General features: G+C 42.1%; 1 pseudogene; it reads right to left on the bottom strand.

Moving 5' to 3' along the window:
• Positions 1–25,466: 25,466 nt before the first annotated feature.
• On the bottom strand, positions 25,467–32,343 carry LOC138829704 (tubulin beta-2A chain-like; annotated as a pseudogene).
• Positions 32,344–62,189: the final 29,846 nt, after the last annotated feature.

Genomic DNA, 62,189 nt, shown 5'->3' with positions numbered 1-62,189 from the left:
CCACACAAATATTATTGGATTTATATCTTCCATTCTAGCACCATGGTATGATTCCCCTAATTGAAGGATTTTGACTAATTTTTAAGTAATGTGTATATAAGTATTCAACCATGATACTTCATTAAATGGTGGCATAATGTAATAACTAATAATCGATAATTATATATATAATTTAATATCATCACATTCCCTCTCTCTCAGTATATATCTATATCTATATACATACATATACACACACACATATATACATATACATATCTATTAATGTATATATTGGGCACTACTGTGGCTTGATCAAAGGTCTTCAGAATTTCCTGGCAGCTCTGTTTTCTGGAGGCTGGTGTGCTAAGACTGTGACCCCATTTATGGATTGGGCATTGTAGGCCATGAGTTGAAATCCCAGCATGGCCAAATATTTATTTGTGGAGTAAGAAGCCAACTTTGACACATTTTTTTTCCTTTTGTGTCAAAGTCCTGGGTCTCAGTATAATGTATAATCCATATGCAAATATAATCTAGGTGATATGATGTAATAAATGAAGTGTTATATGTGTAACAATACTAAATAAATAAGGGTAGTAAACGTCATACGCAGTAAACCCATGTATGTAAATAGATCTCACATATGAATATTATTTTTTCCAGTGCTGAGGCTTGAATTCAGGCCCTGGGACCTGATTTGAATTTCTTATCTTCAAGGACAATGCCACAGAGTTACCCAGGCCCTGAGTGAAAATCCCAGGCCTGCCAGAAAAATGGTGTAAATTCCAAGCCAGGGCCTTATTATTTATTTATTTATTTATTTTATTTTATTTTATTTTATTTTTTTGGCCAAGCACTTAGGTCTTGGCACCTCTGCCACAGCTGACCCTGGGATCCTAGGACCCAAGTTCAAATCTGAGGCTGGCAAAAAAAAAAAAAAAAAATAAGGAGAAGGATAAAACTGAGAAGTTCAAGGAGGTGGTTTTACTAATTTTTTTCCTTTGTGTTGTGACCATCCTGGGTCTAAATGACAAGGCCCAGAAAGTGCACATGACCTTGCATTGCTGATGTTTGGCGGGCTATTAGGGAAGCCATAGCCAAAACTGGCAACCTAGGCCTGGAGGTCAAATCCCAGGACTGCCACTAATGAATGGTGGGAGGTTCAAAGAAATACATTCCGATGATACATCCGTACAAATGGAATGTTATAAAAGCAACAATTAAATTAGAAGTTAGTGTATGATTTTCATATTATAAGATTATACACAATTATACTACATTAACTAATTTTCAATTACTACTTTATTATATATTCAATCATGATACTTAAAAAAGGAAGGAATAATTTAGTTGCCAATAGTTAGTAGTAATATCATATATGCAATTTCATAATATACAGGCATCACTCTTGTTTTATACATATACATCTATCTATCTATCTATCTATCTATCTATCTATCTATCTATCTATCTATCTATCTATCTATCTATCTACCAATCTACACATTTATTTGTTTATACACTTGTCACTCCTGGGGCTCAGTGGTAGAGTGCTCCCTAGTACATACAAAGCCCTGGTTTCTATTCCTCACTACCACATGCACAGAAAAATTCAGAAGTCGTGCTGTCGCTCAAGCAGTTGAGCACTAGCTTTGAGCATAAAAGCTTAGGGACTGTGTCTAGACACTTACTCAAGACCCAAGACTGGCACCAAAGAAAAGAATGTTCTGAGCACAATGATATAAGGATAGGACTGCAAATACCTCACCACAGAGCAAGCTGGCAGTCTGGTGTTGAGAGCTGCCATCTAACCTGACTTAGCCAGAGATAAACCACTGCAACCCAGCTCCATGGAACCAGATGCTACTGGCTCATTCACTCCTGTCATCTAAGATACCCGGGGTCTGAGATCTGACACTGGTGGGTTTAAAACCCAGCCCTGGCAGGAAGTCTGAGAAACTCTGAGCTGTGGCTCAAAGTGTTAGAGCTCTAGCCTTGAGCTAAAGATCTTAGGACAGTAGCCCCAACTTTGAGTGCAATCCCCATGGCTAACTCCCCCCCACACAAAAATCCCCACCACTTTAAACCACTAGATGTGAACTTTGTGCAGTTTGTGACATGTTTCTGAAAGAATGGTGATACTGATGAAAACACCCTAATTCTAATGACAGCTTATGGGATACAGCTATGTGATGAGACTTTCATGATGTGTTTTGTGCTGAGTCCTTCATGGGGTGCATTCTTTCATCTGGTCCTTGTAAGAGCTCCACAAGTAAGATGATTGTGCACATGAGAAAGTTGAGGCTCAAATATGTCCCCATGTCAGGGCCAAAATTATGTATGTATTGAACTCTAATGAGTTTTCTCCTGGATTATTTTTCTCGGTTGTGAATGTTGAACTCAGGGTCTAGGCACTGACCCTTCCCTATTGGGCTCATGGCTAGTGCCCTATCATGTAGAGCCAAGGACCCTAGGTATCTGTAGCTGGGGTCTGTCATCCTGCCTACTCAGGAAGCTGAGATCTGAGGATCTGGGTTCAAAACTATCCTGGACACAAAAGGTCCCATGAGACTATTATCTCCTACTCACCACTTAGCAACTTGAAGTGGAAGCCAGCACTGCTGACTCGTGCCTGTCATCCTAGCTACTCAGGAGGCAGAGAGCTGAGGAACACATTCCAAACCAGCCTGGGCAGGAAATTCCTTGAGATGGTTATCTCCAGTGAACCACCAGAAAGCCTGAAGGAGTGCTGTAGCTCAAGTGGTAGAGCTTGAGCTGAAGAGCTCAGAGACATCACCCAGGCCTGCCATGGGAGGTGGCACAAATGAAAGCTTCCTGTCAAAACACAGCACTGGGGAGAGAAAGACCTTGGGGTACAAAGAGACCTTTTTCTCCTGGACTTCAGAGCCCACCCACATTCATCCTCACCAATTGCCCCCAGATGAATTGTTACAAAGCTGTACAGGAGTGAGGCTTTTTGTCTGCCTGTTCCAACAATGAGGCAGACTTCCTCCAGCAGCCTGGGGTGCACAGAAACATTCAGGCTACACTGGGAACAGTGAGGGGAGCCCCGGCACATGCACTGTTTTGAAAGCTCTCTCTGTGCTATGAAATCATTCTATTCAAAGCAAATTTCCTAGCTGGGTGCTTTTCTTCATAGAGAATCTGGATGTTCACCAATAGAAATACATGCATTCATACACAGACACATGGAGTTACTGGCTCTTTTTTTGTGTTGCAGGTCTTGAGGCTTGAACTGTGAACCTAGACATTTTCCCTGAGCTCTTTTTGCTCAAGGAAGCATTTTATTGTGCCTTAAACCATGATTACTCTAGGCTGGGGTGCAGCTTTTACACCCACAGATGATCCAGGGATCCTAGGACCCAAGTTCAACTCCCAGCACTGGTAAAAAAAAATCAAACCAACACAAATTTAGGAGGAAAAAACCAGGAGGTTTTACATAACTGTTTTACCTTGTTTCCTTTGCACTGTGACCATCCTGGGTCTCAATGACTTGGCTTGAAAATTGAACGTGACCTTGCATGGCTGAAGGCTGGTGGGCTGTTAGTGAAGCTCAACTCACACACCTAGGCCCTGAGTTGGATTCTGGGACTTGCACCTACACACTGCTGAAGATCCTAGGAAAATTGTTCCATGTATAGGAACACTAATAGGATGTTTGAAATGTACTAATTGAATTACTGATTAGCTAGTCATTCTATAAGTTTGTATGCAATAAATACAGGTCATTGATTAATTTAATATTTATTAAGTCTTGTACTGTGATTAATTAATGGAAGCATAATTTTAGACCAAATAATTGGTAGTAGTAGAATATATAAAAGTAAAATATAGACATCACTTTATATAGAGTTATACACTAGAATCTACATAAATGTCTATCTGTCTCTGCATACATTTATGGATGCATATACATACGTAAATACACACATACACTGAAATCTACACATCTATGTGTTTATATAGTGGCCACTCCTAGGGCTTGATCTCAGGTCCTCAATGTTGCCCGATAACTTCACTTGCATCAGACTGGTGTGCTAATATTGACCCATTCATAAAGTGGGCCTTCTAGGCCCAGAGTTCAAACCACAGAACTGCCAAAAACTTAATCCTGATGGAAGAAGCCAATTGTCCCACTTGTTTTCCTAATTGGTGAAAATCCGGGGTCTCAGGAATGATGTCTAATACACAGGCAAATTTATGTCCGATGTAATAGGATGTAAAAAATATTATATGTGTAATCATACTCACTAAAATATATAATAAATAAAACAAAATAAAATGAATAACTACACTAACTGCAATATGCAGTAAACATGTGTATGTAAATATAAATCATGTATTTAAAATGTATACGAGTGCTAGGACTTGAATTCAGGCTCTGGAGACAGGCCTGATTTTCTTGTCTTCCAGCATGATGACCTCCCCCTTCCCCCACAATGCTGCAGATTTACCCAGACCCTGAGTTCAAATCCCAGGCCTGGCAGAAAAAAATGGCATGAATTCCAAGCCAAGGAGCCTCAAAAAATATTTTAGATATTTTTAATGTATGTATGTATGCATATATGTATGTATGTATATATGTATGCATTTTTATTTTGTCAAGCACAGGGCTTGAACTCAGGTCGCAGCAACTCTGCCTCAGCTTCAATCACTCTAGGCTAGGGTACAGCCACTGGACCCACAGCCAAACCTGGGTTCCTGGGCCCCAAAGGCTGACAGGAAAAAAATAAAACACTAGAAAAAAAAAACTCGGCAACTTGCATATGGCTGCAAGTTTTACATTTGTTTTCTTTGCAAGGTGACCTTCCTGGGTCTGAATGACACAGTTGAAAAGTGTTGGTAACCTAGCATTGCTGAAGGCTGGCGGGCTATCAGGGAAGCCATAGGCCAACATGGCAACATAGGCCCTGGGTGGGAAGCCCGGTCCTGACCCTTACCAATGGTGGGAGATCCTAAAAGTCTCGTTCCTATTCATAGGAATACTGATGGAAGGTTATGAATGTCAAGGTTAGAGTGATTTTAGGAGGCCAATGGAGTTTAATGAATATTTTTGGCACACTAAAAGAATACTATTAATTACATGGATGCAATTATTTTGGGACAGTGGTTGATTTAATTAATAATTCAATAAGGATGAAAACAATATTAATTACATGGAGGCATAATAAGTACCCAAGAATTGGTAGGAATATAGCATATATAACTGAATATTGTATAGACATCTCTGGCACTCTATAAAGATCTATATTTATTTGTGCACTACCATCTACATGTTAATCTGTTCTTATTTTTCAAACCCTGGGGCTCGATCTCAGGTGATGGAAACTACTTGTGGGCTCAATATGCACCAGGCTGGCATGCTGACACTCACCCATTCATGAATTGGGCCTTGTAGGCTGTGAGTTCAGATGCCAGCACTCACAAAAATTGAATCGTGGAGTAAGAAGCCCATGGTGACACATGTTTTCCTTTTCTGTGAAAGTCCTGGATGTCAGATGTGAAGTTTCATACATAGGCAAATCTATATCCTCTGTAATAAATGTAATAAATATTCCATGTGTAATAACAGTCAATAAAATAAATGGCAAATAGATGAATGAAACAAAAAATTTAATGAATAGCTACACTAAGCACAATATTGAGTCAACAGATGGGGCTCTATTTCAGGGCCTGGAAACTGGCTAGGAGCTGAATTGGCTGCTGTGCTTACTATCACCCATTCATGAACTTCTAGGCCCTGAATTTAGATCCCAGCACTGCCAAAAGTATAATCTTGGAGTGAGAAGCTAAGCATGACATGTTTTCTTTTTCTTTGAAAGTGCTCAGTGTCAGGTAGGATGTATAATTTGGATGCAAATCTATATGCTATGTAATAGGATGTCATAAATGTAATAAATGTCATAAGTGGAATAATTGTCACTACAATAAATGATAAAGGGTTGAATTAGTGAATCATTCTAGATTAAATTAGATGCAACAATTATAGGAAGTGTATTAAGTTTTATTAATATTTTATTAAGCATTACCAGAATAAAAATTACATGGAGACATAATTAAATATCGAATAATAGGTAGTGACACATGATGCATAATTTAATTATATAAGACATCTGTCTCATTCTATAAAATATGTAAATATATATGTGTATATGTACATATATGATAAACAATAATGGGATATTGAGTAATTATTAATTAATGCTTTATTAATTGTTCAACTGGGACACATCATTAAATGGAGACATAATTTAATATCTAATAATTGGCAGTAATCCCTGCAACTACTGCTGCCTCCTTCTTGCCCTCATCGCTGGCCTGTCAGTGCCAAAAAAGGCCTCCAGGAGAACCCCTCCACCCCTGCACCAATGTGTCCTGTACTTCCAGTGACTCCTGGTGGTCAGTATGATCTACATGACCACAGAAGAGCATGAGGATATATGTTACACACAGACATGAAGAACTAGTATGATGGCTTGACCTTCATGGCCTCTGAAAATGGAGGTTTGACCTGCATAAGTTTTGCTTCACTATGAATTTTCTATTTTCACACTGAACACCATATACTTTCATTGTGATTCCTTTATTGGTTTTTGTCTTATTCTCTCAAAACAAGTCTATTATCATAGGCTGATACTATGTCTCTGGTGATGGCACCAGCAGATCCAAGTGGAAAGGGAAGTGGGACATAGAGTACCCATCCTTTCCAAAAGAGTCCACCACAGGTCAGAAGAACAAGTCTTAGGAGAGTGGGCACAGCTGATGCTTCCCTCTCTGAAGCATGGCTCAAGTTTGGAGAGGGATTTCAGGACATCTGAAATATTGAATTATTGAAATATTGAATTATCTCCAAGACCAAAGAAACAACCACATCTAGTAATTGAGCTCACAAGTATACCATGGAGATCCAGTGAAAATGATCAATCAGATGAAGATAGGACACTGTTTAAAATACAGAGAAACAATGGGATTGGCACTATTGGCAGGAACAATTTGTGTACAGAAAGAAGATAGAGCCAAGGGAGATGAACTGCAGTTGATTGACTAGAAAATGGACAGTGACAGAGAAGAAACCAGTAAAGGCAATGAATGTGAAGATGGAGAGGGTGCCATGGAAATTTCAGATGGTGCTTCTAGTGCAAGTAGTTATTCTTTGGCAAGTGATAGTAGGAAACCTGAGCTTCCTAAGGCAGGACCTGACTTTATTGCCTAGCTGGACTAAAAGTGAAGATCCTCCTGCCTCACATTCCGGAGTTCTAGGATTACAGTCATGCATTACCACATTCCTGTTTGAAACATTTAACTTTCATGTTAGATTATTTCTTTTTCACCTGTGGCCTTTATAAGCCTGACTTCGACATTTTTGGACCTTGGCGTGAACATTTGTCTGGATTATGAGGAAACAATAATTATTCCAACAGTTTCCCATATTGAAACACCCACTCCTTGGGTACTTGTCAACTCACTGTGTTCATCTGGCCTGTGTGGAGATTGTCCATTCTGCTCTGGTCCTTAAGAGGTCTGCAAGATTCTCAGCTGTGTACTAGAAGAACACAGAGATGGAGAGTTTTAGATAGCAATGAGAAAAAAGAAATTTACTTCACTGAAACTCTATTATTTGCCTTATTTTTGCCTGTCATATTTACCTTGCTCACAGTTTACATTCTTTTATGGTATAATGAAGTAATAACATTTATTTTCCTCAGCATTTAAGTTTAATTCTTTGTTTTCATTGAGACAAACTTCTAAGAAAGAACAACTAATCTCATGTTCATTTCCACAAATGGATGTTTTTATTTTCATATTCCCTTGTAAGACAATAGTTCTTGGTGTGGCAAGTCAGGAAATAGAAATAGATTAAAATTTTAAACATGATACATTTATTTGTGATGTCAGTAAGCTTTGGAATTTTAGTCACTAAAATGTGTGTGACTACTACGTTTACTCTTGCCCACTCTGGTGAGAGCATCCTTAATTACTAAGTTATTAACAAGTGAATGGATTGCCAGACAAACTTTGAGAGTTTTTGTTTTCTTGGCAGACCATTAAACATTCATTTAGAGGAAAAAATACCACACTATTTCTGCTCTTCATAGAGTCTACTATACTTCAGTTAATTCATCTGTAACTATTAGCATACAACTGAATGTATTTGCTTTTGGGTTTATTGGAACATTCTAGCAGCCACAAATAAGGGAAACCATGCAGCTTGTGTTCTCTGGGTCTGGATTACTTCCCATAATATAATTCTTTCCCAGTCTTTCCACATTATTACAAATGGTAGTCTATCATGCTCTCTGACAGATGAGTGGGATTTCTCTCTGTTTGTTTGTGTGTGTGTGTGTGTGTGTGTGTGTGTGTGTGTTCATACATACATTTATATATATGTATATATGTACATATACACACATATATGTATATATATTTATATCTATATATACATATATGTATATAAAATGTGGTATATATGTATGTAACCTCATACATACATACATATATATATGTATGTATGTAACCTCATACATATATATATATATATATGTAACCTCATACATGTATACCACATTTTATTGATCCATTCACCATTTTAGGGTTTTCTGGGTACTGGAAAGTGAGAGACAGGAGCCTTATCCCTCTGTTTGTGGGAAGACATGAACTCTTGTAGCAACAGTCCTGAGCCTTGTTACCCTTTTTTATGGCCTGAAGTGGTAAAAGCTGATCGACAATTTGTTCACTTTTGCAATTCCTGGGGCCTGAACTCAGTGCCTGTGCACTGTCCCTAAGCATTTTTTGCTTAAATCTAGCATACTAACACTTGAGCCACTGCAACACTTCCAGCTTTTTCTGGATATGTGGTTACTGAAGAATCAAACTCAGGGCTTCATGCATGCTAGGCAAGCACTCTACCACTAGGCCACCTTCCCAACCCAATATTTTATTTTTTAAAAAACTAACATGTAAAAGAAACAACTACATGAGCAACTGTATTACAGGAGGCAAGCTCCATGACTAGAACCATGACTTCCCTGGCCAGAAACCTGGGAGACCAGGCCTTTGCCACAAGTCTCCTGTGAGGTCAGCTTCCAACCACTGAGCATCATTTCATTGGCCTGAAAGGAAGGAGAGTGTTGAGATGTGAAACATGATGCAAACAGACAGAGGGAGCCTCATCCCCCAATGTCAACAATGAGGATGGTTACTCACAAACCCCAGATCCTGTGGCACATGTGCTAGTAGACACTAATTATGAATTGTGTAGAGTCATGATCCAATGGGCAGATGGGTTGAGCTATTATGAGAAAGACATAACCTCATTCAGAATCATATGGACTCCAAAAATGTGAACTAGAAAAGGTCTACTTTGTGTTTGAGGTTATTGTTTTAACTTCCTTTATCTGCACTCTGTCCTCTAAAGTCAGCTCCCATGTGTGAACTCTTCATATGCAAGAAAATGAGCCATAAATAAGGCCAAGTAATTGTTAATCTTATGGAAGTGAGCCAGGCATAGAATGGCTGTCTGGGGTTTCTTTTCCTCTCTGAGTTACAAAAAGTGATTTGTTCCTGAGACAGAGCCCATGTTCTAATGGCTGAGCTATTACTGCTGGATATCACATTTCACCATGTGGATATAACTATAAGAGACAAAGCAGCCAGGACTTTGATGTTCCCAAAATTATTGCCATGCTGAGTGAGTCTGACACATGACTTCGAATGACTGCATGAAGGAAGTGAACATTCTTTTGTTTTTACAACATGTAATAGTGTATAAATCGATACATGCTTATTCACTTTACACTGACTTTAATTTTGTCCCAGGTTTTCATTTTGGTTTCAGAGGAAAGTGTCTGGATTTACCATTCCAACAACAGGCTCCCAGATGCTCATGCAGGGTGAGGAGGGGAGAATGGGTCGAAATGATGACTTCCTTCTGTGTTTCCCTGGCAGTGCTGAAAACCAGACCCAGAGCTTCTGGGCTTCAGGTAAACAAGCAGTGGGTAGAGTCTCCCTTCTCAAGAGATGAAATCTTCATGAAAATTGCCCACAGGACACTACAGTTTCCACTGCTTTTTTACTTCCACGCAGTGCACATAGCACACGAACTAATGCTGGAGGGCACAGGTATGGCTGACTCACCACCCTTCAAGAGAGGCAAGAAGGATGAACACAGTGGCAGGGGACCTGTTCCTCAGCAGACAGCCTTGCAAGGTTCTGAACATCACCCTAAGTGAGGCTGGCATTTGAGCACAGTCTTGGACAGATCATAAGCATCTGAAGAGTGTGGAATGTTCTGCTAATACACAGGTTGACTAAGCAGCCTGTCCTTGGGGGAAAAGGATCTACTATAAGTAAACATTTATCAGAAATCTCACTAAACCTTGTTCTTTATATTAAGTCAGTTCTTCAAGGCAGACAAGTGAGAGTGGATAAAGGAGAAGGGCTCTAGGACCACTGAATTTTCCCATCTTAGAACATCATTTTCTTTCTCAACATATAGTAGGGAAGCCACAGCCTAGTCCTGCTAGCCAATAGAAGTATATTCTCAATAGTATATGCCAATATGTTCAGGTCCAGATAACTCAGTGATAGTGGTTCCACTCTGTTCTCTCAGTAACTTCTCTTTTTTGAGATAGGGTCTAATCTAAGTAGGACTTTGGGCTAAGCTACCTTTGTATGCAGATCATAGGCATGTACCACCATGCCTAGTCTCATTACTTCTTTTTGTTTTCTGCCCTTTGAAAGTCAGCCAATAGCTCTAACATCGTTCTCTTCCATTACATTCTATTCATGCCCTTATCTGGTTCTCTCCATCTGGTCTAACTGGAGCCATCTGTCTCTAGCCAGCACACTGTCATGGTGGTCCATCTTCCCAGCTAGCTCCATACACATCTGTTTGTTACTAGGGAGTCTTTCCTGACTTGTGCTTTTCACTTTTCCAAATGACTGGATGTGCAAGACAATAAAAGGAGTTCCTGAATTTTGCCAAGAGTGTGAATGACATGACTGATTCAAGGCTGTTAACCATTTTCTTTTCTTTTCTTTTCTTTCTTTCTTTTTTTTTTTGGTCCGGTTGTAGGGCCTGAACTCTGGGCCTGGGCGCTGTCCCTCAGCTCTTCAGCTCAAGGCTAGTGCTCTACCATTTGAGCCACAGCGCCACTTCTGGCTTTTTTTCTTTTTGCTTATGTGGTGCTGGGGAATCGAACCCAGGGCCTCATGCATGCAAGGCAAGCACTCTACCACTGAACCACCTTCCCAGCCCCCTGTTAACCATTTTCCACTTAAACACACAAGCAGTGGGCCAGGATTGGTGGCTCATACCTGTGATCTTAGCTAATAGGTAGGCTTAAATCTGGAGGATGGTGGCTCTGAGACCAGTCTAAGCAGAAAAGTCTTGAGATCCCACCTTCAAAATAATCGCAAAAGAAGGGCTGGAAGTATGGCTTACGGTGAGCATACAATATGAGCAAGAGCTGTCATAGTATAGGTCACCTTGTGCTGCTTGTAGCACAGGTCCTTTAGTCCCAGGTCTGTACTAATAACATCTCTTCAATTCCAACTTTGTGTATGTGTGTGTATGTGTACAACTTCACGTACTCATGCACTTGTTGTGTACACTGATAATATTAAGTTGCACGTGCTTATGTTGCAGAGACTTCAAACTAATTTTTATCTTTCCAAACACAATGAACCATCAAGAATTCTACCACTGTCAACATTCATTACAAAGATTCCACTTCCAAAATGCCATTTGGTTAGATGGTGTTTACCTATCCATATTTACTTAGTCTTTCCTCTAGTTGACTCTCATCCTCCCATACCATTGCACCTCCACACATTCCCCCAGATTATTGTTTACAATGATCTTAACATTTTCCTGGAAATAAGGATTCTTTAGTGGTAGAATTAGCATTTAATTGCTAGCAAGTCAGCTTCTTCAGTAATAACTCACAATGAGCTTAAAGATCTACCCTTAATCAGGTAGGGATAGGTGGACACAGCATAGTAAAATGGACAAAAAAGCATTTCAATGCCAGGTGGACCACTATGGGACCTGATGCGATACCATCATGTGCTAAACATGGACATCCCAGGTGAGGGCAGAATACTCTCTTGTACGTGTGGGACTCCTGGATATCAGGAAAGTAGGAGGCTGAGACCTGAGTCCAACCCTTACTCTTCTCAAATTGCTGGCAAAGTTTCAGAAAAACTCAGTATTCTGCCCAAGGAAGGTATGCTAGGCTACAGGTGAAGAAAGACAGGAGCCTAAAACGTGGCATGCAATTTCTGAGAAGACACCTTCATACTTACTAAGAACTTATGAGCTTATAGAAATTGATTTGTTGTGGTCAGACAGTGTGGGTATGCAAGCCAAGGAGGGGACTGGCCACTTCCTTACAGTATCATCCTATAGTGACAAGAAGAGGAAAATAACCCCAAATGGGACTGCACTGGTCATCTACTTGATGTCAAAGTATTGGGGCTGAACAGTACTGAGTGTTAACCTGGACTGCTGGTCAGAGAGCTGGAAAAGTAGGGAATAGGATGTGAATTGAATGATAAATAGAGGGATGGGTTGATGGAAAGAATTGTCAACTGCAACATCACATTCAGATCTACCAGAGATCTCTCATAAAGGGCCAGTACAGTCAACCATATGAACCCATTAGCACTGGTCATTCTTGTTTGCTAGCAATCACTTTCTGACTTATCAGACATACACACACACCCCAAATGGCCATGGTTTGGTGGACACAGAGGGCTAGAATATAAATGTCAGTAAATGCCTGACATGTTAGCAGAGAGTATCAAAGTTTAGCCACCCTGCATTTTTCATTCCCAAGATTCTCAGCCTGTTAGGTCCTTGTGGCAAACTCAGTGCTCCAATGGGAAGAGATGCTGCCTCCAGGCTTCCCTTTCTTATCCTCCAGGTCTCAGAAGTCCCCAAAAGGCTGGTCTGGAGGTGTGGGGGAATAATGCAGGCAAAGCCCAAATGTTGGAGACTCCAATTCATAGCAATGATAGGGTGCTGCAGAGCTCTGGATTGTGTTGTGCCTCCAAGGGAAGGAGGCACTGTTGGCACATGAGTGCATCAGGGCTTCCTGATCCTCCCTGCCCAACAGCAGCTGTTCTGGATTGAGCAGCACACTGGGATGGGGTATGAGGCACCCTGGGGACAAGTACCCACCAGTAGAGGGATGGATAGGGCAGGTAAATCTACAGAGAACAGTGCCAGTACTGGGCAGCTGTGCTCTTTTATCAACTTCTCCACATTTCAGTTTTCAAAAACAACTTAGACTTTAGAGTAAGTTTCAACCTATGGAAAATTTACACAAGTGTGTTTCCCTCACTGCCCTAGCTCTCCCTTGATTCACATGTCATAAAACATGTTAATCAAAGTCAGAACATTTCCACTGAAGCCATAGTAGTCATTAAACACAAACCCCGTACCAACCTCAACATTGCCTCCTTCTGCCCTTCTCTCACTCAGGAGTCCATCTGGTCCTGCAGATCGTTGCTCTCCTCTCCTTTGAGGGGCCAAAGTTCCAACTAAACCTCCATCCTTGGCCATTGTGAGGGGTTCTGCTCAGCATTTGCTGTCTTGGTAAGCATAGATTGAGGGATGTCGATGGACTGTTCCTCTTTGGCAGGAGCCTACAGAGCAACAGATGCTGCAGCCATCTCAGTGAATCACACTGGGGCACCGAGGTCACCATGCTTAACCTTGTTCATGGTACTCGTGTTAGAACTCAGAGTATTGTACTTGCTAGGTAGGTGAGCTATATTCCTATTTTGTGCTGGTCATTTTTTAGTTATGGTCTTGCTTCCTATCCAGGTACATGCCTGGGCCTGGACTCACCTATTTTAAGCTTCCTGTTGTAGTGAAGTTGATATTAATTGATAGCTTAAGAGGAGATGTCACCCAGTTTTTGGCTTGGGCTGGTCCTGAATAATGATCATCCAAATCTCAGCATCTTAAATAGTTAGGATTACACATGTGACTCCCAGCTCCAATGTGCCTTCCTTCTCAACCCTACCAACTCAGCAGTGACTGACAGCTTCCTCTCCTCAGTTACTCTTACCCTCTGGAATTTCAGAGAGGAGACACACATTTTCTTCTTCATTGTACTCTAATTGCTCCCAAGATTGCCTGAAATTGTACTATCTCCCCTCATTGTAGGCTCCCCAAGGAAGTGATACCCTTGGATACTGGATATTTCTACATGAGGAAGTAAACTTAGCTGTGAACCCCAAAGGGAGATCCTGTTACTTCAGCTGTGGGCTGTCAGTTCCTTCCGCAACTCCCTCAGCTACAGTCATTTTGCATGACACAATTGTCTTCCTGCACTCCCCACACTGATGGGTACAAAGACAGCATCATGCCAATTGGCCAGGTCAAACTATGGGACACTCAGTGGTGGAGCTGGAGGAGTTGCACTTGTCCCCTATCCAATCTGACATCCAGTCCCTCTCTTCAACAGAATTCAATCTTTGTGGATTCTCCTCTCTGCCAACACTCTCAGTCTGTCTCTAGAACTAAGGAACAAGGTATATGTAATTGAGAAAACACAAACACAATCTCTCATCATGAATGGACCAATTTAAATAGTGAAAAAATGAACCACAAAATTATACTGAACCCCTCTCCCTGCTTCTTGTATTTGTGCAAGTTTGCTCCCTAATTGCTTTTGTGTGTTTGTTGGGGAAGGTGTGTGGGTACGGGTGCGGGGGATATTGTGTATAATAGGACTTGAACTCAGGGCCTATGGCTCTTAACCTAGCTCTTTTTTGTTCAAAGCTGGCACTCTACCATTCCAGCCACTGATCCCTAGTGGCTTTTTCCAGGCTAATTGAAATAAGAATCTCTTGGGTTTCTCTGCCTACAATGGCTTCAAACTGCAATTCTGGTATCAGCCTCCCAAAAGGCTAGTGTGTGAGCCACTAGTGCATGGCCTCCCACTGCCACTTTAAAAGGGCAGCTTTTAAAGTGAAGTAAAAGAAAATTCTTGATTGAAAACTGGGTATCAGTGTGATTTAGGTAAATCTGGAGGCTCCTCATGGGAGGAAAGGCCTTCTCCTGGGAAGTATTACAGCACTACATGAACCAAGTGGGTTTGATGAAATGTCCCCAGAGAACACACAAGATACCCTGAGTGAAACAACACCCAAAGCACAGGTTCTTAGGACATTGTCTAAAATAAGTTTTTAACCAAGGTGCTCACAGATGTGCCTCTCATATCCTTGGGAAAGATATCAGTAGAGCAGCCATCTGGATTCTGTCCTACGGGGGTACAAGGTGTTTGGAACCAAGCCTTTTCCTTGGTCCAAACCACATTACAAAGAGGCCATGTGGATGCTCCTAGTCCAATGGCTGGGCCTTTTACTGCTACAAAATTAGGCTTCTTAAACTGGATGAAAGTATTCACTAAGTTTCTAAAGTTAAAAAAGTACACAGGGAACAAGTAAAAACATTGCATATGTGAGCAGATGACAAAAATCTATTCTAGATTGGAAGTTGCCAAGCAGAAACTATGCAAATCATAAAAATTAAGATTTCTTAAAAAGCCTCCTCCCAGAAAAGGTAGATTGTGGATCTACCTGCTGCAGGTTGTAAAGGCTTACCTACAGCCTGGATATTACACAGGTGTCGCTGCTACCACCAGTTGTAGGTGACATAGCCAGAAGGGCTTTCATATTTACAGTGGCTCTTGGCCACTCTGACTATTGCATATAGCATTTCCAACTTTCTCTCTTTGAAGACCCAAGGATCATACTGACTTTAGGGAGTTCTTGTATCCAAGAAAAGGGAAAATTCAGAGTGAACTTGGCACTAAGATTGTCTGGTACTGACTGAAGGGTTATTGACTAAGCGATATAACCTGCCCCTGCAAGGAGACTTTACACATTGAATTGGAAACACGTATTTTCTAAGGTCTTATAAACTGGACTAAATTAACTTATGGACATGGAGATAAGCTAATTTAAGACATAAGGTTGGAAATAAAGATCAGCAAGCATCTCAATGCCTGTATCCCATTATGTGTTGTTGGATGCTACTGCCACAGGAAATTGGAGAGCAAAGCAGACATGGGAGAGGGAGGCCTTTGCAGGGAACAAGAACTTGCCATAAAACACAACCAATGCTGTGCTGGAGTTTGTTTTATAGGCTTTGTAGTTCCAGGGAGGTTGATGCTATACTATATAGGGAATCTGCTTCTTCCTCCCCACCATACAGCTGATTCTGTTTTCAGAGGTAGTCTCTTGTTCTGATTTCACAGAGTAGATCAAAGCATAAACTTATACCTACATACATATAAAGTGACTCTTTATAGGTAGTTTGAGCCTGACCTTTGAAGAATAACTAAAACTTTTCATATACAGAGTTCTAAGCCAGAGCTTGACTGACAACAGCTATTGAGGCACTTCCTACTAGTTCCTCATCCTCTGAATACTATCAAGATGGAATATAGTGCTGCATCTCCCCTCCCCCTCCCTTCCCCCCCCCACCCCTGTGCAAGTCCTGCAGTTGAATTCAGGGTCTTCTGCTTAGTTGGCTGGCACTTGAATACTTGAATCACACTTTCAGTCCTGTTTGTACTAATCATTGGAGGCTCAATTTTAACAGACTTTTCTAATTGATCTGGTATTAACACAAATCCTCTGGATGTATCTCAGACTTTTGAGTAGCTAGAATTACAGATGTGAGTCACTGCTTCCAGCTAGATTATATTGTAAGGAGGGAGGTTGGGAGGTTTGTAAGGAACACAGGAGAACAGGGCTTGCAGATGCAGATTCCAGCAACTGGTGTGAGGTGTAGTCCATTAGGTGAGGCCAACCTCATCTCAGCCTTGCCAATTGCCCCCAAGGTAAGTAATGTTTTGCATTATGCAAGAATTGATCCTTTAAAAGAATAAGCCACACTAATATCTAAGGTTTCTAAATGAGATGGCCCAAGGCATTATTCGAAAGCTCACAATGGAGTTTAACAATAAAGCTGTGGTACATGAAAACATAAGAATAAAAAAACTGTCCATGATTCCATGCTTCTCCCATGATATATTTGTACATACATAAAAAATTCTCATCTCAAGCCCAAAGAAACACAGGTCCCATGGTTTCCCTTATTTACAATGACTAGTATATGTCTGAGACAAGCAGAAATGTTCAGAGGAGTTGATGTTAGGTGAAATGAATCCCAAGATAAGGACTCATATTTTTTCTTTCTTGCTATTGTTTTAAACATATTTATAAGATGATTGTTTTGTGGTTTTTTATGTCCCTCCTCCTCAGTATAATCCCTGTTTTCACTGTATTTGATGTTGCTATAATTTGTGGAGGGGAAGGGAAAAAACAAATTGTTTAAACAGGGATACAGGTGGACCCATTGCAACAATGAGATGTACAAGACGTTATGTCAAAAATGAATTTTCAACTCTGGCATGGTATGGGGAGGGAGATGGGAAGGGATGGTAAGGGGAAACAAAGGAGGAGGGAACAATGCTTGATAAGAAATGTACTCATTTGGGCTGGGAAGGTGGCTCAGTGGTACAGAGATTGCCTTGCATGCATGAGGCCCTGGGTTTGATTCCTCAGCACCACAGAAGCAGAAATAAAAAGCTGGAAGTGGTGCTGTGGCTCAAGTGGTTGAGCGCTAGCCTTGAGGTGAAGAGCTGAGGGACAGCGACCAGGCCCAGAGTTCAGGCCCATGACCGGACTCCCCACCCCCCAAAAAAAGAAATGTACTCATTACCTTGCTCGTGTAATTGTAACCCCTCTGTACTACATTTTCAAGATTAAAAAAAATTCTGGTTTCAAAGTCTTTGAGGAAAATCAATACCAGGATTTCAATAGGATTGATACATTGTTTTATAACTGGAATTTCAATTTTTGCCTGGAATGATAATAATGTCAAATGAAATTATGTCTCTATTTCAGAGGTCCATGCTAAATTCATCAGCAGCCCTGCTCAGAGGAAGGGTGCAATGATGATGTGTAAACTCATTTGTAAACATGAGTTGAACAGAAACTCAGTTTGTTAAAACACAGCCACCCACCAAATCTTTGTAGAAATGACCTGTCAGGAGAGACCTCTCCAGTCCACAAAGCTGTATGATCATGAACTACAAAAATCCAGCGGCAGTGTGGCTAGTGGTAGGAGATCATGATGGACCTAAAGAGGAAATGTGTACAGTTTTGTTAAGTATACATGCGGTTGTGTTTGCTAGCCATTGGACTTGACATAGGGCCTGTGCACTGTCTCTGAGCCTCTTTGTGCTCAAGGCTAGTGTTCTACCAACTAAATCCCAACACCACTTCCAGCTTTTTCTTAGTAGTTTATTGGAGATAAGAGTCTCATGGACTTTCTTGTCTCAGCTGGCTTCAAACTGCAATCCTCAGATTTCAGCCCCCTGAGTAGCTAGGATTACAGGCATGAACCAGCAGGCTCCTGGTTTTTATACTTATCTTTTAAAACTTAATATTAAAGCCCATAAACATTAATAGGTGTACAATGCAGCATACTCAATTTGTATTTGTTCCCACTGGATTATCTGTGAACTGAGTTAAAGGCTGTCTTAGATATGGAAGGGAAGGAAAGATTTTCCACAAAGTTAGTTTTTGAAGACATTATTATTCAATAGAATTCCTTCTGAGAAGACACTTGACAAGATCAGATATTAGGTCAAACCCTCATGGAAGGGTGTAGGAATTGTCTGGGGAAACCAGGCAACAAAATTTGAATTAGGAGGTAGTGTGCTTCCTTCCTCAGCTTACTCAGCTTTATTATCTGAAGAAAGGAATGAGTAGGAAGAGGTCAAGTTCTAGGGCGAGTTTACGGGTTTGTTTTGTTCTCTCTCCAAATCCTGTAATATAGGAGTGCTGAATAATAGCCTCTTCCTTTGGAAAGTCCGCACATTATCTCACTCTATCATGAGAGGAGACCTCACTTCTGTGGAGATAAGCTTGCTCTTGGGTCCTTCAGACACATAGTATGCAGACATCAAAAGTCCAATGCTATAAAGGGAACCCAAGATACTCAGTTTTATCAATGATGTAAGGGCCATTTCATGACAATGAATCTGCAAACTGGGTATCATCAATTCCAATAGTGGAAATAGCAGCCCTGGACAGTGGATGATGTAAGATGTTAATTGATCTCCATTATCACTTCCCTTTCCTTCCATTCTGAATATTTGCCACAATGAAGATCTTTGCCTCAAAAAGTTTAAGGAATTTGAGTCATGATACCACAGAAACAAGCAAAAATACAATACATAGAAAGATTGTTTTGTGTAATGTCCCTCATAGGCATATAAAGTTAATTTAAATAAACTGAGTAAGAGAAAGGTTAAGTGAAACTGCTTTAAATAAGTAGTTTTTTCTGATTCTCCCATATTCCATTAAGCAAAATTATCGCTGATAAAAATACGTTTACTCAAAGCAGCAGCAATGCAGGTTTCACAGAAGCACAATGTTTCAGTTTCCTATAATATCAGCTGAGCCTTCTGTGGGATCTAGGAGAAGGACATGGCATAGGGAGGCTGGGAGAAGTAATAGGAGTGAGGATCTGATGAAAACAATCATCTAAAATCACCTAAAAGTGCATGAGATGAGGTTTCTACTTAAATATCTGTATCTATCTTTTCTCTTTCTCTAATCCCAGTACTACAAGCCTCAGCCACTGTCAAGGGCAGAGACTGGACACCTGAGGAGGGAGAAGACTGGAGAGCAGCAAGATTGGTAAGAAAAGCTCTAAGATACATAAGAGAGGACTCAGGTGGTCTCACAGAAGATGTACAAAGTCACCACTGAAGACAATGGTATGTGTGTGTGTTTGTGTGTATGTGTGTGCATATGTGTGTGTGTGTGTGTGTGTGTGTGTGTGTGTGTGTAAAAAGTGAGGCTTAAAGACATGCAACATATCCTGAACTATGATTTAACAATGAGCAGTGTCTACACTTTGATATGAGGTTCTGATAGTCTAGAGCAGAATTATGTCCACTGATGAAGGTTTATAATTTCAAGTCAAGTAAGAAGGCAATGCCTTCTAGCACCACATCTGAGAACTCAGAATAATAATGGGATTATAATATTTCAAACCATAGGTATGTTATTTTGGGGAATAACAGAGATGGGGGGGGACTGAGATCCAAGGCTAGTCTAGGCAAAGTTTTAGCAAGCAGACCTTATCTCAACAAATTATTCTGGCTAGGTGGTTCATTCCTGAAATCCCAGCTCTGTGGGAGGTGTATGTGAGGGAAGAGCAAAGCCCAAAAATTACTTAAAATACTTAAAGCAAGATGGGGGCAGGAGGTGTGGTAGAATGCATGCCTAGCATGTATGAGGCTTTGAGTCCAATCAAACCATAATACTATTAAAACAACCCAACAGATGTAAGATGTGTTCATTAGCTGATTCAGCTTTTTTCCTCTCTACTAGAAATATTTAGAATTCGGGGAAGCATAGGAGAAGTGTACAGCACAAGTACCATGCAGCTGTACATTATCTATACAGCACTCTTAGCCAACATGCCGAGCACTTGCTGGGTTTCAGTTGTTGGCCTCTGATAAGCAGTCATTAATGTCAGACTCATAGAAAGAGCAGATGAGTTAATTGAGTCAACTGACTTAAATGACTGACATTGAAGCCTATGCAGGGCTGTGATCTTCAGTTCTAGTACTTGGAAAACTAACCCCAACCCCGATGCAAACACATTGGCTCTGCAAACCTGATTGCATCTGCCATCTTGGTGCCTTTTCTCTTTCTATCATCTGTGAGATGGTCTATGAAGTAAATTAAGTCCAGGCCACAATAGAAGATGCTGCCGGGTGCACTGAGATAGACCTGCTGTCATTGGCAGTGGCTGTTTTCAGGGCACTCAGGACTTCTTTTATCACCGGGAAGTCACCATAAGTTCCAATGATAAGGACCACTTTGGGTACAGACTACTATAAGCATTTTAAAGACCCCTCTGTATGGTATTTTCACAATAATAATCATAATAATAAAAAGAAAGCCTTTGTTTCTCTGAAGGTTACAAGAAATGGGTATTTCTGCAGTTTGAACAGCAGGTGGCACTTTTAACTACTTTACAAGTGAGTCCAGTCTGTTGTTTTTGTTATTGTTGTTGCTGATTTAGCTTAGGATAGAAACCTATGTGATATGGTGAGAGGGCAAAAAATCATTTAAAATGATCTTGGAAACATTAAAAAACCTCACCAGTGAAGAGATTGCAGTCTAAAAGTGTACCAAAAATCAAGCCCTGAACTGCTTGTTCTGTATGAGTGTAGCTAGCACACAGACCTTCTGTAGGTAGCTTTCCTTGTCTGGAACAACCTACTCAAGCTGTGTACAAAGGAAAAGAAACAACACTAGAACTTAAAATTTGGAAATGCCCAGTGCAAGTTGAGATGTATGCATTTCCAGAGCCTTCCTAGCACTAGGGGCTTTTGAACAACAATCTCTTCAACAACAATCTCCTTGGCCTTTGCAAGCTGCCTTTTCAGGTATTAGTCAATATGCATACATAGAAAGCCCCCTTGCTGTGTGCTCTGCCACAACACTAAGACCATCAGTGTTGTAGGATGATAGGGAAACTTTTCCCAGGACAGAATGCAGCCATTGTTATGTTTAGCAAATAATTAACCTGTCAAACTGGGCGCCAGTGGCCCTTGACTATAAACCTAGCTACTCAGGAGGCAGAGATCTGAGTATGCCAGTAAAAAACCAGCTTGGGAAGGATAGGCCTTGAGACACTTATCTCCAAGAAACCACCAGAAAACTGGAAGTGGCACTGTGGCTCAAGTGATAGAGAGCTATACTTGAGCTGAAGAACAGAGAGACAGCCCCTAGGCCTAGAGTTCAAGTCCCATGACCAACAAAATAAAGAAAAAGAAAGAAGGAAGGAAAAAAGAAAGAAAGAAAGAAAGAAAGAAAGAAAAAGAAAGAAAGAAAGAAAGAAAGAAAGAAAGAAAGAAAGAAAGAAAGAAAGAAAGAAAGAAAAAGAAAGAAAGAAAGAAACCTGTCATGATGAGAGATATGGCAAAGCTCAAGCCTTTGCAGATAAAGACATCCTGACCTGGGAGATGGCTCAAAAACAGAGGCACTGTTACCTTCTCCTGGTAAGAACCAAAGCTCCCACTGGAGCCCATACCATTAGAATAGAGCAGATGCCCAGCACATGCCTACAGCCCCAAGTCAGTGTGACCAGAGTGATTAGCAGCCAAGCTTCCAAGTCCCCTTTGATTCCTGCCTCCTGGGCACATTGTGGGCCAGCTCAGAAGGAGGTTTCAGAAGAGCATAAAGAGCCATGAAGCAAAGCAGTCGTGTAGAAACGCAAAGCACATGACTCTCACCTCTGGGATTCCAGAGTTATTCTCAGATTATTTTGTGGATAAGAAGATGTGAGTGAATCATCTTGCTTCCTGAAAAATATCTCTGTATAGGTAGGCACTCTTTGCCTCACACTGAAATGCAACCACTTGTCCAAAGGCTGGTCTCATCTGTGGCCAATAAATTTCCTTTTCCCAGCCATCACCCCTTTAACAGACATCTGTATGTTGGCTGATAGCACATCCATGAATGGAGATGTACCTGTGAAGGGTTTGAAACCATAGTGGTCCATGATGTCCTATCACCATTTCTCTCCCACTGTCATCTCAGAATTAGACCAGAAGCTGGTTGCAATCACAGCACATATCAACACAAGACTGTCAATACCAGAACCTTGTCAAAGTCTACTTTAAAGATACCTTTCAGTTTCAATCTATGTCTGACAGAGTATCTACCCCCTACTTTTTTGGTCTAGGATATGTGTAGCTATAAACTAGGAGACTTTTTTTTTAATTGTATTTTATTTTATTTGAGAACATACTGTACAGGGGGGCTACAATTACATGGGCAGGATAATGCATACATTTCTTACCAAGCATTGCAGCCTCCTTAAACTAGGAGACTTTTAGAGAATAAGATTAGAGAGAATGGGTCTCCTGGACAGGATCTGCTATAGGTACGACAAGTTGGAAGGAAAAAGGAAACAGCATAAGGAAATATCATTAACATGGCCAAAGTGGTCAAAAGACACCTCTCCAATGCAAGAATGTCTGTTCTTGTCAGGCCATGGCCTGGTATGGTGGTGCCACTATACACTCTGGTCCCATTAGAGTAACATAAATGTCATGGCTTCTTCCTTCCACGGCCTAGGCTGACTACCAGAGGTTAATTCCCTGTTTCTACCTCTGCTTTCTAAAAGGGTACACACATCAAGGGGCTTTCTTCTTCCCCCCTACAAATATTCTACCAATGTTCCCTCATTTCACAACTCCTCATTGCCAATCTGGGTGCTGCTTTTCTATGAGTCCTAATGTATCCTCTCCTGAGCCTAACATTTGTTGCCTTTCCTCCTTTTGGTGCTGGGGACTGAACTGAGAGTCATGTGTTTGCCAGGGATGTACTCTACCACTGAGCTGCATCTTCACCTCTGAACTTTGTTTATCATACTTGTCAAGAACTCTATTAAGTATTTGATACAATTACTAAGGTACATGAGAATAAGGGAGATGCTACACTTAGCAATTGGACAAAAAATCACCTATCTATAGGAATCACCTCCACATTAGCTTGTGTGGCAATGAATGCAGAGCTCTGGCTAGGAGAAAACAAAAGTCATGCCTGAAAAATACATGGGGGTCTACTGGTAAAATTATCAACAGGAGTTTTCTAAGGAGTGAGGCATGAGTCATTAATTATGAACCAAGAACTACTTCTTCAAAAGTGTAAAGAAATAAGCCAAAGCCACCAGAAAAGACTCATGAAAAGACTCATAAATGAGTACTTAAGAGAAAACAAAAATGTTCTTAGTCAAACACTGGTAGATAGGATGGGTGGTGCCTCCATCACAGCTTGGCCTCAATCCTTAACCCACTGAGGAATGAGAGTGCCTTGGCCAGGCCTGCCTTCAGTTCTGACCCAGCAACCTTAGAAGATTTGGGGTCATCCAACCTGGTCAGTTCTAGGACTAGAGTCCTAGGGGAGTCAACACTTACTCCCTAGGACTCCCACAATGGAAGCTATTTGCACTTTGATCTCCCTGGGGCAAGGACACAAAACCTGCTTCTAGTCATAGATCACTCTCTGGGACAGTTTTACTTTCTAATGAGTGAGACCAGCTTGGCTTAAAGACCTCTATCCCACCCCTCCCTACCCTACCCCAACCTCAGGCCTGGTAGAGGAAAACTTACGGAACTTACCATCTCCCAACTTTACTAGCAACAAGGGACTTGCACCTCACCCAGAAGTACCTTTTCCTTAGAGCTTTCTATAATTTGCCATATTCCCATAGCCCTGTTTCTGAAGAAAAAGGTGCTCTTACAGGTTATTGGTGGCCATGGAGGAATGCTTGGCACAGACAACCTGCCTGGAGCCTCACTGAAAGAAGAATGAAAGATTCTGGCAAAAAGAACCAGTGACTGATTTGGCCTCCAGTGAAAACAGAAGTGTTTACCTTTTTCCTGGCTATTGTAGGTTCTAAGCAATTGAGATTTCTGTTTCACTCACGTAAAGTAAACATACCCAACAGGCTAGATCCAGCCATCCCTTATATCCTTACAACACCCTGTGGGCCTCAGACAGCTTTGACTGCTGGAAAAGTGAACGTGAGAATGGGTCATTGGGACAGGCCATGTCTCCCCTCCTCTCCTTGACTTGGAAGTACTGTGTCAAGCAGTTCTTGATACACTATGGGACTGGTCAGCTTCTCAGCCTCTCACTCCCTCAAACAGCTAGAGTCACTTCTGTACTTAAAGCTCCAGACACCTTGAGAAACTACCCTGGAAACCAGGAACTTGCACTCATCCTGTGAGTGCTGCTTCATTGCCAATTGAACTCTAAACACAGGGATCAGTGTTCCTGATACTGTTTCTGGGGAATGTGACTGAAATCCCTCTGATGGGACATGAGACAAGAACCTGTGGTTGTCTGAAGAAGTAGCATCTGGATCTAGTTTTCTTTCTCTTCAAACTGCTTTTTTGCTACTTGCATGCTTTTGAGAGATTGAAAACTATAAAACTGGGCCAGGGGGAAAAACAACATTGGCACTTGTCATCCTCCTCTTCAAAATAGCAGAAAAACCATGAATTTAATACTCCTCTTGAGTACCAGTCCTATATTGTTAAGATTAAATCCTTCTGGCCAAATTTATATTTCAAATACACTGAAAGAATAAAAAGGATTCTAAAGAAGAATAAGGGCTCAGGGTATAAAATGTATACTTCTTTATTTATACAAATAGGGTTTTAAAACAATCATATTTAAAAGAAATCTGCATTTTTACATTCACCGTCAGTGAGTTCCTGACAGAGAAGGCTGAGCATGATGATACATAGCAGGTCCCACTGCAGGACAACAGTAGCTCAGGAAAGCACCATTTATTTGAGAAGCCGTAGGCGGGCTCTGGCATTCCTGTTGCACTGCTAGCAATGGGAAGTCTTAAACCTCTTCTTCCACAAGACTTCTTCAAATTCCCCCTGTTTATCAGCAGTGGCATCTTTGCATTGCTGGTACTTGGACACCGGGTTGTTGATGTTGCTCTCAGCCTCAGTGAACTCCGTCTCATCCATACCCTTGCCTGTATACCAGTGCAAGAATGCCTTGTGCTGCAACATGGCACTGAACTGCTCTGAGGTGTGCTTGAAGGGTTCCTGGATGGCCGTGTTGTTACCAATGAATGTGGCCAACATCGTGAGGCCATGTGGGGGGATGTCACACACAAGTGTCTTCACGTTGTTGGGGATCCATTCTGCAAAGTAGCTGCTTATTTGTTCTGCAAGTTGAGCATCTGCTCATCCACCTCCTTCATGGACATGCGGCCTCGGAAGATGGCAGCCGCTATCAGGTAGCAGCCATGGTGGGGATCACAGGTTGCCATCGTGTTCTTGGTGTCAAACATCTGCTGGGTGAGCTTGGGCCCTGAAAGAGCATTGTACTGCTGGCTGGCATGGCTGGACAGGGTGCAAGGCCAGGCATGAAGAAGTTCAGGCAGGGGAAGGACACCATGTTCACAGCCAGCTTGCTCAGGTCTGCATTCAGCTGGGCAGGGAAGCACAGGCAGATGGTGACCTTGCTCATGGTAGCCAACACCAGGTGGTTCAGGTCTCCATAGGTGGGCATGGGCAGCTTCAGGGTGCAAAAGCAGATGTCATACAGGGCCTCGTTGTCAATGTAGAATGTTTCATCTGCATTTTCCACCAACTGGTGGACAGACAAGATGGTGTTGTAGGGTTAGGTGAGGATGATAGGGTTAGGTGGATAAAGGCTCAGCCCAGCACTGGGAACTAGTGTCTGGACGTTAGGGAGGAGGGGTGCCTGTTAGCCATCTCCTATGGACTATGATGACATATCAAATATGAAGTTGTCTGGTCTGAAACTCTGGCCAAATGGTTCCGATCTCACTGAGTCTAAGGTGCCAGTGTCCAACATCTTGGGCAAGGGCATGACACTGAAGGTGTTCATGATGCTGTCTGGGAACTCCTCTCGGATCTTATTGAGAATCAGGGTGCCCATGCCTGACCTGGTGCCACCTCCCAGGGAGTAGTGCAGCTAGAAACCCTGGAGACAGCCACACCTTTCTGCTCACCACTTCCAACACTGACTCCACCAGCGCGGCTCCCTCTGTGTAGTGGCCCTTGGCCCAGTTATTGCCTGCCCTGTTCTGGCCTATCAGACACAAAGACATGATGAGACACATACTCCAGGAATAATGACTGTGCTATATGCATTGTGAAGACTATAGGCTCCTCTGAGCAACTTTGGCTATTATTTTAGATACACTTTGGTGAAATAAAGGAAATGTTTTCTTTTTTTGGGTCCAGTCATGGGCCTGAACTCTGGGCCTGGGCGTTGTCCCTCAGCTCTTCAGCTCAAGGCTAGTGCTCTACCACTTAAGCCACAGCACCACTTCTGGCTTTTATTTCCTGCTTATATGGTGCTGAGGAATCGAACCCAGGGCCTCATGCATGCAAGGCAAGCACTGTACTGCTGAGCCACCTTCCTAGCCCTCAGGAAATGTTTTCAATGTGTCTGGGACCCTACAAATCACCCAGGTTCTAAAGAAAGTAAAGACAATGTGGAGGAAGATACATTTTAACCCAAACCACGTGCGTACTTCTAAAAATGAGCAGAGCCTGGGGATGGGAAGGGGTCTCAGTGGTAGAGTGCTTGCCTCACATGCACAATGCCGTGGGATCGATTCCTCAACACCACATAAACAGAAAAAGCCAGAAGAGATGCTGTGGTTCAAGCGGTAGAGTGCTTGCCTTGAGCTGAAGAGCTGAGGTACAGTGCTCAGGCCCAGAGTTCAAGCCCCACGACCGACCAAAAAAAAATGAACAGAGCCTGCCTCAATACTGGAAAAGTACTTACTTTCACAGGAGGAACAGGAGAACAGAATGGTAAGAGGGAAGCTAAGCTGCAGGCACTTGTCTGCACCTTGCTCATACATAGCTGTGCTTTGATTTCTGGTGTCCTGAAGTGGTTCCCTGTTATTGCCAGGTATTTGAAATGGCCAGCAGCGCTGAAACCTTGTTGGAGGCATTCCCTGCTCGCTGTTCATTCCCTTCAGAGGCTGTTTGCAGACTGGCATTTATCTGTGCTGATTGAGTGGCCAGGGACATGACTCCCATGGACTGAAATAGGTAGGTTAGGTGAGGATGATATCTAGATGGATAAAGGCTCAGCTCAGCTCTGGGAACTGGAGTGCCTGGATGTTAGGAAGGAGGGGTGCCTATTAGCCATCTTCCATGGACCATGCTGACCTACTAAATATGAAGTGTCTGGTCTGAAACTCTATGGTTCCAATCTTACTGAGTCTAAGGTGCCAGGCTCTACGTCCACCATGATGGCCCGAGGAACATATTTGTTGCCTGTGGGAACAAGAGTTGACTTAGGCCTATAAATGACAAGGAACTTAGGGGCAGAGCTTATGATTCTAAGTGGCTCTCAGCATTCATTACAGAAATTACAGCATTTCAGACATGGAAACAGAAAAGATATCTTGAGAATGAATCACCATGCAAGAGGCTTCAGCAACTTTAAGGACGTTTGCAGTTGTCTATTTCCATGCATTTCATTCCTTTGCTTTGGGCATGGTGGCTGAAATCTCAGCTACTCAGGAGGCAAAGATGAGCATCAGGCTTTGAGTCTAATGGGGCAAAAGAAAGATGACAACACCTTTTCTTGTTGTTGTTGTTCATGGTGGGGCTTGAACTCTGAGCCTGGGCTGAGTCCCTCAGCTCTTCAGCTCAAGGCTAGCACTCTATCACTTGAGCCACAGTCCCACTTTCAGTTTTCTGAGTTGTTTATTGTAGATAAGGTCTCAGGGGCTTTCCTGCCCAGGCTGAATTTGAACCATGATTCTCATTTCTCAGCCTCCTGAGTAGCTAGGATTACTGGTGTGAGTCATCATTGCCTATCAGCAAGAACCTTTCTCTTTTTTTGTTAATTTTATTTTTATTGTAAAGGTGCTGTATAGAGGAGTTACAGTTACATGAGTAAGGAAATGAGAACATTTATTGTTGAACATTGTTACCCACTCCTTTGTTGTTCTCCCTTTCCTTCCCCAATTAAAAGTAGCTAGGTGCAGAGCACCATTGGCTCATGCCTATAATCTTAGCAACTGTGGATTTGGAGATCAAAGGATCGCTGTTCAAAGCCAGCCTCGGCAGGAAAGTCTGTGAGACTCTTATCTCCAATAAACTAATAGAAAACCAGAAATGGCACTGTGGCTTAAGTGGTATGGCTGCTTGTCTTGAACAGAAGAGTTGGGGCACAGTGCATAGGCCCAGAGTTTAAGCGCCACTGCTGACAAAAAAACAAACAAAACAAAAGAGCCAGGTGTGGCTCTTCAGCAAGTAAATGTAGAGGAATTCAAGTATAATGCTTTCCTGGGGAAAATACATAAAATACATATTTCTTGTGTTATAATGTTTCAATAATTGTTATCAAATAGCACATTTCCCTGTATTCAAATACTCAGAGCAACCTTGGGCAATTACTTGCAATTTGCCATTTAACCTGATTTTTCAAAAGGGATATCAGTTAAAATAATATAAACATGAGTTTGAGATTGCCCCCTTCCTAAACAATCACATGAAGAAAACTGGCCATCCTTCCTGATATGCAGGATCTAATAAAGACACAACATAAAATACTGCTCATAGGAGTGACACAATCCCACACAACTCTCAACCAAGGAACCACAAGATTAAAGTCTTATATCTTACTTAAGCAATATCAACACAAAATACCAAGGTGAGGACATCCCCAAATGTAGATCCATAAAACTCAAATACATTAAATAGCTCTGTCCTTTTGTTTGCACTTTTTCATTGGTTTATTACACAGGAAAACCAATTATCTACGATTCTGTTTGTATACAATAATGTAGAATGGAAACTCTTTATATAAAATTAAATGAATTTCACATTGACATTTACAAAAACTGAAAATCTACTCTGTAGACTTCAGTAAGGTTGTTTGTATTAGGAAAGACAATATGAATCATTTAAAAGCAGTGTTTACACATTATTATTGGGTTTTTCTACATCACAACAATGTTTTTTACTTTAAAAACCTTAAAAAGAATTTATTGTTGGCTAAGTATTCATATTCAAAATGCTGAAGTCCAGAAGTGTTATAGATTTCAGGGTGAGACACTTTATTTATGCTTTGTGATTTGGACTATTCACATATATATTAGTGACTGAACATCCCTCTTTAAAATTTTAAAATTTTCAATTTCAAAAATTTTCTTTTTAGAAATTTAATCTGTATTTTAAAGAGGGCAATGCAACTGGGCTCTGGTTGCTGAAGGGTGAAATTCTAGCTACTCAAAAGTCTGAGATCTTAGGATCGCAGATTGAAGCCAGCTGGGGCAGGAAATTCTGGGAGACTCTTATCTCCAAGAAACTACCTGAAATAGTTGGTGCCATGCCACCTCCTATGCCACCTCTGCATGAGATCGTGTTAGACAAAGAGCTTTAAGGAAGCATGCCTGCAGGAAGAGGGTGTTGGTTCAAGGCATCCCATACACTTGGCTGCACCTTTATAGCCTCTACCTTTATTCTTACTATATTCTTCTTGGCTGTACATTCGTTGCTTTTATTCTCATTTTGGCTATTTTTCTATTGATCCGTGAACAGAGCATGTTGTTTCTTTCCAGTCCAATGGAGATGACTTCTCTAAATAATAAAGACTAGGACCAAAGATTAAATGTGGGCGATGCCCCAATCAATCTATCATCTGATGTGACGCTGCCTCCAAAAACTCCTACAACTTCACAAGCGGTTTTGCAGCTCACGCATAGTAAACATAAAAACTTAAAATTTCCAAATATGTTACAACAAGCAGAATTAATGAATTAAACTAAGCTAGAAGGAGTTATCCCAGAAGCCCAGAGAGTTCTAAAAAAAGGAACCCCTGATAATAAAAGGAAAAGAAAGATTGAAGAGATGAAGGACAATGCCTATGCCCAGAGTTGAAACCCCATGACAAGAAAAAAAAATCCAGGTGTGGCTAGTCAGCAAGTACAGGTAGGGGGAATTCAGTAAAAGGCTTTCCTGAGGAATTCACAAGTGTATACTCAAAAATTAAAACAAAATATATGGTGGAGTGGCTCAGGTGGATACAGCACTTGACTTACAAGATGGAGGCCCCAAATTCGAACTACAATACCACCCTAAGAAAGGCAGGAACTCCTTCCTTGTCATTAGTATTCCTAGGGACCTATTCTGCCACGGTATTGGAAGCCAGTTGGGAGACACTCACTAGCTGCCTCATTGTAATACACCTCGATTCTCTGCAGCTGTAAGCTGCTGTCTACATAGTAGTTTCCAGTGCAGTCAATGTTGTGCTCATTGCTTAGCATTTCCCAAAACTGAGATGGAAATAGAAGTGTATTATGGCCTAGAATGTTAACTGTCCAAACAATGGATTTTAAAATAACTATAAGAAACCCAAGTCCTGTTGACACAACTATTTTTGTAAAAAAATTAGATTTTTTAAATTAAAAAAGCACAAAAATTGATAGTATTTTAGCTTTGTTAATCTCTTTGCTATCTTGCTGAATAGAAGACATCTGGGTTCTCCTATGAGTATTCTATCTTATGGGATACCATATTCTGTTTGGATTCTATGACCAGAACCTGGTCTTATATGGACATTAAGTTGCCAAAGCAGTAACTTGAAGACTCAGCTAGAAGGGTCTCCAGAACCCCAAGGGTCCTCAGAGCATACACTGATTTAGACAACCACTGATTTAGAAAACACCCAACTTAAGGGAACTGAGTTAGGGCATGAAAACTCAGAGAAATTTGCATTAAGGTGGACGAACTGTTCTCAATTATCTGATACTCATCAGTTGACAAAAAGGGAATCCTCTGTATCTGTCAGCTCAAAGACACTGCACTCCTTTCATTCAAATCAGACCAAAAATGCATTAGTCTATTCCCAGGAAACTAAGTACAATGACTTGAGTCTCAGGTAAGACAAAGACATGCAAGCCTTGCTTAAAAAACCACACCCACCTGGGCCACACAAATTAGGGAAATTGGGGAAACTATCTGGGGGACTTGATTTCCAGGAGGTTAGGGACTACTATGGAGCCCCACCTACCTCAGCCTAGACATGACCACCACCACCTGCACCCTCCAACCCCATCCTCTTCCTCCTCATCCCCCTAAATTTGAGACTAGGATCCTAGGCCAGTGTCATGCTCCCCTTTGCGCCAATCTGGTTGCCACAGTGGCTTGCCGGTATGTACATGATCTCCCTCACGGTGTAGGGCTGCAGAGCAGTTGGATGCGTGTCCTCAGCAGTGGTGTACACAGAGGCAAACAGGTAGGGCTGGGGAGCAGGAATCTGACACAGCCAACTCAGATCCCCATTTAAACCTCTGGTTGTTACAGGGGCAGAGGAGATGGGGTGGACTTGATAGGCAGAGCCAGTAGGTGCTCCAGCTCATTCTCCCTACTGCTGGGTAATCAGAGATAGCTACCTGTTATCACTTAGCCCTGGCATCCAGCTGTCAGCCTCAAGTCAATTAGCACAGCTGCCACTCTATTTGGAACCTCTTGTCACACTGCCATCCACGTCCCACCCTGACTCACAAGAGAGGCTGAACCCTGGGATCCAGGAAGCAAGAGGAGGGGCTTCCTTTACACAAGGTACTTGTGCCAGAAGCCAAGAACAAGCCTACCTTCTATTTTTGATAGGAGGGCCTAGAACTGAAGGGGCACGTTCAGCTGTGATCCCAAGAACAAGCACAAACTGTTGGATTCCATGACTGATTTCCATTCTGGGAAGAGTCAGGGGCTTAGGGCCTTGCCTTCATACTCAGGTTTTCTTTTCTTTTCTCTTAAAAGCAGCTTGCTTTATTACTTAAGCCATAGGTCTACTACAGTCTACTTTTTGTTTCATTTGGCTTTTGCTCCAAGCATGAGAACTCAGCTCCTGCTCTGTGTGTGTGTGTGTGTGTGTGTGTGTGTGTGTGTGTGTGTGTGTGTGTGTGTGTGTGTGTGTGTGTGTGTGTGTGTGTGTGTGTGTGTGTGTGTGTGTGTGTGTGTGTGTGTGTGTGTGTGTGTGTGTGTGTGTGTGTGTGTGTGTGTGTGTGTGTGTGTGTGGCCGGAGTTAGGCACGTTGGTGTTAGGGCTTGAAATTAAGGCCTGGTGACTCTTTTTGAGATTTTTACTATTATTGAGATTAGGTGATTACCTAAATTTCTCTTATTTCAGAATATTGTGGAATAGTGATATTTAGTTGAAGTCACAAACATATTTTAACCTTCACAATGCAAATTGTCATTATTATGGTTGTTAAAGTTTGTGAATTCTATAAGCTTTGACAATACAATTCTATAAGCTTTGACAATACAATTATTTCTCCCAGGTGATATATACATTTCTTTCCTTTTGCTTATGTAAGACGTTCTGTCTTTCACTCTCATTCCTCTCCTCTCTTTCTGAGGTTTTATTGATTTACTTAGTTAACTGAAGGGTAGGTGGCTCTACTACTTGAGCCACAGCTAAACTTCTGCCTTCTTTAAGTGATTAATATGAGGCAAGAATTCCATGGGTAGTCCAGGGCAGTACAGAAAGGCTTGAAATCTGATGATCAGAGTTCAAAGTCAGCCTGGGCAGAAAAGTCAATGGGACTCTTATCTCCAGTCAACCTAATAGGTGGAAGATAGTAGAGCTGTAGCCTTGAGCAAAACACTTCAATTTTAAGTCCCTCAACTGAACACACTGAAGCAAGTTTCATGGACTTTCCTGTCCAGTATGGCTTTGAACCATGACCTACAGATTTCCGTTTCCTTAGCATTCAGAATTATAAGTGTGAGTCAACATTTACAAATCTTTAATTACCTCTTCTTTCACCTTTTCAGTTATTTATTCTTTCTTTCTTTCCTTTTGACATTTGTTATTAGGCGCTAGCTCTTATGCTGTTTTTTTGTTTCCCTTGAAACTACCATGCCCTACAACTTTGACCACAGGTAAACTACAGGCTGTTTTTCTTTTTTGCAGCTCTTTTTCTAGGGCTTAAACTCAGGTCACAGTGACTGAGGTTCTATTTTTTTTAATTGAGTGGTGGTTCTTAGGTCTTGAAATTAAGTCAAGATGACTTTCCTTGAGGTTTATTTATTTTTACCTTAATAGTAGCTGGTTTCACTACTTGAGCCACAGCTCAACTTTTGCATTTTTTGTGGTTAATAGGAGATTAGAATATCAATAGAAAGTCAAGAGCATTACAGAAAGGACTGAAATCTGAGAATCATGGTTCAATGCCAGTCTTGGGCAAGAAAGTCAATGAGACAATTATCTCTAACAACCACCAAGAGGTTAGAAGAAGTAGACCTGTAGCCATGAGCAAAACATAGCAAGTTCAAGCCCCCATACTGAACACAGTAAAATATGTCTCCTGTACTTTCCTGCCTGGGCTGGCTTTGAACCACAGTCCTCAGTTTTCAGTAATCTGAGCAGGTAGACTTACAGTTTTGATTTAGAAAGCCTTAATAGCTCCTTTTCCACCTTTTCATTTATTTGATTGTCCCTTCCCCCTTTTTCAAAGTTTATGTCCTTTATTATTAGGGCCTACTCATTTATGCTCAGTATTTAATTAATTAATTTATTGATATTGTCAGTTGGGGGCTTGAACTCAATGCCTAGGAACTGTCTGTCAGGGACACAGCAGGTACACTACTATTTTCAGACACAGTGCCACTTCTACTTAGTTGGAAAAAAAACAGTCACCAGGGGACTTTTTAGCCGAGGCTGGCTTCCAAATGTGATTCTCAGATCTAAGCTTCCTGAGTAGCAAGGATTACAGGCATGAGCCAGAGGCACCTGGCTTGTTTTTTTAGATCAAAACTAGCAGGCTCTACATTTAGGCCACACTACTTCACTGTCCATGAGATTTTTGGCCTTTTGTTTTTTGCTCAAAGCTAGCAGGAACAAAAACTCAACTCCTGAGGGTTCTTTTGGGGGGGGGAGGGGAGGCTTGAATTCAAGGCCTAGTGACTATGAGGGTTGTTTTGTTTTATTTTGGGTATTTTGTTTTTCATTTCAAAGCTAGCAGGCTCTACTACTTGAGCCTCAGCTCAACTTCTGCCTCTATTTTTCTTTTAGTGGTTAATAGTAGATAAGAGTCCCATGGGAACCAAGGCACTACACAGTATCCTAAAATCTAAGGATTACAGTTTAAAGCCAGCCTGGGCTAGAAAGTCCATCAGACTCATCTCCAATTAACCAGATGAGACAGGAAGTAGTATTTTTAAACTTGAGTAAAAACCCTCAAGTTCAAGCCCATGTCTAGCACACTCAAAAAGAAGTTAGTTGGACTTTCCTGCCCAGGCTGGATTCGAACTGTAATCTTTACATTTCAGCTTGGATTAAAGATATGAGTCTATATTATAAAAAACTAATTGGCTCTTTTCTTCTTCACATACATTTATTTATTTGTTGGTTCTCTCTCTTGTTTTTAGGGCCTCACCAATCTTGCTGAAGGATAGAATGCTCTAAAAGTTTAGTAACAGTTGCAATTTGGTTCATTTTTTGGTTTTGGTGATTAGTAGGAGGGAAGTATAGACACTCCCACAAGGTCCTGAATTATACTGATTGCGGTTCATTGTCAGAGGACAAGGAAAGTTCATGAAATTCTTATCTCAAATTAACCTCCAAAAGATTGGAAATGGTCAAGCAAAAACTTGTAGATCATATCCCAGAAAGGAACACACACACACTCATACACACATACACACACACACACACACACACACACACACACACACACAATGGGCTTTTTACACACACATACACACACACACACACACACACACAATGGGCTTTCCTGTCCTGGCTGGCTTGGAATAGTAATGCTCGATTTCAGTGTTTTGAGTAGCTAGAATTTCAAGTGTGAGCCACCAGTTTCTTGTTAATTTTTATCATTTCTAAGACTCTTTGTGCTCTCTTGTACTTTTTTAAAAATTTATTTTGTGGTTGTCTTAGTGCTAGATCTGTTTTTCACTTACCTTTTTATAAAACTTTTTTTTCTTAGCTTTATCTTAGCTTTTTTTAGGCTCAAGGTTGCTGCTCTACCACTTCAGCCACAGTTCCACTTCTTTTTGCTGATTAGTTGGGAATAGGAGGCTCATTGACTTTCCTACCCAGGCTGGCTGTGAACCACAGTCCTCAGATTTGAGGATACTGTGTAGTGCCCTTGAATTCCTGTGGGACACTTCTGTCCTATTTACCACCAAAAGATAAAGAGAGTGGGGCAGAAGTTGATCTGTGGTTCAAATAAGAAAGCCTGCTAGCTTTGAATTTAAAAAAATACTTGGAAGTCTAATTCTGGTACTAATTGTACACTATTCAAACAAAACAAAACAAAACAAAAAACAAAAACAACTTATGCGCAGTGACCAGGTAATTAGGATTCCTAACTGATAATCTGAACTCATTTCCCAAAGCCTTTTTAAGATATATATGGTCATTTGTGTCAGCTGAGGAGAGATTAAAGAACAAGGCTTTACAGGCCAGTTACTCAGGACTTGGAAATCAGGATCCATTGGCAAAGCTTTTCAGAAAATGACTAAAAACTCACTCTTCACAATTCCAAATTGTTCTTCCTTCTGTGCAAGGGAAAGAGGGATGAGAAGGAAGAAATATGGGAACTAAGAAACCTCAAACAAGGTAAGTTATGTTAACTTTATTAGATAAAGTAAAACATAGGTGTACGGTGTGCATTCCAGAAAAGGACATGTCACCTCTGTGTGGATCCCAGTTAATTTAGTTAATCGATGGTAAGAAGTAAAACCCACTATTGTATTTATAGAAAGGAGGTACATGGCAGGCAAGTCAGTTCACTAACTTCAAGGATTTTGAACATAAAGGAGTGAAAGTGTTTGATTCTGTTTGGGCAACAGGAAGGAACAGAGCTGAGGAGGACTGAGATGTGCAGACATTCCCCAAGAAAGATCTCACTGACATCAATTCTTCAGATGCATGCTGGTTGCCAGTGGCTTATGCCTGTAATACTACTCAGAAGGCTTAGATCTGAGGATTGTGGTTTGAAGCCATCTGGGATAAGAAAGTTTGTAAGTCTTTTATGTTTTACAACTCAAGAATATTCATATTTGTTGCTAATTGCAACCCAAGGCAGTGCAATAGGATACCAAGCTGAAGAAAATTAGAAAATACCAGACAGGTATAGAGAAAAAGAAAAAAAAATCAATGAGGACCTTGGGTACCAAGGCTTACTGGCACCTGGGCCCCAGGTCACACAAGCAATCATATTTATTTGAATTCATGCTGGGAATGTTACCATGGATACATGCAAAAATGAAGCTTCTATATTGCAATCAGAGCCACCACAGTGAGTGAGAAACACTGGTTCCCTTTTTGTTTTGAGAAAGGAGAATGCAACCCAGAGAAAATCCAGACATTTGGTCTATTTTATCTAGCTTCCTAGGTTAAGTTGTCAATTCTTTTACCTCCCAGGCTTCAAGGCCTTTAAAGCACTATGGAAGGGGGCAATAGTTTAACCCTCTCCAGAGCTGTGCTTTTTTGTAAAATTGTGAAAATACCATACAGAGGAGTACAATTACATTGGCAAGATAGTGAGTACATTTCTTATCAAGCATTCTTACCTCCTCCTTTGTTTCCCCTTACCATCCCTTCCCCTCTCAACCCCCCTTCTCTCCCTCCATCCCCCACCGAAGTTGTAAAGTTCGTTTTTCAACATAACATCTTATACATTTCATTGTTGTAATGGGGTCACCTGTAACCCTATTTATATATTTATTTATTGATTGATTTTTTTATTGTGAAAATACCATACAGAGGAGTTACAATTGCATGGGCAAGATAATGAGTACATTTCTTATTAAGCATTGTTGCCTCCTCCTTTGTTTTCCCTTCCTATCCCTTTCCATCTCCCATCCCTCCCCCCATCCCTCCCCACACCCCTCCCTCCCGCTCTTCCTACCCCCCCCAAGTTGTAAAGTTCGCTTTTCGACATAATGTGTTGTACATCTCATTGTTGCAATGGGTCCACCAGTATCCCTATTTAAACAATTTTAAACAATTTGTTTTTCTTCCCTTCCTTTCCACAAATTATACCAACATCAAATACAGTGAAAGCAGGGCTAATACCATGGGGGAGGTACATATAAAGCAACAAAGAAATCATTTTATAAGTATGTTGGAAACAATCTCAAGAAAGAAAAAAACTTTGAATCCTTATCTTGGGGTTCATTTCACCTAACATCAACTTGTCTGACAGTTTCTGTTTGTCTCAGACATATACTAGTTATTTCAAATAACTTTGGGCCTGGCTTACTTCACAGAGCTGTGTTTTAACCTTTGCATGGTCAGCTCTCAGCTTTCTGAGTACTATTGAGGTGGTGTTCCAACCTCTCAAACCTTTTCCAGGTTCAACAGCTCAGCTCGAGTCTCCTACACCTATTAATATTAATAGTATAGATTACAAACAGTAAAAAGATAAAAATAACATTATACATTTAAACAGAAATAACTGACTGCATTCATTTATCCAGGACAAAAAATTTAGCACTGCTGTTTAAGTCACTAATAACACTTTTTTAAGATATACTTTCATGGATTTCATAAAACTTCCTATATACTCCTTAGAGTGTCTTTTTACCTCCCATTTTTATTTATTGCATTTGCATAGTAGTATATCATCCTTAAAATCATATCACCTCATAATTAAAGTTTATCTTGTAAGTAAATACTTATGAGACTCCAATAAAATATCAAAAAAGCTGAAAGTGGATCTGTGGCTTAAGAGCTATAGTACAAGCCTTGAGCAAAAGAGGCTCAGGGGCACTGTCCAGGCCCAAAGTTGAATCCCTAGTGTCCACACATATACCCCCCACCCCCACCCCAGACCCCACACACAATCAGATGATAATGTCTATGAAGTTCTTCCTTAGGATGATCTTGGTGATGTCAGCAACTGTATGAAGTTTCTATCTCTCTTCCATGCATTTGTGGTAGTAGACAGCAGAGTCACTGTAGTATAACATGTGTCTAAGATGGCATTAGCAAAGGCTATCATGTAACATATGCAACATAATGTCCAGCTCTCTTGATGGTAGATCTGCACATCTTGAGACTTGATGTGACCCATGTACTCCTAAACTCGCTTTCCCATCCTCTGTGCCACCTGCTGCAATGATTCACTATCCACACCAAATAGGCTTTCATAACCTTTCCCTAATTATCTGAATACTGGATGCCAGAGATGTCATGGAGACACTCTGTGGCTATTCCCCTCCCCTGACAGTCCATTTTACCTCCTATGCTCTCCTCACAGATGTGGGCAATGGTCTCTGAGAGACTTCGTGCCTCATCTTGGAGAGATTTAGTTTCATTGTATCCATAAGCTTTGGGAAATCATGCAGTGAAGGGTCCAGGTTAGGAACATAGCTCCTCCTTCTGCAGGTTTTCCTGTATGTTCTCTTGGCCATTGAACAGAAGGGGGGTCTCTGAAAGGGAATTTATATGGTGTTCTCTGTCTGTCTTGGTCCATATAACATAGAACCACTTTCCCATCCCTTTAATGATTTAGACATGCTCCATGTGATTTGTGCTGCACTGCTCTCAATGTAGTAACAATGTAGAGGACACAACTGGATGTTGTATGGATAGCTGTCCATACTTGGGCATGAGTCCCCTTCCAGCCAGGGCCCATAACTCCATGCTGGGAAAGTGAGAGGAAGATTAGCTGGCTTATATCTATGTAGTCTGAATGACCCCAGGAGGCATTGAGGCCTCCTTTTCATGTCCATGGCCCCTCAGCATATTGATAAAGAATGACACACCATGCCCAATCATCACCAAAATGCTCACCTGGTCCTGGGCATTATCACCACCATCTCACCCACTTCTAGAATATTCCCTTTTTCAAGGCATTGCCAATCCTCCTCCTTGCATTCTCAGTTAAAATACTGCTGTCCATGAGTAAAGAGCAGAAGACAAGGAAGCAGCTACCCTAGGGAAAGTAAATACTGGACCTCTTCCATGGTGAGAAGATAATGCAACCTGCAACTATAAAATAGCGAAGGACTTAAGATGGTTGTGCACACAGTTTGTGTAGAAAAAATGCCAGACCTAGTATGCCCTGTTCAGAGTTTCAGTCCATAATCGTCTCTAACAAAGTCATCTCAGGTACAGATAAACCAAGTTCATAGTGTCTTTCCTTCTTTTATTCTGTGCCTTTCTGGGGCTTGCAATCAGGAAATGGATACTATACCTGTAGTTTGTTTTTCCCCTCAAGTCTACTGTTTTACCACTGGAGCCACAACTCTACTTCTAGATTTTTTTTGTACATAATTTGAGATAAAATTCGTATAGGCTTTCCTACCCAAGTTGGCTTCAATCACTGATCCTCAGCCTCATGAATAGCTAGGAGTACAGGCTTGGCCACTGAGCCTGGCAGCAATACTCTTCCTTTTTTATTTCCTTTTCTTTATTTTTTTTTTGTCAGTTATGGGCATGAATTCTGGGCTTGGGCACTGTCCCTCATCTCTTCAGATCAAGGTTAGTGTTCTACCACTTGAGCCACAGCGTCCCTTCCAGCTTTCTTTCTGCTTATATGGTACTGAGGAATTGAATTCAGGGCCTCATGAATGCAAGGCAAGCACTCAACCATTGAGCCACCTTCCCAGCCTCATTTTCATTTTCTTAAAAAATATTATTAGGAATATGATGTTCAGAGGGGTAACAGTTAAGTCAGTTAAATTAAACAGTTGTCAGGTAATGAATACATTTTTGGGGGATAATTACACCCCTTCCCTTGCTCTCAGTTTATCCCTCCCACTGTGGCTTTTTTGTGGTTAACTGGAGATAAGGGTCTTCCAGACTTTGCTGCCCAGGGTGACTTTGAACCACAATCCTCAGACATCAGTCTGCTGATGAGCTAGGCTTGAGCTTTAAAGTCAGGATGACTGTTCTGAAGGTTGTTCTATATTTTCTATGGGCTGTGGGCCTGAATGGACTTAGGCAGTGAATGCCAGGCAGGTCTGTCATCTGGAAGCATGTGTCCTACTTAAGCCTGACTGGCTCTCAGAACAGATAGGTGATGCTTTCAGAGCAAGAACCAGTGTGTACTAGCTCAACAGAAGTCCTCACTATATTTATCTCATTCAACAACTACTGGGTTGCTTATCTTATCAACACTTTTTCTTTCTTAAGAATATATGTATTGTAAGATTGCAGTAACTACAGATTTGTAATGGCCTAAGAATATATGTGTGTTATCATATTTAATATCCAAACTACATAACTGCTCCAAATCATGTTTTATTTATCTTAAAGTAGTTCTTGAATAATACTCTTTATTAGTAATGATATTATTAATATAAGTATTAAAGTTCTTCAAACATGTTTCTCTTATTAGATTAATCCTTACAGTGACATTGAAAACACCTTCTGGAGCAGCAATGGAAAAGATACTTGGTGAATACTAAGAATGAGGGATGAGAAGTGTGAAAAACTAAGAGACTTACAAGTGTGACTGGGAAACATCTTCCACAGAGCAGAACCCCAGACTTTTGAAGGTATGTCAGTGTGAGAATAGGTCTTCAACCAGTTCACATGACCACATGGGTGAGTCTCAATGTTGCCACATAGATTCCTATATGAAAGACTCATGTCTGATGGGCTTTCACAACGCCAGATTTATGAAAGTTTGCTGTCTTCTTTCCTTCAATATTACTTCATACTTTAGTATTGAGTGCATTTTTTCTTTAAAGCATGAAAAAAACACCATCTTTTGGACTGAGGTGTTTCCTGTCTCCCTAAGAATAGCTCTGGTATTTAAGAGGATTCCTGACAGGTTCCAGTGCCTCACTTCTTTAATACCAGCTACTCATGAGGCTGGGATTTGAATATCACAGTCGAAGCCTGCCTTGGTAGGAGAGTCCATCAGAATCTCATCTCCAATCAACTACCAAAAAAGCCAGAAGTGGAGCTGTAGAGAAGCCTGAGCCCCTGCCCAGCCTTCAGGCACACACACACACACACACACACACACACACACACGTGTCTTCCTGCCAGGCTTGTCCATGGGGTCCCATGAAATTGTTGGAGACCTCTCTTCAAATGGACTCACCCTTGTATTCATGCCATTAATGTGGAAATTGACTCTCAGTCACCTATAGATCTATTGGTTCAGATTGTGTATTTTGCATCCCACTTCCTCTGCTTGTTTTCTGAGGTGAGTCTTATAGCTCAATACAGCTGTCCATACACTTCAAGATGCTGCTTATGATCTCAGGGCCTGCATTCACACTCCAAATGGAAAAATAAAATATAACCTGAGGGTCTTGTTTAAATAGGGATGCAGGTGGACCTATTGCAACAATGAGATGTACAAGTCATTATGTCAAAAAACGAACTTTGCAACATTGCTGGGGGGGGAGGATCTGGTAAGGGGTCAGGGAAGGTATAGGAAGAGATGGGAAGGAAAACATAGGAGGAGGCAACAATGTTTGATAAGAAATGTACTCATTATCTTGCCCATGTAATTGTAACCCTTTGTACAGTATTTTTACAAAACAAAAACAAAAACAAGAACAAAAAACAAAAAAACAAATCAGCAACTTGCAGATGGCTGCCGGTTTTACATTTGTTTTCTTTGCAAGGTGACCATACTGGGTCTGAATGACATGGCTGAAAAGTGTTTCTAACCTGGCATTGCTGAAGTCTGGCAGGCTACCAAGGAAGCCATAGGCCAACACGGCCACATAGGCCCTGTGTTCGAAGCCTGGTCCTGACCCCTACCAATGCAGGGAGATCCTAAGAGTCTGGTTCCTATACATAGGAATACCGATAGAAGGTTATGAATGTCAAGGTTGAATTAGTTGTTCCTTAATGATAATACTATAAAATTAAACAGAGTGATTTTAAGAGGCCAATGGATTTTAATGGATATATTTTGACACATTAAAAGAATACTATTAATTACATGGACACAATAGATTCAGGACAGTAGTTGATTTAATCAATATTTCATTAAGGATGGAAATGAAAATATTAATTACATGGAGGCATAATAAATACCCAAGAATTGCTAGGAATGTAGTTTATATAACTGAAGAATGTATAGACATCTCTGGCACTCTTTAAAGATCTATATTTATTTGTGTAGTACCATCTGCATGTCAATCTGTTCTTATTTTGTCAATCCCTGGGGCTTGATCTCAGGTGCTGGGAACTTCTTGTAAGCTCTATATGCCCCAGGCTGGTGTGCTGACACTCACCCATTCATGAATTGGGCCATGTAGGCTATGAGTGCAGATGCCAGCCCTCAGAAAAATTGAATGGTGGAGTAAGAAGCCTATGGTGACACATGTTTTCCTTTTCTGTGAAAGTCCTGGGTGTCAGGTGTGAAGTTTCATACATAGGCAAATCTATATCTTATGTAATAAATGTAGTAAATGTTTTATGTGTAATAACAGTCAATAAAAATAAATGGTAAATAAATAAAATAAAACAAAAAATAAAATGAATAACTACACTAAGTGCAATATGGAGTCAACATACAGGGCTCGATCTCAGGGCCTGGGAACTGCCTGGCAGCTGAATTGGCTAGAGGCTGCTGTGCTGGCAGGCACCCATTCATGAACTGAGCCTTCTAGGCCCTGAGTTTAGATACCAGCACTGCCAAAAATGTAATCATGGAGTGAGAAGCCGAGTGTGACACATTTTCCTCTTCTTTGAAAGTGCTCGGTGACAGGTAGGATGTATAAATTGTATGCAAATCTATATGCTATGCAATAGGATGTCATAAAGGTAAGAAATGACATAGGTGGAAGAAAAACAGATTGAATTAGTAGTGAATCATTCTGGGATAAAATTCAACGCAATTATTATAGGACTTGGATTAAGTTTAATTAATATTTTATTGAGCATTAAGAGAATAAAAATTACATGGAGACATAATTAAATACCTAATAATGGGTAGTAACACACGATGCATAATTTAATTTGTCTCATTTATAAAATATATGATTATATGTATGGATGTGTGTACATTTATGATAAATAATAACAGGATATTGAGTAATTATTAATGCTTTATTAATTGTTCAACTGGGACACATCATTAAATGGAGACATAATTTAAAACCTAATAATTGGTAGTAATATTATCTATAATTCAATAATATACAGACATCTATCTTTTTGTGTATATAATACTTATATACAGGAAGCTCTACCTATTTATACCTCGTTCACTCCTGGGGCTCGGTGGTTGAGTGCTCGCCTAGTAAGCAAGAAGCCCTGGGTTGGATTTCTCAGTGCCACATAAACAGAAAATCCAGAAGTTCTGCTGTTTTTCAATCAATTGAATGCTAGCCTGGAGCACCAACACTTAGGGACATTTTCTAAGCCCTTACTCAAGACCCAGGACTGCCGCCAAAAAAAGGTAGAATGTTCTACCTGCAATGATATAAGGACAGGACTTCAAATACATCAGCACAGAGCAAGCTAGGAGTCTGGTGCTGACAGCTGCCACCTAACCTGACTTAGCTATATGTAAACCGCTGCAACCCAGCTGCATGGAACCAGACACTGATGGCTGGCTTAACCCCATCATCCTAACTGTTTGGGAGCTTTAAAACCCAGCCCTGGTAGGAAGTCTGTTAGACTCTAAAATGTGGCTCCTAGTGGCAGAGCTCTAGCCCTGAGCAAATGTTATTAGAACAGTATCCACATGCTTTGAGTTCAAGCCCCATGGTTAACCCCCCACAAAAAAACACCCCTCTAAACCATTAGATGTGATCTTGTGTGGTTTGTGAAATGTTCCTCAAAGAGGGGTAATACTGATGAAACCACCCTAATTCTAATGACAATTTGTGGAATAGAGCTATGTGCTGAGCCCTTCATAGGGTGCTCTGTGCTGAGTCTTGCACAGGGTGCTATGTGCTGAGTCCTTTACAGGTTGCAGTGTGCTGAGTCCTGCATTGGGTGCTGTGTGTTGAGTCATGCAAAGATTGTCACGTGCTGTGTCCTTCATAGGGCACATTCATTCATCTGGTACTTGTAAGATCTCCACAACTGAGATGATTTTGCAGACAACAAATGTGATATATATATATATATATATATCACATTCTATGCCTCCATAAGAAAAAATGACATTGCCACATTTGTTAGGAAATGGAAAGACTTGGAAAAAATTATATTAAGTGAAGTAAGACAGGCCCAAAGAAACATAGGTCCCATGGTTTTCCTTATTTGCAATAACTAGTATATGCCTGAGACAAGCAGAAAATGTCAGATATGTTGCTCTTAGGCGAAATGAACCACACCATAAGGATTCAAATGTTTTTTCTTTCATGTGGTTGTTTCTAACATATTAATAAGATGATTTATTTGTTGCTTTGTAGGTCTCTCCCCCACAGTATAACCCCTGTTTTCACTGTATTTGATGTTGGTATAATTAATGGAGGGGAAGGGAAAAATCAAATTGTTTAAATAGGGTGGACCCATTGCCACAATGAGATGTACAATTCATTATGTCTAAAAACGAACTTTACAACTTGGGGGGTGGGGAGTGAGGGGGAAGGGATAGGAAGGGGAAACAAAGGAGGAGGCAACAATGCTTACTAAAAATTGTGTTCAATACTTTGCCAATGTAATTGTGACCCCTCTGTACAGTATTTTCACAATAAAGAAAAACAGGAGTTTGATTAAAAAAAGAATATTGTGGCTCAGATGTGTCCCCATGGCATGGACAAAATTATGTATAACTGAAGGCTAGTGAGTTGTCTCATGCAGACAATTGTTTTGTTCTATTTTTACTCAGTCATGTACATTGAACTTGGGGCCTAGGCACTGACCCTTACCTCTGGGCTCAGGATAGCCCTCCACCACGTGGAGCCAAGGAACCCCTTGCAGCAGAGTGCCACTGCCTAGGGGTCTATAGCTGAGGTCTGTCATCCTGCCATCTCAGGATCTGGGGATCTGGGTTCCAAACTATCTCAGACACAAAAGGTCCCAGGAGACTATTATCTCCATTGACCACTAAGAAACCTGAAGTGAAGTTTGGTGTTTGTGGCTCATGCCTGTCATCCTAGCTACTTAGGCAGATGAGATCTGAGGATCATGGTTCAAAGCTAGGCTGGGCAGGAAAGTCCTTGAGACACTTAACTCCAACAAACCACAAGGAAACCTGAAGTGGTGCTGTGGCTCAAGTGGTAGAGCACAAGACTTGAGCTGAAGAGCTCAGGGACAGCACCCAGGTCCAGACTTTAACTGCTACAACAGACAACAACAACAACAAGAAAAACACAGAAACAAACTAACCAACCTGAAGCAGAGGGCTGGGAACGGGCCTTAGGGGTAGAGTGCTTTGCATATATGAAACCCTGGGCATGATTTCTCAGGACCACATCACTAGAAAAAAGCCTGAAGTGTCTCTGTGGCTCAAGTGGGAGAGAGATATCCTTGTACAAGAGAAACTAGGTACACTGCTTAGGTCCTAAGTTCAATCTCCAGGACTGGTGTATGCACGAATGCACATGGACACACACACACACACACACACACACACACACACACACACACACACACACACACACACACACACACACACACACACACACACACACACACACACACAGACCAGAAGTGAAGCTGTGACACCAAATGGTAGAGCACTGGGCTTCTGCACTGAGCTCATGTTCAGCACTCAGTCCCTGTGTTCAACCCCAAAACCTAGCCACCCAGTGCCCAACTAGGAGAGGTCAAATATTTCAAAACCTGATGAGTTTCACCAGCCCTAGATGACAAGAAGCGTTGTGATATCCGACATGTGCTTGATTTCCCAAGGTTCCAGAAACTTAGGAGAGGCATCATAGGCCCATCATTGCCTGCAATTAAACATTTCAATAGGTTCAGTGCCCTAGTTGTCAGCCAGAAGGACTCCTGAATTATATTGAACAATGTATCTGAACACCGGAATTTAGTCTCACAAAGGCAAGATAAGTGCAGGAAACTTGGCCTGCCAAGGGTGGTGGCATAAATGAAGGCTTCCTGTCAAAACAGAGCACGGGTGAGCGAGATAGCTTGTGGTACAAAGAGGCCTTTTTTTCCTGACTTTCAGAGCCTACCCACACTCATCCTCACTAATTGGCCCAGATGGAGTTGTTTGTTACACAGCTGTACAGGAGTGAGGCTTTTTGTCTGCCTGTCCAGACAATGAGAAACTTCTTCCAACAGGCCTGGGATGCAGAGAAACCCTCAGGCTACACTGGGAACAGTGAGGGGAGCCCTGGAACATGCAATGTCTTGAAAGCCCTGTCTGTGCTATGAAATCATTGTATTGAAAACAAATTTCCTAGTTCAGTGCATTCATCATAGCTACTCTGGAGATTCACCTATAGGGATACATCCATCCATATACAAATACATAGAGCTACACTGTCTTTTTCTTTTTTGGTGGGGGGCAGGTCCTGGGGTTGGACAGTAACCCTAGCCATTGTCCCTGATCTCCTTTTGCTCAGAGGTAGTGCATTAAAATTCACAGCCCCATTTCTGGGTTTTTCTCTGATCTCATTGATATAATAGTGTCAAATTTCCTACACTGGCTGGATTCAAACTAAGGTTTTCTACATCTTAGCCTCCTGAGGAGCTGGAATTACAGTCAGCAGCCACTGGCACCTGCCTTTCTTTTCTTCTTCATTTTTTACTCTGGACATCTGACTTCTTAACAGGGTCTTTCCAATGGTTTGAATTTATAAGTAAATACCCAATGTTCTTTATAGCTGCCTTCTCTGAGAAGGATTTTCTCTCCTTATCTTCCCCTCTGGCTACAGGTTTGAAGCCAAAAATGAGAAATGAGTGTCCCAGGATTTTGGAGCAAATGTCCACAGGCCATGCCAGTTCAGTCACTTAGCATTGAGCTGCAGTGAATTTACTGTCTCAGGACGAGAGGACTGAAAACTTGAGCGATTTTCATACTGTCTGCATTGCTCCTTTTGTCTATAAAATTATGAATGTTTTTTTTTGTCTACACCCTTAAGTATCTAGAACACACTTGAAGCATCTTTCTGTTTCTGTTTTTCTCTAGAACCTCTTGAGATTTAAACTAAATGTTTGTGTGGAGCGGCTTCTCAGTGAATCCCTAAGGAAAGCCGCTTAATCCTCCTCAGGAGATCACCATTCAAAGCCAGCCTAAGCAGGAAAGTCTGTGAGCCTCTTATCTCCAATAAACCACCAGAAAACCAGAAGTGGAGCAGTGGCCCAGAGGGTAGAGCTCCAGCTTTGAGAGATAAAGCCAAGCAGGAGATACTGTCCAGAGCAGGCAGTAAAGCCTGGGATGCGCTTATGTTCAATTATCAACCAGATGGCTGGAAGTGGAGCTGTGGCGGTGGTAGAGCCTCAGCCTTGAGCAAAACAGCTCAGGAATGCATTGGGCCCTGTGTTTAAGCCCTGGGATGCCCACAAAAAAATTCAAAAAGAGAAGGCCAAGTTATGTATCAGTGTCCTCCTACCAACTTATGTGTGTATATTACTTCCCTGAGTGCAAACAGACCCTATGAAATGCTTCTGCTTTTACTTACTGATTTATTTTTCAGATATGCTCATTGCGCATACTGCAGCATTCTCTTCATTTCAAGCCCACATCACTTTTCTCTTCCGGGGCTCCATGCCTGCATCCTTATATGATGCACACTTAAGCTCTCAGCAGCCTTTATTTACATTTTATTATGAGGCCAACACAGGAACAGTCACAAATCAGGCAGGGGAAGAGAAGATCAGGGTTCATATTTATTACAGCCATTCAGAAAAATTAACTTGGGGACGAAAAATGGTAGCATACTTATGTAAAAACTACCATTAAGAAAAAGATGAGGGGGCTGGGAATGTGGATTAGTGAGAGAGTGTTTGCCCAGCATGCAAGAAGCCCTGGGTTTGATTCCTCAGTAGCACATACACAGAAAAAGCCAGAATTGGTGCTGTGACTCAAGTAGCAGAGTGCTAGAGACAGTGCCCAGGCCTTGAGTTCGGCCCAAGAACTGCCAAAGAGATACCAGGTAGGTAGATAGGTAGGTAGACAGACAGACAGACACATAGACAGACAGACAGACAGAGAGATAGATAGATAGATAGATAGATAGATAGATAGATAGATAGATAGACAGACAGACAGACAGACAGACAGAGAGAGAGAGAGAGAGAGAGACAGACAGACAGACAGACAGACAGACAGACAGACAGACAGACAGACAGACAGACAGACAGACAGATAGATAGACAGATGATAGGTGAATCTGGTCTTGGATGTCAGTAGGAAAGAAGGGAACACTTCCCTACCATGAGGCCTTCTGCAGTATGCCAGGAAACCAGCATCACCTTCACATAACCACAGAGCAGGAAGACTGTCTCTCTCCCACTTCTCAGGCAGTGGAGGGCCCGAGAGTCAAGAGGGCAGAACCAAGTTTTAACTCACATGCTTGGAGGCAGAAGAGAAAGGGCCCTGCCTCTCTTTGGACTGGGGATGTACATTAATGATGTGGAGAATGAAGGAAGGAGAATGGACTGGCAGAGGTAGAAGGGCCTTTAAATCTGACAGATAGAGAGTCAAGAACCTACTCCCTAAGACCAAAAAGCAGTATTTTTCTACTCTGTTCCTCCCCTCTCCCCTACTAAACTGGTTCTCTATTGGTAACCTAAAGATAGCCTGAGGCTCCCTTCACCTGAGGGAGGAAGGATAATTAGTCATTGTTTGAAGAGGCTGAGAAAAGCCTGACCCTGGTGTGACTCTAACAAATATTTCAGGTTTCCCCCCATTGCTGGCTGTTCCTGGAATGAATGAAGTGGTTTTGCAGCTCACTTCCCTGTTGAGTGTATACATTCTGCCTTCTAATCCTGCAGGCCTAGGTCTCTGCACCTAGCCTGTTTTTTTGAAACTGTTTCCTGTCCTTCAAATAAAGAGTTACATTGGAGTTCTTCCTGCTAGCAGGGCTAGGTCTTGGATCCTGAGAACTTCATTTATACCCAGGATGGGTCAATGATGTTTCTTTCCTGCTTTTATAGCTTGAGAACTCTAAGAACATTTAGAATGTAAGTAACTTCTGATCACCAAGGGAAACCCAGGAATTCTTGAACATGTGATCTTTCGGAAGCCCACTGGAGGACACAAGATGATTACAATCTTCATGTGAGTGGCTGGGCAGATGGATCTGCTACACTTGAACCTTGAACTCAGCCTGCTCTCCTAGTCCATGTCCTTCTTTGGTCCTTGTCCTGCTAGCTCCTCAGGAGCTTCCAAGATAGAAATAGATTGATCAAACCCAAAGGAAGTTACTTGCTTTTTCCTTCTTTTTCTGGGGCTTGATCTCAGGTCCTGGGAACGGCAAAGCTCCTTAGTAGCTCACAGGCTGGTGTGCTCACCATGTCCAATTCACCAATTGGGCCTGCTAAGCCTTGAGTTCAAATCCCAGTACTGCCAAAAGCTTCACCCTGATGTGAGAAGCCAATTGATCCATCTGTTTTCCTGTCCTGTGAAAGTCATGGGTCTCAGCGCAGATGGAGAATACTATATAGTCAGCTCTATAGACATGGGGATAGGTTGTCATCCATCATCACAGTTATATCTGTCATCATACTCAATAATCATGAATAAGACACAAAATAAAAAGAATAACTACACTGAATGCAAGTTGCATAACACACCTGTAGATAAAGAGAGATCCTATGTTTAAAAAAGGTGGGCTTATTATTTTGTCCAGTGCTGGGGCTTCAAATCAGGCCTGGGACCTGGCCTGACATTCTAGTCTTGAAGGATGGTGAGCTTCCCTTTCCACCACAATTCAACAGAGCTACCCAGACCTGAATTCACATCCCAGCACTGACAAAAGTTTCATCCTGATGTCAGAATCCAGTCATTGCAAATATTTTCCTCTCCTGTGAAAGTCCTGGGTCTCAACTAGGATGGAGAATGAATTCATAGGCAACCCTATAACCATGGGAACAGCTTGTCATCCATGTCAGCACAGTTATACCTATAAGCAATAAAATACACAGTACCTCTATGAATTAGGAACAAAATAAGGAGAAGTGCACTGAATGCAAGATGCTGCCCACACATGTATGTAAATATAGATCCTATGTTTAAATTATGAATTTATGACTATCTGGCCCTCTCTGGCACTCGGTGTCAGGTCCTGGGAATGGCCTATCTCCTTCATTGCTCACAGACCTGTGTCCTCACATTGACCCTTTCCTCAATTGGGCCTGCTAGGCTCTGAGTTCAAACCCCAACACAGCCAAAATATGAATCCTGATGTGAGAAGCCAATCGATTCACATATTTTCCTGTCTTGCGAATGTCCTGGGTCTCAACTAGGATGGAGAATGCATAAGAAACCCTATAGACATGGCAATATGTTGTCAGCCATGTAAACACTGTTATATCTGTAACCATACGCAGTAAAATATACAATACCTCCATGGATAAGAAGTAGACCGAACACGAGATGCTGTCCACACATATATGTAAATATAGATCCTATGTTTAAACAATGAATTTATAACTATTGTGGCCCACCCTGGGGATCAATGTCATATCCTGGGAATGGCCTTCCTCCTTAGTTGCTCACAGGATGGTGTGTTCATATTGACCTATTTGCCAATTAGTCGTGCTAGGGTCTGAGTTCAGATTCCAGCACTACCAACAATTGGATCATGGAGTAAGAAGCTGAGTGTAAAACTTGTTTTCCTTTTCTCTGAAAGTCCTGGGTGTCAGGTATGATGGAGAACACGTCTACAAATCTAGATGCTATGTGATAGAATTAATGTAATAAACGGAATGGGTGTCATCATAGACAGTAAAATCAATGGTAAATAAATGAATACAACAATAAATACAAGGAAAAACCACACCAAACTTGTATGGACTGAACATCTATAGGTAAGTACAAAGCCTATCTTTATATAAATAGTATGTTTTCAAAGGCTGGGGCTTGAATTCAGGCCTAGTCAACAAGCCTGAAGTTCTTATCTTCAAATCCACTGCAGATTTACCCAGACCCTGAGTTCAAATCCAAAACCTGGCAGAATAAATGGTGGGAATTGCAAGGCAGGGAGCTAAATTTATTTTATTTTATTTTTTCCCAGAGTGGGGCTTGAACTCGGGTCGTGGCAACTCTGCTTCAGCTTCGATCACCCTAGGCTGAAGTGCAGCCACTGGACCCACAGCTGATCCTGGGATCCTAGATCCCTAGGCCTTGAAGGGGAAAAAAAAAATCACAGGAAAAATGTGGCAAGATGGCCTTTTTATGTTTTCTTCCTTTGTGAGGTGACCTTCCTAGGTCCAAATGACACTGTTGCAAAGGGTATTTTACCTTCCATTGCTGAAGGCTGGTGGACTATCGGGGAAGCCATAGGACTACGTGGCAACATAGGCCCTGATTTCAAATCCCCGTCCTGACACCTACCAATGGCAGGAGATACTAAGAGTCTCATTCCCATCCATAGGAATGTTATCAATGTCACGGTTGAATGAGTTGATCGTGAATGATTCTTCTATAAAATTAGACAAGATGATTTCAGGAAGCTGATTGATTTTATTTAATATTTATGAAACATTAAAAGAATACTATTATTTACAGGAATGCAATAATTTCAGGACACTGATTTAATTAATAGTTTATTAAGGATGAAAACAATAACATTAATTACATGGAGGCATAATAAATACCCAAGAATTTGTAGGAATGAGTCTATATAACTGAATAATGTATAGACATCTCTGGCACTCTATAAACATATATATTTATTAGTGTACTGTCATCCGCGTGACAATCTGTTCATATTTTGTCAACCCCTGGGGCTCGATCTCAGGTCCTGGAAACTGCCTGTCAGCTCAATTTTCCCCAGGATGGCTTGTTGACACTCACTCATTCATGAATTTGGTCTTGTAGGCCATGAGTTCAGATGTCAGCACTCCCAAACAATTAATCGTGGAGTAAGAAGCTGATGGTGACACATTTTTTTTCCTTTTCTGTGAAAGTCCTGGGTGTCAGGTATAAAGTGAAATACATATGCAGACCTATAATCCTATGTAATCAATGTTCTATGTGTCATAATAGTCAATAAAATAAATGGTCAATACAAGAAAAACAAAAATGAATAACTATACTGAGTGTAATATGGAGTGAACATTTGTATATGAATATAAATCATATATTTAAAATGTACATTAATAGGATGTTTTTTAGTGCTGGGGATCAATTTCAGGCCTAAGGAACAGACTTGAATTTCCTGACTTCAAGGAGGCAAGCTACCCCTTCCACACAGTGCAACAGAGTTATCCAGACAATGAGTTCAAATCCCAATCCTGGCAGAAAAAATTACACCTATGTGAGGTCCAATTCTTAGGTATTTCGTTCTGCCTCCATTTAATGAATGTGATTATTTAAATGTTTAATGAAGTATTAACTAAAATTGATCAGTGTCCTAGGATATAATTGTGTATAATTTGATCCTAGAATCATTCAAGAACTACTCATTCAATCTTGACATTGATCACATTCCATTGGTAATCTTATGGATAAGAATGAGTTTCTTAGGTTCCCCTGCCATTTGGAGGTGGCAGGACCAGGATTCCAACTGTGAGCTCCAGCTCCCACCACTTCAACCCCAGGATAGGGAACTCACAGGTCTGTGCCAGAACATCAGCAAGACCAATGATTAGGCAGGCACCAGTGGCTCTCAGCAGTCCTCCTTCATACTTACAAGGCTGTGATAGGAGGACAATGGTCAAAGTCACCGTAGGCAGGAAAATCCTTGAGACCCCTGTCCAATTTCAATGCCAACAAAGTCAGAAGTAGAGCTGTGTGGCTCCAGAGGTTGAGGGCTAGTCTCGAGCAAAAGCAGCTTACAGACTATGCCCAGATCCTGAGTTTAAGGTCCAGGACTGGCAACAAACAGACATACACAACGATCTAAAGCCGGTCACCCTCTTGTCCCCAACTGAATTAGACACAGTTCCCTGGGAAAGGGGCTGGGGAGCCACTGTCATCTTCACTCTGCCCATTCTGCCTGCATCACTGGATTCCGGCCATACTCCCATTCTTTCATGGTTCTTTCTGACCAATGGGATATAAGAATGGTGCTCACACCCCATTCCATGCTGCCTGATAGCACTGGGATTACTCTGTTGGTTGACACCACTACCAACAGTTGAGGAAGGTAGAGGTGGCTGAGTGGTCATCAAGACTCAAGCTGTAAGAGGAGAGGCCTTGCTCAGCCCTGCCACGCACCTGCCCACGCCCCGGTCCCCTTCAGCATTCCGCAGCACTGCATTTCAAACCTAGCACTGCTTGCTTGGACCCATGGTACCTCTTGGAGTCCTCAGGTGATGGCACACCACAGGCAGGCTTGTGGCCCTGACCTGGTCAAGGCCCCCCTGTCTCTGCTCCAGGCCTGAGTATTTGCCATGCTAATGCCTTCGCTGCTCGAACCCACCAGGAGCTGCCTCCAACAGCTTCTCCCAGCAGCACATGTGAGTGGCCTCCTCCTCGGCCCATACCCTATGACCCCCACACCATGCGATTCCCCCCCCTTCCCAACTGGACCTCCGGCTCCCCTATGCCCTACAGTCTGACCAGGGCGCTGCAACAAATGTGCCCCAGGGGTGGGGGTGGGAGTGGGTGTTGACCAGGGCATCCCATGCCCATCCCTAGCTGCCAGTGTCCCAGGAAACAGGGAAATGCAGGGATGGGTGAGGAGGAGGCACCACAGAGACCCTGGCTTGGAGCAGTGGGAACCACACAGCCACGCATCTACACCCTTCCTCTTCCTGGTGGGAACCTGGTGGCTTTAGTCAGAGGTGGGGAGCAGCACCTCCACACCTGCTTTCTTGGGTCTTTTCCTTTTTTCTGAGGGCTGGGGGTGTTGGATGCAGAAAATAGGTCTCTCTTGCTGTGTGAGCCCTTGTCCTCTGTGCTCAGTCACCCTTTCACCTGAAGAGAGGGTCCCAGAAGAGCCCAGTAGGGAAGTGACAGTGCTGGGGGTCAGAGCAGAATGTGAATATCTGGGAGGAACACCCCCCCAAACTCACATACACATACACCCAGCCTGTCCCTTCCCCCCAACTGTCAACAGTTCTCACAGAGTGATCACATTTCCCAGCTCTGCCAGCTTCTGCTGGTGCCCCAGTCTATCTGGTCTCCTTGTCCTTCCCAAGAATCTGCCATGTGGCCCAGAAGCATGTAGGCTGGAAGTAGGGAGTAAGTCCATGTATGTAGCCTTTAGGACCCCAACACCACCCCCACCTGGGGTCAGACACCCCTCTGGGGTCACCATGACCCCCTGCTTGTTTCCTCTCCTGGCTCTGAGGAGCCGCTTGTCTCGGGACTCCTTCACCCAGCGTCCTGGACTAGGGTTTTGTTGAATGGGGAGTCAAGGGTCTGGCCCTGGAGAAAGGGATAGGCAGGGTGGTGCTGCATCATTAGAGTGGTGCTCCCCTTGGGTTGGAGCTCCTGATTCCTCCAAGGGAAGCCCCGTGCACTAGCTTGTACATTGTCCCAGATGAGGAACCAACAAACTCTGGAGAGGCACTACTCTGAGTCTGTTTGTGTGTGTATGTGTGTGTGTGTGTGTGTGTGTGTATGTGTGTGTGTGTGTGTGTGTGTGTATGTGTGTGTGTGTGTCTGTGTGTGTCTGTGTCTGTGTGTGTGCATGAGAGAGAGAGGGAGAGAGAGATATCATCTTCCTCCTTGTATAACCTGACTGTGATCAGGTGAGTGATCATTTGGAAAATTGCAGGTGCTGCATGGATGAGTCTTCTGTCACTGGTCTGGATTTGTGTGTGTGTGTGTAGAAGTGGGTTGTAATAAGGTGGCTGGGTCCTTTGGTAACTTGTGCCTGATACATTTGGGGGATGCATGGGCTTTGTGGCTGAGGTCTGGGGGCCTAGAGTGAGACGCTTGAAGGGGACTCAGCAACATTAAATTATAAGACCAAGGGAACTGTGTGCCTTCGAGCTCTCTACTCCTTTAGGCCTGGTTGGTGGCAGCTGGAGCTTGGGAGGACCTGGGTATGGGGCCCACAGGGGTTGGCTTCCAAGGGGGACAGAGAGCATGGCCAGCACTTAGTAAGGAGGTGAGCCCTGCTGGTATGGAGTGCACCAGCATATGTCAGACTCCGGGTTTTCTCATCTTGACTTCTGATGGGTGAGGCCAAACCTATTTTAAATCTTTTGCTGTGATCTTCATATCTCAGCCTCCTGAGTAGCTAGGATTATATGCATGATCCTCTGGCACCGGGACTCTCGTTCTTTTTGGTGTATTAGGGTTGAACTCAAGGCCTTAGGCTTGCCAGTCAGGTCTTCTACCACGGTAGCCAAGCCTTTATGTCTTGGGCATTTCCGAGATAGAGACTCACTCAATATGTGCTCAGGCTGGGCTGGATCGTGGTCCTCCGATCTGTGACAGGCATGCGCCACGAGGCCTGGTCCTCCTTAGTTGGGATGGTAGACATATAGCGCCATGCTCAGTCATCCATTTAGATGATTGTCCTAAACTTAGTTTACAGCAGCCGTAAAGCTCTGGGTTGGGCCTCCACCATTGTACCTCAGTCTCCTCCTGGGACAGTTGTGAGGAAACAAGGGATCAATATAGGGGGATCTCTGGAGCAGGGCCTGGCACAGAGGGAGCGGCTGTCAGATATGGTTCTTGGCAATTCTGGGAGCATATGACAGGAAGATAACTGGGAAAGGGCTCAGATGGGGCCTGTTATTAGTCATGTGACATGTACGGGATTATGAAACAAAACATGGTTCTCTTTCATCTTTATCCTATTCCCATGAGGAAGGAGATCCTTCACTGTGTTCAGTTTTGTAGCTGGGGAAAATGAGGCACGGAGAAGATAGGTGACCAACTCATGACCTCCAGTTGACAGAAAGCTCAGCCTGACTTCTCTGCCATGGTCCCTAGGAGAATGAGTGGTATTCAGTACACTTCTTGTGGTGGGAAGTCCACTTCTTGTCAGTCGTGGGGCTTGAACTCTGGGCCTGGGTGCTGTCTTTGAGCTCCTCAGCTCAAGACTAGCACTCTACCACTTGAGCCACAGTGCCACTTCCAGTTTTCTGGTGGTTCTTTGGATATAAGAGTCTTATGGACATTCCCGCCTGGGCTAGCTATGAACCATGTTCATCATATCTCAGCCTCTTAGTTAGGATTATAGTCCTGAACCACTGGCACCTGGCTTAATTGTAATTCTGGCTTTCTTTTTCTCTCTCTCTTTCTTTCACAGGAACTGGTTGAATGGGTGCTGAAGAGGTGGCCCAGTGTCCCCATGTGGCTGGAACCTAAGGTGGCCCTCTCATTCTGGAGGTGGGCTGTGGGTCAGGAACTGTCTCACTCAGCCTGTTGAACCAGCCCCATGAGGTAAGCCCCTCTGTGCCCTGGCTAGACCATCCAGCCTTATTGTCCATCCAGCCTTATTGGACTTAGTATTGTTTTCTATGTCCTTTTCTAGCAACTGGCCAAAATTATGATACATAGTTATGGAATGAAAATATAATACCATCTTAAGAAAGTCATTTAGAACTCTGGGAATGTGGCTTCATGGTACGGTGATTGCCTACCATGCATGAAAACCTGAGTTCAATTCCTCAGTACCACATAAACAGAAAAAGAAACACTGGAAGTGGTGCTGTGCCTCAAGTGGTAGAGTGCTAGCCATGAGAGAAAGAAAAAGCCCAGGAATAATTCCCTAGCCCTGAGTTTAATCCCCAGGACTATAGGACTGGCAAAAAAAACCCAAAAAACATTAAAAAAATTTAGTTAGTAAATGCAAAATAAATAATCCATACTTGGAATATATGTTGCTCCTTCCATACTAATACCTGACAATACTCCCTAATTCATGTACTTTACCTATATTAGGATACTGTGTTGAAAAAAAAGTTTTGTTCATTAGGTCACAACAATTAATGCTAGGAATGTGCTTAGATGTCAGGTGAAGATTATTTCTGGAAATTCAAAGATTCCAGGCTTTTGAGTGGTCACTGCTAATCACAATGAGAAGGATAGTCTAAGTGAGATTTGGAAATCTTTTTGGTCAGTCATGGCACCAAAAAGGCAGAGGCAAATTATCAGTTGGGACAAGAGAAGGAATAACTCTAAATGGAAGGAACAAATGATTGTAACTAATGCATACCAGAAATCATTCTAGGGAACCATTTTTGGTTATTGAAGAACTAGTTATCAACCAGGCTTATTGTTCATTGCCTTTAGCATTCTAAATCTCTTAGGCTAGTTCTTAATCTCTATGTGATAAATGTATCTCCTCTTATGCTGTTTTTCCATACCTGATCTCTTTTGCTTTCTAAAAATCACAGTCTTTCCTGATACTAAATACACCTACACAGATGGCAAGGGGTTGCTAATGTAAGGGTCCCATAGTTCATGAGTCATTAATGTAACAAAATGGAATGGGAGGACTTATTTATTGCTACCTCAATTTTTCTGAAAGCTGCCATGGATTTCAAAAGGCCTCTTTTTTACAACCTGATGGGGCACCAGATAGTATTTTTGATTTTTCCATTGCTAACCCCGATTATGATTATGCCGCCTACTTAAAACATAATTCATGAAAGTTTAATGGCTATGCTCCTGATACTCCCGGGGAACCCCTGAAAAGATGGCTCACTCCAGGGTGGGTGGCTTCCATTTTGGTGAGTCACTCTCCCTTTCACAATAAAACTGGCATTCAGCTGGATTTGTTCAGACTTTTTGCAGCAACAAACATGATTTTACTGAAAAAGCCCATAGAAACTAAGAGTACTGCAATTGGGGTAAGAGCATGTGTGAGTTATCCTATGGAAATTTTAGCTGGAAAACTAGATAATTTAATCATTATTAATCAAGGAAAATCTTATTATATTAGCTGTAAGGGTTGTATTTTTACTAATTGTCTTACTTCTTCTCTGGATAAAACATATTCTGTAATTTTTATTTTAAAAAGACCTTCATATGTAATGTTACATGTAGATCTATAAAATGACCCTGTGGATATTATGTTGCAGCCAAAACGCTTTGTTACGGCCTTGATTTTAGGAATAAGTTCTTTAATAACAATAATTAGCTCTTTAGCGATTTCTACAGCAGCCTTAGTAAATGAAGTAAACAATGCTCATTTTGTTACTGATTTAAGCAAAAATGTTTCATTAGACCTAGCAGAACAACAAATTATAGATAAAAAGTTAGAAATGAAAATAAATGCTCTGGAGGAAGTGGTTCTGGCTATAGGTCAGGAAGTTCAAAATTTAAAAACACAACTCTGTTAAATGTCATGCTAATTTTAAATATATCGGTGTTACTGCTCTAAAATATAACTTTTCTTTTAATTGGAATGCTACCAAAAATCATTTGTTAGGAGTTTGGAGAGATAAAGATATCTCTCATGTTATGGAGGCTTTACAAGACAAAATTACATCAATTAGTAAAGCTCATTTAGATGTAAAAAATTTACAATCTTTGGCAGAGTTATTTAAGCATAACTTGGAGGCCCTCAATCCTCTGGATTGGATTCATGTAATAATTATAATTGCCATTGTCAGATCAATTCTCTCAATTCTTATTCTTATATTTTGAGTCATTTTCAGGATGATCTTTGGATTTGTCTCTTCTGTGCACCAAGACATTCATGAGCTTCAATTAAAAAAAAAATAGGAAGAAATGCCATGACACCTCCTGCTGAATCTGCGTGAGAGATCATGCCAGACAAAGCATAAGCCTCATGGAAGCATGCCTGCAGGAAGCGGGTGTTGGCTCAAGGCTTCCTATACACTTGGCTGCACCTTTATTGCCTCTACCTTTATTCTAACTATATTCTTCTTGGCTGTACATTTGTTGCCTTTATTCTTGTTTTGGCTATTTTTCTATTGATCCACAAACAGAGCATGTGAAGCCACTTACCCTTGTGCCTGAACTCGCTCCTCTCTGCTCTCTCTATCTCCACTCCTCTCGCAGGCCGCCTCACACCCTCTGCGCATGCACACCTGCCCCTGCGAGACCCTGGCCACTGCTGCCTCCACAGTGCGGCCCCTGGGCCCTGCCTCCTCCTCCCCTCAGCTCAGTCCCCTTTTCCCCTTGGCTCCGACCCCTACCCTTGCCCACAAGAGCAGCCCTAACTGAGCCCTAAGGCTTCCAGGCCATGGGAATTACAGCCTCACCTCAGCTCAGCACTCCCCGCCAATTGTAGCACTTGCTCAGGGGATCAAATCTCCCTCAGCCCCACCACTAGAGGAGACTCTCCTCCAAGCCTCTCCACTCTACATATCAAGGGTGTGCACAGTGACCCAGTGAGAGAGAGAGAGAGAGAGAGAGAGAGAGAGAGAGAGAGAGAGAGAGAGAGAGAGAGAGAGAGAGAGAGAGAGAGAGAGACTGAGAGAGAGAGAGAGAGACTGAGAGAGAGAGAGAGACTGAGAGAGAGAGAGAGACTGAGAGATTTAGAAAGATTGTTGGGGAAAACTACCTCTCAAGGACTCAGAACATAGCACCCTTTGGGCTGACTCAGCACACAGCATACTTCAAAAAACAGCACAAAGCACCCTGAGTAAAAGACTCAGCACAATGTGCCCTTTGAAGGACTTAGCATATAGTAGCCTTTGGGATGACAGCACACAGCACCCTTTGAAGGATTGAGTCCATAGTAGCAGTGAATAGGACTCAGTGCATGGCACACTTTGAAAAACTCAGCACGTAGCACACTTTCCCAGGACTCAGCACATAGCACCCTCTGTTAAGACTCCATACACACTATCCTTTGAAGGGCTGAGTATATACCACCCTTGGTAAAACACTCAGTGCACAGCACCCTTTGAAAATCTCAGCACATAGCACAGTTTTGAAGGACTCAGCACATACCCCCTTGTGGAAGAACTCAGCACAGCACCATTTGAAAGACAGTACAGAGCACACTGTCTACAGGAGTCGGCACACAGCACTCACCTCATCCCTCTCTTCTCAAGGATGCAGCACATTGCACCCATTGGGATAACTCAGTACATAGCCATCTTTGAAGTACTCAGGAAAAGTACCTGTGTAAAGGACTGGGCCCACAGCACCCATTGAAAAACTCATCTGTCCCTCCCTTCTCAAGGGATCATCACATAGCACCATTTGGGATGAGTTAGCACACCGCACTTTTGAAGGACTCAGCATAAAGTACATTGTGTAATGGACTCAGCACACAGCACCCTTTGAAAAACCCAGCACAGCCCACTCTTCTCAAGGACTCAGAACATAGCACCCTTTGGGATGACTCAGCACAACAGCATGGTTTATGAAGACTCAGAAAAAACACACTATGTGGGAAGAAACCAGAAAACAGCATCCTGTGAAACATTCAGCACATACCTGTATGTCACAAGTTCAGCTGTCATTAGAGTTAGAGTGCTTTCTTCAGTATCATCATTCTTCAGAAACACTTCACAAATCCTACTAGTTCACATTTAGCTAATGTGTGTTTTATGGGGGAAGGTGAGCTGGGGGTCTTGAACTCAAAGCTTGGGCCCCTGTCTTTGAGCTCTTTGGTTCAATGCTAGAGCTCTACCACTTTGATTCACAGCTCCAATTTTGGTTTGTTTTTTTTGGGTTGTTCTTTGCCAGGCCTTATGGTGATCAGGAAGGCCAAGTTGGTGTGTCCATGGGCAAAGGCTCTTAGCTGGGCCTGGAGCTGACTTCTCACTTCTTGTGCCCGTGGAAGCAAGGCCTCCTGGAGCTCTCTTGGCCTAGGGTGGAACAGATCGGCTCTGGAATCAGCACTCAGGGTGAGCAAAAGTCAGGTTGGCCCCTGTCTATTCCCCAAATTGAACTCTAGAGGACAATAGTCCCCCACGATGGCACAGGGACATATGTTCCACGTCTGGCCACCAGGAGGCAGGAGTTGTCAACCATAGGGATTTTATCGAGTTGTGTTTTCTCTTGTTTCCCTGGGGACCGCATCATGCTTTGAAGCCACCCTGGACAGGAAAGTCCTTGAGACTTACCTACAATTAACCATCGAAAAGCAAGTGGGGCTGTGGCTCAAGTGGCAGAGCACTAGCTTTGAGCAAGAAAACTCAGGGATAGAGCCTAGGCCCTGAGTTCACACACACACACACACACACACACACACACACACACACACACACACACACACACACTCCACATGCATGCAAAATCAAAGATTTCTACACTGCAATCTTTGGGTATTCTCTACTTTTTCCCCACTGAGTCTGGTGGCTATTGGCCTAGGTGTTTGATGCATCCAACACCACCTGGCATATTTAATTTTGGGGAACAGAATGGCTAGAAGGTCAGCCTTCCCCCATCTCAGCTCCTTGATTGGGTCAAGGTCTATCCAGGCTCTTTGGATCTCCTTTTACAGACTCGCCAAGATGCCTTCAAAAGGTATCAAATGCTGGGCACTGATGGCTCATGCCTGTCATCCTAGCTACTCTGGAAGCTGAGATCTGGAGGATCACGGTTCAAAGCCAGCCTGGGCAGGAAAGTGTGTGAGACTCTTATCATCGATGAACCATCAGAAAACAAGAAGGGGCCCTGTGGCTCAAGTAGTAGAGTGCTAGCCGTGAGAGAAAGAGCTCCGGGACAGT

The sequence above is a fragment of the Dipodomys merriami genome, unplaced genomic scaffold (genome assembly GCF_024711535.1).
Source record: "Dipodomys merriami isolate MVZ:Mamm:240054 unplaced genomic scaffold, mDipMer1.0.p SCAF_1753, whole genome shotgun sequence".
Lineage (NCBI taxonomy): Eukaryota > Metazoa > Chordata > Mammalia > Rodentia > Heteromyidae > Dipodomys > Dipodomys merriami.
The sequence above is the reverse complement of the archived record's forward strand: the minus strand, read 5'-3'. Positions and strand labels throughout refer to the sequence as shown.